The 72,089-nt window shown below is 41.4% G+C and overlaps 2 protein-coding genes across 5 annotated transcripts; both read right to left on the bottom strand.

Moving 5' to 3' along the window:
* Positions 1-25,137: 25,137 nt before the first annotated feature.
* LOC121300720 (cold-inducible RNA-binding protein B-like) lies at positions 25,138-31,788 on the bottom strand. 2 transcript variants are annotated; one of them, XM_041229448.1, is made up of 8 exons: positions 31,681-31,788; positions 30,557-30,671; positions 30,170-30,276; positions 29,852-30,011; positions 29,363-29,462; positions 29,209-29,267; positions 26,336-26,424; positions 25,138-25,505 (listed from the first exon to the last, which is right to left on the bottom strand). In XM_041229448.1, the coding sequence occupies exons 2-7, from the start codon at positions 30,654-30,656 to the stop codon at positions 26,408-26,410; spliced, it is 543 nt and encodes a 180-aa protein (XP_041085382.1). In that variant the 5' UTR covers positions 30,657-30,671; positions 31,681-31,788; the 3' UTR covers positions 25,138-25,505; positions 26,336-26,407. The 2 variants fall into 2 exon arrangements, with proteins under 2 accessions (XP_041085382.1, XP_041085383.1); XM_041229449.1 differs by lacking the exons at positions 25,138-25,505; positions 26,336-26,424 and adding an exon at positions 27,736-28,698.
* Positions 31,789-39,551: 7,763 nt separating this feature from the next.
* On the bottom strand, positions 39,552-44,784 carry cirbpb (cold inducible RNA binding protein b). 3 transcript variants are annotated; one of them, XM_041229306.1, is made up of 7 exons: positions 44,702-44,784; positions 43,807-43,921; positions 43,505-43,611; positions 43,269-43,404; positions 43,041-43,134; positions 42,891-42,946; positions 39,552-39,571 (listed from the first exon to the last, which is right to left on the bottom strand). In XM_041229306.1, the coding sequence occupies exons 2-7, from the start codon at positions 43,904-43,906 to the stop codon at positions 39,567-39,569; spliced, it is 498 nt and encodes a 165-aa protein (XP_041085240.1). In that variant the 5' UTR covers positions 43,907-43,921; positions 44,702-44,784; the 3' UTR covers positions 39,552-39,566. The 3 variants fall into 3 exon arrangements, with proteins under 3 accessions (XP_041085240.1, XP_041085238.1, XP_041085239.1); XM_041229304.1 differs by lacking the exon at positions 39,552-39,571 and adding an exon at positions 41,428-42,271; XM_041229305.1 differs by lacking the exon at positions 39,552-39,571 and adding an exon at positions 41,428-42,271 and having other exon boundaries at positions 43,278-43,404.
* Positions 44,785-72,089: the final 27,305 nt, after the last annotated feature.

The following is a 72,089-nucleotide window of genomic DNA, read 5'->3' as shown; positions in this document are numbered from 1 at the left end:
CTTGTCTATCAACAGTGCAATAACAAACACAGCCACGTGGCTGTCATATGGCTATACTTGCACAAACTATAACATGTTTGGCAACGATCGCTAAATGAACATTTCATTTCCCTAAACAACATATTCTATTACCCAGTTCTCAGAAGCGAACAGAATGGAGTTTCTTGGTTTGAATTGGCGAGCTCTAGATGTCCCTAAGCAGAGTTCTCAATGTGCTGACTTGCTGTGAACAGCACTGAGCTCTCTGATCTTCGATGAAACCACTGGCACGCAGGACTCGTATATTACGCATTGTACCATATTGCACTTTGTTAACTTTCATAACCCCCTCCTAATCAAAGAAATAAGTAAAGTTTGTTCATTTTGATTTCTGGCCTGGAGAACGAAGTGTAGTGTTTTCCATATTGCATTTACAGGACCTGTGTTCATATTCCTTAGTACATTATATTTGGAGACCGATATGTTAGGAAATAATATTTATCTTTTTTTTAAATTATTATTATTATATTTCCAATTCCAACATTTGAGCCTTTTTTATATACAGATTAATTAATTTAGCAAAAACTTCCACGCTAGCTAGCTGTATGCACCTGGCCTGCTGCAAGGAATTGAAATTTTTATATCATCTGTTAAACCTTTTAAGTATTGTACTGCCTGGAAGTAGCAGTTGACGGCTTCACTGTGGATATTTTTTTAAATTTGTTGCACGTGTGAATTAAGCGCTGCAGATTAGGGGTAGCGACACTGGTTACAGTCAGACACAGTGTCTGAGGGCACAATAACAGCTTCCCCTAAAAGCTGATTGACTTAGCCTAACCTGAATCCTCTCATGAATTCACCCCTTGCCAGCCATTCAGCAGATTCACTTTCATCAGCTCTAAGGGTCATTTGCTTCAGCTCTCAGAAAGCACACTGCTTGAATAAGGCAGGCACAGCATTGTATAAAATAAGCAGCACAGGTTCATATAATGTGTACCTTCCAGGGAGCTCCGGTAAGACGCATGGCAGTGGAAGAATCCCCCCCTCAGTAAGATCTTGCATTAAACCGCAGAGTTGTAATTTTATACAGTGACAGAATAAAGTTAGAAATTAAGAAATGCATGAGATACTCAGTTTTGTCATTTATGCGCTCGTTAAGTGGAAGGGGGGCAATGGAATCTGTTCCCTCGCAGCCCCCACTGCACACAAAAACAGGTTCAGGTGCTGGATTCTTAAGTTACCAGGAGCTCATGAGATTTATGATCTAGAAGAGTGAGTCTGGAAGCGCGGCAGACAAGCGTTTCTTGTTCTCTTATCCCAGGCCTGACCGTGCTTGTTAAAAAAAAAGAAAAAAAGAAAAAAAAGAAATATAAAAGAAAAATAACGTAGGAGCCTGAAGGATAAGTCTTCCTGCTGTCTGGGATTACGGATTAGAGAGGTAAGGTTTCGTGAATGAAGAGGTTGTTATCTGAGTGGCCTCATAAAAATTAAACTGCTGACTGCAAAGCTGTGACAGAAGCCATTATTAAGATACTGTATACTGTATTCAAAAATCAAGGTACAATAATGAGACGTTATATGAACCGAAACATATGGCTTAAAACTCTAAGCCCAGCAATAATTCAAGCAGTTTATTTCAAGCGCTTTAAATGATAATAGGCTGTTAATATGACTTGAGAGGACTGATATGCACTCTGAGGTTTTTATTGGACATCATAATTAGCCCTGGGTCAGTGCAAAAGTACCAAGAAAAGCCTGGCTGAGTGTAGCAGATATCACAATACGCTCCAGCACTCTATTCATCATCATTACGGCAAATTGGAGCTAGTTAAAATTTCTGAGGTAGCAAACATTACAGTAAACCCAATCCACGCGCTCTGGAACTGATTAACATGCTTGGGCTCAAATATATAACTATCGGTATGTTTTTAAAAGGATGTCTTTTTTATTCTAATATATATATATAATATATATATATATAGATATATATATATATATATTAATATATATAGTTAGAAATATCTTATTAATCGATTTGTTGGTATCTTGTTTGACTAGTTTAGATCAATTTATCACTAACTTTCAAACAACTTCTGATGTGTTTTTTTCCAGCAGTGGGAGGTTATAAGAACACAAATTTCTAGAAGTGAAGGGCTTGGGTTCGAGACTTGCAGCACTGTGCACAGTGGGCTGCTGTTTGTTGCAGGGTGTGTATCTGATACAGACGAATGGGGATGAAATCTGTTTAAGGTACGGCTGACAAGCCCACAGACTTGATTACTGCCTTATTTTGCCCTAATCTGAAGTAGGCAGCGTTATAATTTAGAATTGTTCACACAAAACAGAACGGGGCAGTGGTGAAGGAGCAGTAAGCAAGCAGTTAGTCTCACTTCACTGAGTAAACTAAAGAGATCTGGAATTCGCGAGGATCCCGGCTCTATACAAGACAATATAATTCACATTTCTATAGCACCTTTCATCACGTGTATCCCAAAGCGCTTCTCACACACACACACACACACACACACACACACACAAAAGAACAATCAAACCATTCCATTAAAAACAGTCTTAATACAAAATTGAATTGATCAGAACATTAAAAATGTTTAAAACAAAAATGTAATACAACTGAAATTATAATAATAAAAAAATGGCTTAACTGTAAAATTTGAAATAATACTGCAACCCTGTAACTATATGACTTCCCTAAAATATTTTAATATGCAAAGCCAAAGCAAGTTTGTTTTATTTAAAGCCAGGTTCATTTCCCTAAATAGTCTGGCATCCAAGTCCTGTTTACCGAGCTCTTTCAACAGAAGACAGACGGGGGCTGGAAAAAGTGTTGTTTCATTAGCAGATCTCTAGCAAACTCTATACATTTACATGTTATGTTGTTTAAAAACATGGTTTTAACCTTAAAATAAATCGGAGCAATGTTTTGAACTAAAATCCCTTGTATGAGAGGTCTGTCACCCACAAACCCCCTGCTGTGGGGGGGGGGGGGGGGGGGGGGTCTCTATATTCTCAGTTATGACTGCCTCTCTATTGCCTAACACTGCATATGCACAATAATGGGTGCACCTCAGCCTTTTCTGTTTTTTTTTTTTCTTTTTTTACACATTTGACATTTTGTTGGGATGAAAAAAAAACAAGACCGGCACATTAAAATATCGGATTTGTTGGAAATGACAATGATTACAGTGAGGTTTATTTTAATTGCATGTGCTGCAGATGAGCCTTTGCAAGATGTGCTTGCCAACTGGAATTATGTATAAACTAACATATGATTAACTGCTGGATATATGAAGTGAACACTAATTGAGGGCGTTTAGTCTTTGGCTTTTTTTGTATGAATTGATTGAGGTCTTTCAGATTTCCTCTGCAGCCCTTGTCTTCCCCATATCAGTCAGCAGTCTCTTCCATTAGTCACTACTGGTACCCCCATGGATATCAGGACTGCTCAGTGCCTGACCACCTCCTCAAGACACACCTGTCCAGACAGCATCTGTAAACCTCACGACCCTCCACTATACTGGACTACATGGCACCCAATTGTGTCAGCACTTGCATCAGCTTGTACTTGCACTGAACTGTGCCACACTTTGCTGTATTCCACTGCTGCTGTCAATTAGAACTGTATTTTCTGTATCCTCTACTTGATTTTACTCTTAAAGGTGTTTTTTGTAATTGCTCTTATTTGAAGTCATTCTTATCCATTTGTTGTTACTATGTGCTCTCGCTTTTAGTTTCAGATGCGGTTCTCTTTTAGCAGGGCTGTGGTGTGGAATAGTTATGTGTGGTATGTCACTGACCAAAACCCTGATTCTCGGAGAAGCTAAGCATCCATCACCGGTTTCCTCCGCCTGTGGACGGACTGCTGCTGTCTCTCCCCGGGAATCAGTCTCCATCAGCACCTGGCAAGACGCTCCACAACCGCCAGCCAGGACATGTGCTTTTCATTAAAAACTTTTGCAACAAATGAACTGTGTTGTCTTTTGTGCTTCCTTTTAATTCCTTTAAATGTATTTGAATGGCTCAAGAAGTATAATTAAAAAAAACTGTCATGAAATACTGTATTCCAGTAAAGCAACCACAATGAACGTTCGCGGAGAATTGTGTTTATATTAACAAGTGCAATCAGTAATGAGCACAAAGTATGTTTAAACCTATCAAAAAACTTAATTCAAATTCCGTTTGTGCTCAGGGCAGAAGCACAATTTGGAATAATGCGATTCGCTCGATCATCATTGGATTTGAACGAATGCAAGATAGGTTCCAAAATGGCATTGGTTAAAAACAATAATTCACTCAACATCTTTGAATATAGGCATGTAATATCTCAACATGTGTATAATAATCCTTTGCAGACTTTGCATTGGCTAGCAATATTCATTACCACACTCTTAATTTGTTCTTTTAATAGCTGCAACTGGATGATTAGATGGAACAAACGCACAGACTTTTGGAAAAAAAAATTGAATTCATCAGACAGTAACTGCGCTGTAGAAATGTACTGGATTATTTGAATAAAGCTTTCAAGAAAACACAATTTTAACCTCTTCTGAGAGCCCAATTCAATTAACTTTTAGCTGGAAAAAAGCCTTTTAGGGCAATGTAAAAAAAAACATGCAATAATAAAGTCAATACAGAGCAATATTTATTGTGATTCAACTTATAATGAATCACAATTGAAACAATCTAATTTGGCTATGTTTATTACATGTATTTGTATTTGTCCTAGCTAAAAGTTAATTGCATCAGGCCCTTAGTTGCTTACTGTAAATTCTATATATACACTGACGCCCCCTGCTGGTTCATTCCTTATCATGCTAATCTGGCCCTTGAGGGATTAAACCAGCAGAGCAGTTTCCTTTTTCTTCTGCTAATGGATTTGCAAGCTGACAGAAAGCAGAGCAGTGTTACGTGATGGCTTGGCAGCTCAGAGGCTCTGTCTGTCCGCACCATTCCTTGTGAATGAGGAATAAACCGGGAAAAACTGCCCTAAAAAAAACATCAGACCTTGGTGTGGTTGGAAACCTTCGCCTGTCCGGGACACACTGATCCAGTTTATGAAAACTGGCTTTGATGAAGAGAAAACAGTGGGTATTAAAAGGCATGGAGAGAGTTTAACCTTAGTAAAAGCATAGCAATGTGTAATAAAGCTTGTAAGGCCCTGAAAGTTATGGTAAAACATAATGTAAAATGGCGCTAATCTATGTGTAGATACCTCTAGCGCTGGCCTCCAGGGGGTAGTACCGACATCCATTCTCAAACTCCTGGGTGCTAAGAGGTGCCTGGCTTGGCTGTGGGATCGGAGGACTCATGAGATGATGTGGGGAGTTGCTGTGGTGATGGAGCACAATTGGACATTTTAAACCGGGCAGAAAATGTTTGTAAAATGAGGAGCAAAGAGCGAGTGCTTTTGGAATAAGATGCAGCCTGCTGATATTTTTAACTAGACTCATTTTGTATCTCTTAAATGTACGCGCACATTCTCCTGCAAAAACGCTTCTTGCTGTTGATCACCACATCTATTTGTTCATTCCTCTTTGTCAATAGAAGATTTTCCCTGGATGAATAATTGTATGCAGCTGTTGGCCTGCCTCTGGGGTGTGAGTGAGTGGAGGGACTACATCTATTGTGATGTCCAGTCCTGTCTGCATGCCAGCATTGCCTTATGCTTAAGAAATCAGCCTCCCGGACTTTCCAGATTCATCTTCTCATCGTTAATAATGACATCCAGACACACGCACGCACACGCACACGCACACAGGCACACACGCACACAGGACTGTGCTTGCTCACCTGAATCTCTAATGGTCGGCTGTCTCATTCCAGCACATTTCCAGGTTCACACAGCTGTCAGTCAAGCTAACACACTAGCACAAATTTATTTTGGCTGCAAGAGCTGTATTGATGACCAGAGAGTTTTGAAAGTCATAAGAAATAAAACAAAACAATAAAAAAAAAAAATATCCATCAAAATGCAACACATGCACTTTTCTGTGATTTACAATCCTTGCCTTTTCTGTGCTGTATTATACTTTGCTATTCCTTGCAATGCTTTTACCATGGTTTACCACAAAAGAAATATTAAGCTTGGAAGCCTGTCTTCATTATCAAGCTTTAACCCAGCTATCCAGTCACTGAAGAACAGTATCAAATAAGAAACGGCAATGAATAGTTTAATGAAAATTGAACAAGTGATATTTAAGATGTTTTACTGTGAGCAATTGAGGTGTTGGCATCAATGTGAAGAATATTACATGTTGTTCTTGAGATTTATATAACAATGTAAGTGTGACATCCAGAAGGACACACGTACAGACAGACAGACAGACACCACCATATCACCACCAGCTCTCAATAACCCACGCTCAGTAATTTTAATACTTGAGTTTCGTCTTGATTGGAAAAGCTTGGATAGTTTTGCTGATATATGGGAAGGTGTGCCGCAGTGGCGGAGGAGATGTGTTCCCTGTGAAAGAGGAGATGCGCGCGGCACGGAGAGGAGGTGATGACAGATCGGGGCTCTGAGGCAGGCTGGATTAAAGGCAAGAGCTCTCCAGGCCTTTGGGAACCGCTGGGGTTCGCAAACTTTCCTGGCTAGCACCTCCCTCCCCCTTTTAATGTCTAATAGATCACAATGTTGGCCTGGGCATTGGAAATGAATACACAATTAGAAACGAATGTGCTGCACAACAGAGCTGACATGAAGGCAGCAAGCAGGGATGGCAGTAAGACTCCCGTTGCACAGCAGTTTGATCCATTCCTGGTTTTACTATGAGCTTAACAAACCACACCTGAGCTTGTTATACCTGTACACTGGGGCTAATCAAGCTCATAATAAAGACTGCACTGGGTAAAACATCTATGCAATAGGAGTCTTATTTCTGTCCCTGGCAAGTGTAAAATCTGAAATACAAAACCCCCCAAACACCATGCAGGGTTGTTTTTAAATGACCCGGGAAGTACAAGTGTGTAAGATTTCCTGAGAGTCCAAGCAAAGAACGTTATCCCAGTCTAGTGCCAGATAGCATGCTTTGAAATCAAAATGCATGTCTGCACAGCAATTGAGATTCAATGAGTTCTTTTGTTAGTTACAATCATTGCCAAGAAGACTTTCAAATCTATGTTATTCCCTCTTAAAGTTAGCACTGGTACTGGTGTCACTCTGCTGATTTTTCGCCATAGTTAAAAAAAATAGAGATGTTTCTTTCATTTCTTTAATTGCAATTACTCTACATCTCTAAGATGTTGGATCATGCATCTGTAAGCTATCCTAATCACAAAACCTTTACAAAAATGTTCTATAGTAAAATCATAGCAAAGTATAATAATGGGTTTAGACAATGTGCAGTCTTAGGTAATAGCAAAACACAGCACAACTGGTGTTTGAACATTCAACTTTTAAAGCAAACTACTGAAGCAGTTCCTTAGTGTAGTTGCTACCCTTATAAAAGTTCCCCACAGTAAAATCCTAGCAAAGTGGAACACATGGCAGTGCAAGCATGGTAAAGCAGAGGCGAGCATTGTAAAGAATAGCAAGGTATGGTAAAGCACGCTAATAAACACGGAAAAGCAGGGTAGGCTATGGGGAATGCACAGTATAACCATGGGAAAAGCATAGGGGAAAACTGCAAAAAATACAGTGCAGAAATACAGTGGGAAACTTTAATAAGTGATCCTTCATCACTGTACACCAGCTGTCCGCTGTCTCTCTTGAAATGCTCTCTTCTCAGCCAAAAGCAAGAGCAGCTTCCCTCTCTCAGATTGTTTGTATTTTATTTTTAATAAAAGCTTTGTGCCAGGTGTAGGAAAGGAGGTTGGAAGGAGCACCACCGAGAGTCTCTTTATGTTTATATCAGTTGTTCACAACAATCCAATATTATTGGCTTTTATTAAAACTCGTGATGAACCAGTCATTGCCTTTATATATTTAATTACAGACAGAGCATTTATTTTATTCAACTTGGCTGTGATCAACAGATGGAAACAAGCAAAACCTGGGACCAAGTCAATTCACAACTTTGAAACGCAAATCAGAATTCTAAGAAACTAAGCAGGCAATGGTTTGAGCTGGTTGCAGCGTGCTCTTAGAAATACTGCACTGCGCCCTCTCATTACCCCGAACAATAAAACACTCACCCGGGCTACATCGAGAAAGACTGAAAGAAATGTAATAAATGCAATGACCTTTTTGTCTCGAGTTTGAAAACTGTTCAAACAGTCCCGCCCTTGCCTTTCCCATCCAATCAATGGGCTGAGATGCCGATTCTTTAGTCTGCTGTTGTTTTTTTTTTGTTTGTTTGTTTTTTTATCAATTGAACAGATCGGGCTGCCTTTCATTATCCTGTCCAGCTTTTATAAGCATCTTTTTTTAAACAAGCGTGTAAAATAATCGCTACATGTTTCAGCCCTTTACATTCTTCGTAACCCTAACAAATACGCCAGTAACATACATGTTCTCAGGATACATATAGAAATGTAAGGGTGATGTTCAGATGGGCAGAGGTACAGACAGAGATACAACGCCATCTCCACAATCTGATACTCCCAATAGTTTATGCTAAATAATGTTAATACCAAGTTTCGTCATATGAATAAGCGGGTTTCCACATGTATTGAAGCATGCAAACTCGGAAACACTTTTAAAGTCTCGACTGCAGGAGACTCCCCAGTTTCTGAGACTGAAGTCTCTGAATGAGAAGACGACCCTGAAAGCTGGAGATAGCTGGTTTGTAAAAAGCACTGGAATCATCCCTGCAACATTCTCATGAACAGAAGTGAAGGAAAAGGTTCTGTTTTCTTAATGTCTCCTCCTCCCCCCCTCTCCTTCCCTCCCTGGCAGGGCAAAAAGGAAAAAAAAACCGTCCAGCTCATAAACGCATCGATCACATTTCAAACACGAGGAAGGCGTTTGCCACTGAGAATACATTTCTCCAGTAGTTATTGGGCTCGAGTCTTGAATAATGTTTACGAGTTCAATTTCTGGCGCCTGTAAAGGATTTTTTTCTTCCGATTTTGAAATCCACAGCATGCCTGCACTGGGGAGCAGCGGCCAAAACAAGCAAACCGCAATACTTTCTTTTACATTATTATTATCTATTTTTTTTTTTTTTTTTTTTTTTAAACAATTTTTATTTAGCGGAACTTGTCAATCAAGAATAAAACTCAAAATGAGGGTTCCGTCCAGAGTTGAACCAAGCTAGAGGAAAGAATTCTCTTCCTGACCACTCTATTAGAACATGTCTACCGGGCTGGCTTTGAGCAGCTATGCATTATATTAATTGGGCTGGCTGTGTGATGGGACAGGTGATCTCAGCTTTATAAGCTGCTATAATTTAGTTTGGTGGTGTTGAGGGTTAAGTCCACCTGACAGTACTGGTACAGCTATGGAGAAACGCTTTCCATCACCTATTTTAGGATACTTCTAGGATTGAGACATCATTTAAAAATATATAGGTAGTGTGGACCAGTGGTTAAAGTCCAGCGCTTGTAACCAGAAAGTTACCTGTTCAAATCCCATCTTTGCAACTGGCTGATTAACTCTGTGATCCTGAGCAAGTCACGTGTGCTCTGTCCTGCAGATGAGGTGTTAAATCAGTGTCCATATAATGCACAGTACACAGCCTTCCTCTGTAAAGCACTTTGTGGCGGTGGTCCTCTATGAAAGGTGCTATATAAAAATATTATATTATCATGTAATTGAACAAACTCTAAAATAATATTGCAGAATTCATAGTACTTTATGTTGGATTTCAAAATGTCACATTTTTCAATTGTCATTTTTTTTGTTACCTATACAAGGAAAATCACAAAGCGGTATGCAATTGAATATGGTAATGTAACATTATTCAGCAGGTTTCATTTGACTTTATGAAGCAAACTGTATTATTTCTATAGTGGGAGGGGGTGGGGATGCAAAACTTTTGGCCAGAACTGCAGCTACATCAAATAAAAACATCCTTGTTAAGATCGGCAACTCAGCGCTGTCAGGATTCGAAGCAGGGAGCTCCAGACTGCATGAACCCCCCTGCACACCACACGGCAATCTCTTTACTGAACATGCAACAGCGGACCATGGAAAATGGTTAACTTTGAGTTCATCATATAGATCGAAAAGGGCCAAACTTAAAGAAAAAGGTGAACTCTAGCAACTGTTAGTTTGACCGCACCAATAACACAAACAAAATAAAACATTGTTTTTTACTTTGTGTGTAAAATGTATTTCAAAGTGGCACTGCTAGCTTGCTGTTGTAATGATTTAATTGTCTGTATAACAGCCACGTTTATACCGGTGAGGTGAAATCCTTCATCCGTGTTGCTTCTTGCCTTCAGCAGGGCTGCTGGAAATGGACACTTTCAATGAAACCATCGCGTTTGAAAGGTCAGGGCTCTGACGCAGGAACATGAAGGGTAAACAGCACATTGTGTCTTTGAGGAACACCGCAAGTCTGCTTTCCTCATCGCCACTTATCCGCTAATGATAAAGGCACCCTGTCTGGCTCTCTTCTGCCAATCCAGACCAGCTAGAGACTCTATTTTTTGTGTTGCTCAGATGTCTGCTTACACTTCAGTCACAGGAACATACCTAGAATACCAGACCCAGATAGAAGATAAAACAGAAAATGTAGATTTTCCCACAAATGCTATGCTCAAAAAGACAGAACTTTTATCTCCATCGCGATTTTTAAAATGTGTTTGTTGAGTTCCAGCCAAATAAAAAAAAAAAAAAGAATTAAAAAAAAAAGAATTGCACTTTTTACATCAACTTGCTGACTTTGAGATGGTTTCCTTTCTGCAATTTCAGAATCCACCCTGAATACTGAGCCAGAACAGGAGCACATGGTCAACTGCAAAATGTAATATCTTAAACAAAAACTACAGCTGATATAATATATTGCACCTTATACAAATTAATGAGGCAATGTGTACAGTAATAGTGCAACTTTGCCACGCTTTACCTAGCCTTGTACTATTGCCGTTAGTTTACCATGCATACATCTCCATACCATGTGCCTATGCTTTGACATGCTTTGCAAAGCAAGGTTTATACTGAGGAAAACTGGGAAACGTCTGTAATGGTTCAGCTTTTTACACAGAGCACCAGGAGACAGGAACTTGGCTCACAATCAGCAAAGCTGATTTTCACACTTTGTAAAAGATAAAAAAAATCATTAAAGAAAACAACGGTCATGTTCAATTGTATTAGAAAACGAGACTCTGGGTAAATGGGGAATGATCGTTTACTAATGTATTATTTTTAATTTTAGATTTCTAATAAGTAACGTTGATAGTCTTCTAGTGTCACTAGTGGGTTGTCGGTGTCTCTCCGTTGCAAGAGCTGTGTAGAAGTGCTTTGGTTAAGTAGAGTAATGTGGGTTAACTAGCTGACTGAAGAATGCAAGACCCTGGCTTTGTGACGTGTTATAGAATGCTAACTGTGGCACAAGGCCATGCATGGTCTGAATCTTTTGATTACTAAAACAGTAACATGCCTACAATGCTGTGAATTGAAAACGACATCAGCATGACTCCAAAAAGAACGCCTGTGACGTAAATCAACAGCATGTACAGAAATAACTGTACCGAAGTTTCAAGATAGATGCAAAAATGTAAAGCGACACACTGCACAGGCAGAGAGACGCCACGGTGTACCCCAGAATCGAACACGTTCCATAACTCATTCTAAATAATGTTAATACCATGCTTCATCATAACTGGGTAAACGGTCTTCCAAGGCATATGGAGATGTGGGAAGAGTGACCTAACTGCGTAGAACCAGCGTCGCGCTATATCCCCATCGCCACAGACTTCATCCCGACTGGGGATAATAAATGTGGTCTGTGTTTGTGCACTCGAGCCCTGTCTGGAGCGTCTATACTGCTTCCTGGGGGTACACCAAACCAGCCAGCCCCTCGCTACATCTCTATACTGTACATTCTCCCAGTTTTCAGTTTCAGGCTCACTGTGGAATGTGCAGTATCTGTTTTTTAAATTAAACCCACAAAGCGAGCTGGTTTAAAAATAGATGGCATTAAAGCTCTACGTTGGGTTATTGTTTAACGAGCATGACAAAGGAACTGAGTTCCCAGCATGAAAACCTAAGAAATTCCAGAACAAGGAAAGTCCATTCGGCCCGGTTATGCTCGCTCGCTTTGGTGCCAGTACTCAGGAGAGGAAAAACTAAAAAAAACCAAACCGGGTTAGTAGGGGAAACAAAATCTCTGGGAATCCGTGGTTAGACGGAAAGCCCATCCTGCAGGCGGGTAGCTAAAGGCCTGAGTTATTAATATCTGTTCTGGAACGTCAGTTAACTTTCTGATTAATTACAGAACACATGAGTCATGTACACAAACGGCTCAAAGCATGTCTGGAACATTTGTTTTGGTGTTTCATGAAAGTCTTGGATTGTAACACCAGAGACTGAAGCCCTCGAGGGGGAAAGAAGAGAGTGGAGAGACTGATACAGTATACAAAATCGATATGACTCATAACTAATAACAAAATGTTCTCTGGACCACCTTTTCTCTTAGGAGGTGAGGGTGGGAGGGAGCAGTTCAGTCTCGATACCTAAAGCCTGCCCTGGAGGGAGCACTACATAAATACATTTGCAATATTGTGCTTACTCCAATCTCTCTCTCTCTCTCTCTCTCTCTCTCTCTCTCTCTCTCTCTCTCTCTCTCTCTCTCTCTCTCTCTCTCTCAGGTTATGTAACCGGTCCTCTAACACATTCCCAACTGTGTGTCTGTCTGTTGGGTGATGCACTGCCATTACAGATTGTGTCCTCTGTCGGTGAGATGAGATGAGGTTAAAAGCAGACGAGCCCGGCTCTTTTGCACAGCAGTTACAGCACTAGCTCGCAATGTGCGGAGTCGCCAATTCGCTCACAGCCTCCGCCTCCTGTTACACCTGAAAATTAGATTTTTTATCTTGGTTAAACTGAATAAATAAATACAGAAATCAATCATGTCAGTTTTTATTACTATGTAACCTCCTGGGAGGGTAGCCAAACAAAGGCCTGGGGCTGGGAAAGCAATCTTGTCTGATCAGCAGCTCTCGGTCCTGGTGGGACAGGCAGTAAAGCCTGGCGCCAGAGTCCAGCTACCAGCTTGGTCTGGAGAGGAGCCGGACAATAAGATATCCACTGAGTGTCTGTGATCAGCCCGGGGGACAGTGTCGGGATGACAACATGCTGTCACAGTGTTAGGATGGACTTAAGAGATGTGGATGAGGCTTAAATGCAGTAAACCATTCGGATACGTTGATTTTAAGAAAAAAAGAAAAAGAAAAAAAACAGTGAGTTTTTACCCGAGGAAAACACAGCACTATTTCCACCTTTCTTAGCTTGAACCCTAGCTGGAGTCCAGCTGAAAGCACATCCTGAACCCACAGAGAGCACCGGTAACGTGGAGCTGTGGGGAGCGAGGTTCCCGTTGTGGGGGGAGTCAATTCAGTAAAGGTTGGCAGTCTGGCAGATCCTCTGTGCATTCGCTAACACTTTGTTTTCAATGGCAACAAACCGTGTTGTGATTATCCAGGACTCACTGTGTCTCAGCCCCTTTCAAGGAGCCCAAATTGCTAAAATAGAAATCCAGATTTTCTATGAAGAACATTTTGTGAGAGAACAAAGAAGATATTCTTTTTATTTATTTATTTATTTATTTTTCAACGTGCCCAATTATTTTATCCATCATTTACCCGTCAATTTGGAAAGTCTAATTACTTTTCCCCTGACAGCGGCAATTCCCATGACAGCTCAGAGGAACTGAAGGTTCAGCGGGCGTCCTCCGATCCTACGACCGAGCCAGCTTCCTCTTCTACACCCAGGAACTCGAGAGCGGATGTCAGCGAGCTACCGGTCTATGGAGGCCCTTCAGGTGTCCACATTTGAGTTCACTAGTCTGGCCAGCAGGGTTCGCTGTAGCACAATGAGGATTCTAATTCATCCCATTTTTATACTATGCATTTATCATAGTTTCCCATAGTTTCCCCGTGTCTTTAAATATGCTCTGGGCTTCGCAATGCTCACCTATGCATTACCATGCCTTCATTATGTTTTGTTACACTTTGCTATGCTTTTTCTATGGGAAGCTTTTAAAAGGGAAAGGGTTTAGATCCATTGGACAGACCCCAGAGAGTGCTCCAGTACCAGGAGCACTGTACTCTTCAATGTCTAGCAGGGCATGCTGATGCTTCTGTCTGGGATCCTTTACGGTATTGCACTGGTGTAAGAAAGACACAAACAGATATCATTCTGCTGTGACTGTGCAAGGGCACTGTTATTCTTTGGTGATGAAGCAGGAGCCCCGTGTGTTAAACGTGTTCAATAAGCGTGTGAATGAAACCTGGGAGGTGACTGATGTGCTTTTATGCTGATCGGTACATTCTGTGGCCGTGCATGTGATGTGAGACAGGAATAACAGACAGAGCTCCTTCCCTGTGCCAGTAAACCTGACAATCTCGCAATATAAAGAGTCCCGCTGGGAGAACATCTCTGTCTAGTTTTTTAAATAATTTTTTTTAAATAGCGTCTGCTGTTCTCATCACGCTGCTTTGCAAAACTTTATTTTCCCTCTTCTCTTTTTCTATGGTTTTCTTTTAAACTGCCGCTTGGTGTTTAATAAAAAAGCAAGGGCGAGCATGACCTAAAGTACTTTGCGGTCCAGGTACCAAAAAAAAAAGGACATAGTTTAGTCTAGACCTGATTTAACAGACTTGCCTGTGCTGCTGTTGACTTTATGTGTTACCCTGTGTGAGCCAAGAACAGTGTTTTGCTACCATATAATGATTTGATTATTTATGTATTATTTATTGCGTGAGTCGCTGTTACCTCATCTGGCTCTGGGGTAGCAATGCATGAAAAAGCATCAAGGTTCAGAGCCGTGCTTTACTAAACCATTCCCTGTATACGACAGAGGTGCTGAGGCTCTGCACTCGTTCTATAATTACTCACCTGTACTCTGGCTGTATCCTTTCCACAGTCTCACTGGCGATGCAAGCAGCAGCACTGCAATGGCTCAGTGGCAAAGGAAGCACAAGAGCAGCTGGGAGGGCAGGACCAATAGTAACATTGGACTGCCATTGCTGGGGATGCTGTGGTCTGCTAATGATTCTACTAGGGTTTGTAATACACTGAGCATTCTTGCCTGTATGCACTGCCCATTGGCAGACTTAAGAGCTTGCTCTTGAGTTTGACTGGTACGATGTTCATCTTTAGACCATATAGTTGGCAGGTCGTGTCCAGCCCTTGCTTTCCCATTCAATTCAAGGGGCTGTGATGCCAATTCATTATGCTCTGTGTGCAATGGCACTCGCTGGCTATCTTAACCGAATGAGCTGGGATTGGAATCCCACTTCTGACACCATGTCACTCCGCGTCAGCTTGCTTCAGCTGGCATTTCTGGCTACCATAGCCCTGCAAGTTAGTGAGTCTCGTGTGTCAAGGTATTAAAGCACTCTAGGTTGCAGTATCTATGGTGCATAGTCAGAACCTAACCCTGTAACTCTTAATGCAATCATAATCTTTTTCTTTTTTCTTAGTTTCTAAAAAGCAAGACTTATCAAGTACCTGCACCACTGCCTTTAATTCACAGTATGCAATGTGGGGGGCTTTCCTAGAAGGCGAATGTTGCAGAGTGAGATAATAGTACCAGCCCGTGGGTTGTGGGCGCTGTGTTTGAGATTCCCATTTGTTCACTTCAGAGGTGTTAACAAATAAATACAACTTGAGCTGAATTTTAGCAACGCCAAAACAAACCACAAAGCCATCAGTTTTGAGAAGAACGGCAGGTGCAACAACATGTTGAAAAAAAAATAATACCAAGAATGGAACAATACTGTTTAATCCACATGCCACAGCACTACCAGCAATGGCAGTACATGTTACCGAGCGCCACGCGCCATGCATCTAAAAAGCCCTGAGAGCAAGGAGACCGGGTCTGTTTGATTTCTTTATGTTTTGTTTTATTCACAGACCAATAACTTATTTTATTTTAATTCTATTTATTTTGTTGCAGTGATTATAAAGGGAAACACATAAGAGTAGCCTAGAGATCGAAATGTATGTCTATGGACAAATGACAAGGGGGAAAATGAAAAAGAAAAAGTTACAGGAGATGGCTTTATGACCTGTTCCCAAGAGGATTTGTCATTCTTGCCTGTCTCTGTTGTTTTCTACGTTAGATAAGAAAGAGTCTCACAAACACGGAATGGTTAATAAAATCTTTGGAATTTAAAGGAGAATCCGGCAGCAGTAGCGAGGGCAGGGGGGGGGTGAAACCAGCTCAGAGAGCAGGAAATGAGGAGCACAGGAAAGCACAGAGCCCTGTCTGCTACAGAACCAGGACTCCCTCTCTCTCTCTCTCTCTCTCTCTCTCTCTCTCTCTCTCTCTCTCTCTCTCTCTCTCTCTCTCTCTCTCACTAACCCATGCAACTGCACAGCTTAAAGAATGAGACACCGCAAAAGTCTCATACACGAAAAGCAGATTCAGAAATTCTATTTCAAGGGTTCCCATAAAATCATTCTCCTGTCTGTCTTTTTTTATGCCTCGTCGTAAAGGAATTTATTAATTCATGCAGTTAATCTTACATGAACCTGCACTTCAAAGGAATGGCCGGCAGCATAATTTGACATGAATACAAAAACATGCATGCGTATTTTATATACATTTCCTCCCCAGCTCCTTATGCACTTCGGAACTTTCAAAGCAAAACTTCTCAGCCTTTTATGTACATTCCAGAGCTTGGATGATAAATCGCTGGTAAATGGATGAATCGCAGACAAACTGAGAAAGCACTGAAGATTTGCAGCTCAGATGTAGATTCTCAATCAGTATTGATATTCTGCGATTCAGTGTTATATAGTTCTTGATAAACTGGGAAAGCAAAACTTCACAGAAAATAAGGCATACCCCATGGGACTTTTCCAATTCAGAATGTAGTAGAGGCTGATTGAATCATTGCTTTATCCCAGAACCATAGGCAAAGTACAGCTCTGGTCAAAAGTTTTGCATCGCCTACAATTTTACAAAAAAAAACTAAATGTATGAACAGAATTTAGATATTTTATTTAACATCATGTAATCAAAGAAACTACAAAATTATATCGCAAAAATCTACAGTAGTACAGTAGTGTTTCATGTTAGATTTCGAAATGTCACATTTTTCAATTTATGTCAGTTTTTCCGTTAAGTATGTAGAAAACTATAAAGCGGTGTGCAATTCAGCACGTTAACATAACATCACTCAGCAGGTTTCATTCGACTTTATGAAGCAAAATGCGTTAATTCTATAGGGGGATGCAAAACTTATGGCCAGAGCTGTATATGCCAAGATATGATCTGTGTTTTTTTCATCACAGTCAGAGATTCGTGTGGGTTTTCACAGTAACTTTTTCACACTGTGGTAAAGAAACACTCTACAGTGTTCAGTTCTTGTATTAGTGTCCCATAAATAACCTCAAGAGAAGCACACAGAGCCTTTGCCCTGAGCCTCCTGAAGACACCATGGCTCCTCTTCACCTGCTCTCCACTCTGCTGCTGTTGCTGCCTGTCCTGACAGGCGCTGGTAATGTTACAAAAAACTGCCAACTATTGAACAATGGGATATTTCAAAATCTAACATGAAACACTATTGTACTGCAGTTGTGGCTTCTGGTAGACTTTTGCCATCTCATTTTGTAGTTTCTTTGAGCGCATGATGTTAAATAAAAAATCTTTTTTTTTGTAAATCCTATATTTCTAGGTGATGCAAAACTTTTCGCTAGAGCTGTGTACAAACTTGTTAGCCAGTGCCTTTATCGGTGTCTAGTTTTACAGATAATTTCTATTAGCGCTGTAAATAGCAATGTTATCTTTCTGAAATGATCGCTCATTTAAGGATGGTTTGAGGCTGATACTGTGGGTTGGCTGTTGAGCTAGTTTTGCATGCTGATAATTGCATAGCTATACTTGAAATGAATTGCCACTTACCTTAGAAAGTTATCGACGTCGCAGTCTTGTTCAATGCAATGGGCTGCCTACTTTCCTAATATAACTATCAGAGCCTATGACTCTTGCAGCTTCTTCGTAACTGATGTGATAAAGGAGGATACGAATCAGCTCTAACTTGAATTGCTCTGTAGGTCTTATCAAGCACTGATGGTTTCCTTTTAAGTAATAGAGAGAGCCTTGGGTGTGCGTTGAGATCTGTTCTTCACATTGACGATTCAGTTTGAACTCATTGAAGTTTTCCCGGCATGTTTTTTTTTTTTTTTGGTTTTCTGACTCAGGGGTGCTTCGGGGTGGATCATTAGAGGGCATGATGCCAAGCCCCACAGCAGACCCTACATGGCTTATGTGATGTCCAAAGGGAAGCTGGCATCTCCAACTGCGGTGGCTTCCTGGTGCGAAAGGACTTTGTCAATAACCCTATTCCCATTAAAGGCGTCACACCTTTTTCTGTTACCAGTATTAAACTTGATTGCACTTATAAGAGTTTCCCTCTTCCCCAGGGAGACTCTGGGAGCCCGCTGGTGTGTGGAGGAGTTGCTCATGGCGTGGTGTCCTTCGGGGTGCAGCCCTGCGGACTCCACGGCTTCCCCCACATCTACACCCGCATTGCAGAGTACCTGCCCTGGATCAGCAAAGTCCTGAACTCATCATGCAAAATCCCCGCTGGCACCCTGATAAGAAGCATCATTTTACACTCCTGTGATAGGTGCTTCCCATTCTGTACTATTACTTACCTAGCTTGCTGCTGCTTTACTATGCAAGTTTACTGCAGCATTCAAAGTTACAGACAGCTACTTTTAGTGAACCCCTCTTTGACATATTCAGCGTCTGCTTACCCAAACCCATGTATTGCAATTGATACTTAATAAAACCTTAAAAAATATCATGGTGTCGTTTTTTTTTTTTTACCCATTGTTCTCTTCTTCAACATTTAACACGTTAACGTACATTTTAAACACTTTCTAGTAAATATATAATGCAAATTCAGAGGATCTAACCTGTTTCTTCTAATTGACTTGCATCTAATAGGGACATTATGTCTGTCTGAAAAACATGAAAACAATGATGGTATGATAGGGTCCCTGAGTGGCTCACCTGGTAAAAGCACGGATGCGTGGTGTGCAGGGTGAGTCACGCAGGCAGGAGAGCACAGGGGAGCGCAGTGGAGCGCAGGGGAGCGCAGGGGAGCATCCTGGCTGGGCCAAGTCATTGGTTTTGGGGACCTTCTAAACTGGGGAGAAAATTGCAGGTAAAATAATTGGGCATTCTAAATTTAGAAGGAAAAAACAAAACAGTAATCCTATGAAAAGTACAAAACAGTATCTCTATACAGTTCAGACACAGTTCTTAGTGTTGGTAGTTATGATAGGGCTGTTACATCTGGTAAAGGTACCTTATAAAACTACCCTAGTATAATGAAACATACGCAAGCATAACGAAAGCATAGCTAAGCATTGTAAACCAGAGAGCTACAATGAAGCCTATTAAAAAGCACGGGGAAACTGCTTTTGCATTCAACTTTACTATGGTTCACTTTAATAAGGGGTTCATGTGATCAGGTGCTCACTAGTTTGAATCCTGTTCATGCTGAGTAGTTTCTTTGGCTCGGGGTCCCCAGGGGGTGCTGCACTGACCCTGGGTCAGGGAGGAACATCGAGTCAGGAGAGTTCCTTATCATCAACTTCTACTTATCAAACGCACGGCAAGTTTCTGCAGAGTAGCCAAGAAGGGCCTTGCCTTCAGGGTTCAGTATCGTGGGAACATGTTAGATTCTGCTGGTGATGAGAAGTGATCAGGTTAGCAGCAGGAAGTGAGATTGTGAAGGATTAGCAGGCCGGCAGTGGGCCGGGGTGATGGGAGTCCTTATCTTGTTGAAAGAGTTTGGTTTTGAGTCCAACACATCACAGATAAGTGCTGTAAAAAAATCAGAGCCCTATTTTATTAACCCTCACTTTAATTTAAAAAAATACCTAATACTACATAATACTTCATTATATTGCACTGTAATGCAATGTAACTGATTGCTCAGTCTTTCTTTCTAAATCTCCAGCACCTATGGAAGCCAAGATGTACTGGAGTGCAGCACAGAGACACATTTACTTTTGCACCAAGTCAAATATTTTAGAAAACTTAGATGCAGGCAAGATTCCTTTAATCCCAGCTGTAATTGAGGGCTGGGGCAGGGAGGTAGACCAGATTTCAAACCTTTTAAAAGTTGTCCACAGTACTTTTGCAGTTTTCCCCTGTGCTTTTCCCATGGTTATAGTACGCATTTACCATCGTTCACCCTGGTTTGCCTGTTTTTTTTTAATATGCTTTACCATACCTCTGTGCTCTCTCAATGTGCTTTATTGCACTTTGCAATGCTTTCACTGTGCTTTGTAGACTTTGCCATGTTCTTACTGTGTTTAGTAAACTTTGCCATACCTTTACTGTGCTTTGTACTGGTTTTACTTTGCTTTATTACACTTTGCCATGCTTTTACTGTGCATTGTATAAAATAAGCAGCACATCAGTTTTATATACTGTGTTTTTTCCAGTAAGACGCATGGCAGAGGCAGAATTGCTCCCTCAGTAAGATCTTGGCTCAGCCCCCCAGTCAGCACCTTGTTAATGACCCTCTCTCGCTGGTTTCACTTCTTCTGAAGGTTTTTTTTTTTTTTTTTTTTTTTCTGCGTTCGCAGTCAGATGCTCAACACTGAGCATTTTTTAAACGTCCTTAACATGATGCCTGGCTTTCTCGAACTTTACCACTTTCACTCCCCAGCTCTCGTTGCCCTACAGAACACCAGACACACGTTTATATTCACCGTACAGCACCTACAGCAGAGCTGTGAAAAGATTCAACTTCATTAGCATAATATTTGTAACACAATTTGTATTTAAAATGTAGTCATTTAAAAAGGTGTTCGTCCTTAAATAAACAGATAATAAAGTAACCGCCACCTATGTATTTTGAATACCTAGATGACGCTGATGAAGCAGAAATAAAGATCAAAATAATCTAATTGCAGTTACTGCAAGCTTGATTAATGTGACTTTGGCAGTAAACAGGAATCGCTATTAATCTGTCGCAATCATCTCAAGAGCTTTAAAATGAAAAGCCTGGAAACGGAAGCAGGTTTGCAGCGACTTGCAAACCAGTCAGATCACAAAGAGATAACGGGGCTTGTTGAAATCAGTACAAAGAACACACACTTGCTGTCTGCCATGACCTACATAATGCTTATGCTAAGCCTCACAATGCTTTACCGCTCAGAAACACACATCACTTTACAGGCCGTCACTTTGCTTTTGCATAGGCTTACCTGACGTCCAGGAAAAAGTGGGATTGTCTCGGTTTTCAGCCTTGGTTTTTTGTCCAAGTAAGGTTCACTCTTCGTTTGCCATTCTAACCTTGTTAAGATTGTCTAAAAAAGCACATATTGCAATCCTGTTAGGACATTAATCACCTCCAGGAGGTCGGTCCCCGGTCCAAATCCGTAACCTGCTAAGAGGGACTATACTGATGACAGATATAAGTGGAATATACAGGAAATAACTTATAATAACTTTTTTTTTTGCATTAGATTGTCAGTATATATATATATATATATATATATATATATATATATATATATATATATATATATATACACACACACATACATACACACACACACACACACACACACACACACGGTATGTGTGTGTGTGTGTGTGTGTGTGTGTCTGGGTCATACTTGATTAGTGGAGAATGAAGTAAAGGAACGTCTCCATATATTTAGCTGTAGCTTGGAAATATAATGTATCATCTTCTAGTTCATGGGCTAACCTGGGCAAATTTACACAATCATTTTTCAGTTTTAGCAAGTACAGTAATAGCAAGAGCAATGTATTTTAGATAACATGACGTTGAGACAAACCGACTTCAATAAGTTGGAAACTACCTTTGAAGCCACCGAATCTAATGAGGTGCTTGTTAAAAGATGGAAAGCGATTCAATGCATTATTGTATATTTAAGTCTTTTTTTTTTTTCTTATGATATGATAAATTGTATTGTGATGCTGAATTCATTGAAGGGCGGTTGATGTATGAACGAGGGTCCTTGAAATGTATGCTGTGCGATGTGTTTGTTGATGTACTTTTTATTTCAGAATAAAAAAAAAATAGAGAATAAAAAAAAAAAAAATTAATAAAACAGCAAAAAAAATAAATGAAATAAACGGCTAAGCCTTGATGGTAAGCCGTGCCTCGTTACGGCGGTGAAACAGAGTGCTCCTGACCCCCGGGCAGCATCATTCAGCCCACAAGTGATAATGAGAAGGTAACTTGGGTTGCCATGGAAACAGGGGTGACCTGGCAGTATTTAATTAATTAATTTATTTTTATTTATTTATTTACATTCACTGGACTTGACTGCCCTGAGCACCACGTCTCTGGATCCACAGCTCATGCTAATATGCTAATATGTCATGGTAAATATAACGTGCTGCAATCCTTGTTGCATCATATTTCATAATATATTTTAGTAGAATTATTTACACTTACTGTAAACTGCACTGTATTTAAATATTAAACATGAATCTTATCGCAATACTGTACTGCCCTGCAACGCCTGTAAGTCACCTTGGATAAAGACGTCTCCCAAATAAATAATAATAATAATAATAATAATAATAATAATAATAATAATAATAATAATAATAATAATCCCTACGGTACGGTGCATATAATTGTACCATGTTCAGTTTCCTATCTATGTATCTATTTTATAATGTATGTATATATTTTTATTTTTTTATGGCAGGCCAACTTCTCGACACCATGGAGCCACACAAACTGTTTTAAAATTTAAAACAAGCAAACAAACAAACAAATGAATAAATAAAATCGTAACCGAAAGGGGTATCATCACTTCGACACGCTTCTCTGCGATTCAAGTCTTTGCTGTGTCTTGTCAAATGGCGCCCCCTAGTGGAAGAGGCAGCCATGAACCCCACGGGTTTAAAAAACAAACTGTCTGGCTTTTTTTCACTCATAGTTAAGAAGGTTGCTATTAAGAGGATTGTTTCAACAGACTGTCAGCATTTAATATTGCTTAACTGCAGGAACTTGGGTTCCACCGGGAAACTTGCAGATATGATTTTATACTGTACAACAGTGACACCTAACGCTCCAAGGTAGTATTACATCCCATTCAAAATAAATACAATACAGCAATGCTTCGTTCAAAATAAATACAATACAGCAATGCTTCTGTCTGAAAAACCATTGCTGTAGTAAACAAAAATAATATGAATGAATGTTACTGACATGGTTTTCAGATGCCTGGCTGTGTCACCAGCATTTTTCCTTTCACGGTAAGGTTCCTCTGCACTGCACTATAGACGCTGTAGTTCTGTACACTGCTAACACTATGTAACACCATTTTTGTTCCTGGGTAGTAAGTGTTATTTCCTAATTGCTTATGCCACAAAAGTATAGAAAATGGCTATTATTCCCCTCAAACTTTGCTTTTGTGACCAGGACAGTGATATTTCAAAATATCACTATTTCCAATGGGAAAACGGGCAAATGTGTGTCTTTTCGTTCACATAAAGTCAGAAAAAAACAACATATGAATCCAAATTAACATGTATTTATACTAAAGTAATACAAAAATGACTACAAAAGATTTAGAAGTGAGTAGTTTTTTTAAATTTACCATTATACTGTAAATACAGTATAATCGTAAATCTCGAAAAACTACTCACTTCTAAATCTTTTGTAGTCACTGTCAAACTACTGTTCCGTTTATTTGAAATTCAATACTTGAAATATGTAATGAGAAATGTTGGCTGTGAGTTTATGACTTGTCTAACTGCGAGTATACGCCTCAATCTTGCTCTAGAAACCATTGTACAGTGTTATTATTTATTTATTTATTTGGAAATGTGGCTTTGTTGAATAAGTTGCTCTTATTTTTTCAGTTCGTACCGTACTGAAGCTTGGACCCTGGAAAGGAGAGTTAGCGGCGTGTATTTGGGTTGAATTGAACCAAATGACTTGGCCACCGACGGGCTTGCTTTTACTGAGTTGGTATCTTGAGTTACATCCGTACCGTTTTAAACCGCTTGGGTGAGACCCCAAGCAAGCACACTTCTTACTGCAGATAACAAAAGCCTTATCCATCAACGGGCTTTCACAGGTATCAGATACAATCCTTCCTCGGCGCCCATACAGGCTCTCGGCGGTCCGGAGTGTACACCAGTGATTTCGTTTTAAAAATCCTCAAACCATCTAAAATATTAAGCACAACGCGTATGACTCTAGTCAAGTCACTTCACCGCCCTCTGGAAAACCGAGGTCCTGTTGTAAATGACTGCAGCAGCTGCAGTTGTGATGCATGGTCCATCCCCAAGTCTCTGTAAATCGCTTTGGATAAAAGCAGCTGCTAAAGACGAACAATAAATCCCAAGCCAGCTATTACATCCGATAAGCAGTTACCGCTGGTCTTGGGGAGCTGGAAGCAATCATTAGATAGGATGCAATCACTTGAAACACGCTAGTTTTGATAAGCTGTTTTGTTGAACTTTTGAGAAACAGTGTAGAGTGAGGGGTGCACATTGGTTTAAGACAATTTTAAAACTGGAGGCTTCGGGAAAACTAGCCAAACTGTCTTACTCAAGTTTGTTTCGGTGCTTCACAGATTCCATTCCACGGCTGCCTCAGGCAGCACGCAGCATGAGTTAACGTTGGGGGATGAAAGTTCAGAAACACAAAAATGACCAGTTTTTTTTTATTTCTTTTTCAAAGCGGTATGCTCATTGTTCATGTATCTCTCAGCACCATCACATTCTAGGGTTTGAGATGGCAGTGGTCAGATTCTGAAGTACAGTACCATTATAAACAGCATGCTGGATTTGTGTTGGGCTTATTAAATTGGTCAAACCCGACTCCTGAGAATTTGGTACTGGGATTATTTTTTGTATGGTACACAGTGAAATCCATGAAGCGCTGTCTTAATACAGCAGGACATGATCCTGCAGTGTTTTTGTGGTCGATTAAAAGCTCAAAATGAAGGGTGCACTTATTTGTATTAAAAGACACAATCCTGTAACCATGAAGCCAGATCATACATTCCATTAACAAAATCAAACACACGCTTTCTTTTTTTTAAAAATACTTTTATTATTCTGAAGTTACACTTGATGCATCTGTACTGTTAGTCGAAGGCAAATGGTTGTTGGATCTTTCAAATGAAAAGACATCAGTGATGAGAATCAGGGCTAATACAGGTCAACTTTCATCTTCCTTTCAATTCTACTGATTACACAGCAGTGTGCAGACACTGTTGTTATAGCCACCACAAAGGGACCTCCCTCGCTCAAACAACATTTCTCTAGATGCTGTTCACTATGAAATTATTTTACAAGACTGATGAGCCCCTAATTTGTAAGCAAGACCAATACTGAAGTCCCCTCCCCTCCCCTCCCCTCCTATCTCATGCAGATCAGAGTTCATCTGCGCTTGAAGAAGGGGGATCATCAGGGTTCGTCCTCCACCTGTTTGAAAAAATAAAATAAAATTTACAAATCGAAATATTTTTTTTTTTCACCATACTTGAAAGACAGACACTGCCAGTTTTTACTACTGCAATTGGAAAATCATGTTTTAAGACACAAGACGTTACCTCAAATTGCAGTTCTGCTAATAGCAATCAACGCGCCTCGGGTAAGATTTTCTACTGCATGTGTTAAAAAGCCAGTGCTATAACCACGTGTGGTCTGGTCCTGCACCCAAACAGAATCCCTGCTCAGCACATTCTCCCATAGTGAAGTGCTCTGACCTTCACATTTCTGTACAACCATGAACATCCTGACCTCTGAAACAGGGTCCTGCACCCAGCCTGGGTGTTTCAATCAACCCTCAACTGTATTACACGATCAGGAGCCAAGCAGCTGTTAAATGCAGGGCCGTTCACAGATTTAACAGCAGCTTCAGTGCTCAAATTCATGACACCTGGGCATTTCAATAACACACCTTAGTTGTGACATTTAGGACTCTGCAGAAGTTGTACATTTGCAAACCTGACTATCTCCATCTATCCTCTAAAATGCCTGCATTATTCTACACATTTACTTTCTATCCCTCTGACTACAGGTAGAAGTGATGAACTAGCGGAAGGGCAGTTTTTCCAGGGATGTGATTACACGTTCCCAACTTACACAACTGCCCAGTTTAACAGAACCTGACCGGAACTAACCTCAGACTAACTGTTGCAACCTAAAGGTAAGGTACCGGATTAGTGACAATGAGGGTCTGAACTCTGCGTGCATCAGGCAGGCAGGTTAATCTCTGTGTAATTCATTGGGTTCTTGAGAGAAGTACCCACCTTTCCAGCGTGCTTGCATCGCTGATGTCCAGCTTGTTTCAACAACTCCAGCACAAGAGCCAGCAGCTTCCCTCAGTAGTCGTCGCCTCCTGTTTGTAAAGGGAAAACAGGGTTACTTTCAAGCTAGCTCCCAGGGGCCAGCTTCACATGTTAATCTAAATTAAACAAGCAGTGCAATCCAGCTGCTATTAATACAGGTCTCAACAAATTTTTATTTAGGTGGAAATGAGGGAAAGCTTTCTATAAAAAAAAAAAAAAAAAAAAAAAATTGAAGGAAACTATGTGTACATTAAAGCAGTTGATTTACCATTGTGTATTGACACATTGATGTATGCGGGTAATGAACACATTTAAGTGTCTATCCCCCCCCCCCCCCCCCCCCTTACTCCTCTAGGCAAAGATGCATGGGATTTAAATCTTTATGAATACCTAGACAGGACATTTACAAAGTTCTGTAGCAAGGACAAAACTGATCATGCAGTTAAATGCTTACTAACTTACTGAAACATTTCTAAAGATGGATTTTAAATGTTCCACTTCTAAACTGCCTGAATGACAAATGTATATCAGCACTTTTTTTTTTTTTTTTTTTAATAAATACATCTTTTCACTGATGAACCCTCAACTAAAAGGAAGGATGCTGGCAGGAGAGCAAAAGGAGTTACCTCACAATTACAGGCCTATCTCCACATATGAACTAGCCAAGAGAGCAGCTTTCATCTGAGGATTCGCTTGCAGGTAGAGCACAACACTTCTTTCTCCAAGGACTTTGTTGACCCCCACCCACCAGCACAAGCAGAGAACTTTTAGAGGATGTGAAGGGTTACAGAAACCTCAGCAGAAATTCTGAGACTATTTAATAAACAAACTGACGTACAATATTGATTATGCCCCCCCCCCTCCACTTTGTAAATCCCACTGACTTCTAAAATATATGCTCAAAGCTTTTAAGTCAAGCAATTCCCCTTGGCTGAAGCATTGGTCTAGCACTTTATGCTAACTTGATATGCAAGGTCATCACTATACTTAACACACATAGCACTCTTTGCCCAAGATTCAGTTCTACTAAAATGGAGAACAAGCCCCAACATAACTATCTGCATACACAATATGCAAGTTACAAAAATACTACCTGTGCCATCCTGTTATCTAAATGGCACCAGAAAGCAGGGAATGTAACTGTAGCTTAGAGAAGGTAGGTAATCCTTCACCAACAGTCAAGAATGACTGTAAACATTTTGCTTACTTAATTACTATTAAACACTGTTCCATGCATAATGGAGTTGTATATACAGGTACATCTTGAGACACTGCTGTGCAGAAGTTAATCTCCTCTTCATAGCTTTGGTGTTGTGCAAATGAGAAGTGATTGAATCATTTTACAGTCGAAACGGGCATAGTAAATTCAGACGATCTTTTAATAGGCTTCGTAAAGCAAAAATGTTTAATACAAAAAAAGTTTTTCCCGAACCACTTCAAAATACAATGCTTAGATTGGAATATGCATTTGTCTTCCAGTAAAAAGGACAGTATATAAAAGATACATTTGCAAGAAGAATTTCTTAACTTATCTTTTTTTTTTTTTTTTTTTTTTTTTAAACTAGTAGATGCTTGCTCAACTCCATTTTGCTGACACTTCACGTTACAGAAAAATAACCTTGTTTGGAAACAGGACGTGCACATGGTAAATATACAAGCAGAGTCAATTTCTTTTTACTGATCTTAATTCTTTCCCACCCCTCTTTCAATCTTTAGCTATATCAAGGTGGTCTGCAGACATCTCTGCAGCCTGGTTGCAGTCCACCCTTGATACACTAAAGGAATGTATTACAAGAACGGCACTGAGCCCTTTTATTCAGTTTAACTTTAGGGTACACCACAGCTTGTTCAGCTTCTTCAGAACATCAGTTTGCTCAAATTCCTTTTTAAAACAACAAAAAGGACTAAAAAAAGGAAAGTCAACACTCACTCCCTCTTGCTTTATCAACCCACCCCCCCCCACCCCCCAATCCAAGGGACTACTTGAAGACAGAGGGTCAAAAAGGGGAAAAGTTAAAATAAAGCCTTTGGGAAAAGTGCTTTTGAAATAAACAATTCAGGATGAGAACTCGCTAAAATGTGTTTGGAGCTTTAAAACAAACCCTATAAAGTAGATGGAGAAAAAAAAAAAAAAAAGGGTGTGCATTCTCATGTCTGAAGCTGTCAGGCTGCGTTTAACAAGGACAGAACTGATTCTACAAACCAATATAAAACACATGTAGGTACTACAACAAGTATGGATTCTGCGAAGCTCCAAAAAATCTTTTAAATACAGCCATTGGAAGGTCGGTCTTGATGCAGGAAGGATTTTTACTCGTGTGAAGCTGAGGACAAGAAGCAGGCAGAAATGTAAAGGCACTGAAGCACATGTACAAAATACTAACTCCCCCCTTATCCCCCAGTAAGTGCATGATCACAGAGCCTTCGAAGGGCAAACTGAATACTGAAACAATGTACAGAGGCTAAATCAAGGCAGCATTTAGTCTACTGCAGCTGCTGGCAGGGCAAACTGAAGCAACAGAACTACTGGAGTAGTTTAAAAACAGATTCTCCAGTTAAATGTCTACTTTTATATTATTCGGATGGGTCTAAGAGTAGCATTTACCAATCCTGTCAGGGAGGGGCCGAGACAGTATTTGAGCAAAATCAAATACTAGAACCAAGTACTACAAGGCATTCTTCAAAACTACGAAGCCCTGTAGGAATTTATACCAAAAAACCAACCAAAAAAAAAAAACCCAGCAACTTCTAGAATAGTGAAAATATAATAGTGCTTAAAGAATGCTATAACCTCACGCTTCAGTTGAAACTTTTGAGAGCTTCGTTAGTCTTACCATAGCTGTCGTAGTCCCTGTAGGAGCCACCTGAACGATCACCATAACCTCCTTGTCCCCTAAAAGAGGCAGATTGGCCGTTAGCCCGGAGCCGACGACTGGAACGTGCTTTTTGGAAGTCTATTCGGGCCATGCTAAACTAGTCGTAACTTACCGATCCCTCTGGTAATAGCCTCTGTCAGAGGAGGAGTATCCCCCACTTCTGTCAAAACGTCCGCCGCTGCTGTATCCTCTGTCACCACCACCACCACCCCCTACATAAGAGAACCCAGCGGAGTTGCTTTTAGAGAAAACGCAATTATCCTGCAACAGCACCGTCACTACAGTCTAGTATGAGTCCATAGTAAAAGTGCAACTGCAAGTTGCAAAAAAAAAAAAAAAAAAAAATAGAAAACGTGCCTCAAAGAGGGCACTTATTTCTGTAGCACGTTCACAGCAGCACCACGAGACGTAAAAACTTGCAGCAGCACTTTGTGGCATAAAACGGCTTATGTAGTTTGAGGTCTTTCAAGGGCGAGGGGTATGGATGATCGTTCGGGTAGCTCCTATGGAGGGAAGACAACTATCAAGTCTATTTCACAAAAGGGTTGAAAGAAGGAAGCTACCCTCTGAGAAAAGGGGGTGGGAGAAAAGAAAAGCTTACCTCTTGAGAAGCCACGGCCACCCCTTCCACCACCACCTCTGGGGCCACCACGGTAGAATCCACCGCCACCTCCGCCACCACGTGGGCCCCCCCTGTACCCTCCTCCACCACCTCCGGACTTGCCTGCCTGGTCAACACGGATCTGCCTGCCATCAACAGACTGGAGTCCGGGTAGAAAAAAAGAAAGGAGGTCATGGATCAAAACACTTTCTAGATCAACTATGAGTGAAGTGCATACGGTTAGTTATTTAAAACAATTAAAAAGGTTAAAACAACCCTTTATAGCCAGAGAGAGAGAGAGACTTAAGCCACGCCCACCTTTCCATTCATGGCCATCATTGCATCTTTAGCGTCATCTGGGTTCTCAAAGGTAACGAAGCCGAAGCCTCTCGATCTCTGCGTTTCTCTGTCCTTGATGACAACAACTAGAACACAAGAGGTAGAGGTCAGCACATTAACAAAAAGCACTGCAAATTACAACTCAAAACGTGCAAATCAACCTATAAATTGCACAACACTACAGAGTAACCTGTTACTGGACAGTGTGGTAACACGATGTTAGTCTCCAGGTGCCATGACTGGGGAAAGCGATCTTAATTTATAAAGCTGTTAGAAGCGCGGAAGGTGGACAGCCGTGCTTAAACCTGGAATGCATTCTCCATCTAGTTTTGAAGTTACAGAAAGATAATCTCGTTTAACTCTCACCTTCAGAGATCTGGCCGTACTTGGCGAAGACGTCCTCCAATCCTTGCTCGTTGGTATCGAAGCTCAGGCCGCCAACAAAAAGCTTTCCTTCGTCAGACATTTTGGAGTATCGCTACTAAAAATACAAAAGCCGGGGGAAAAAAAGTTTATGGTTTGTAACACTCCCACCCCCCTCGGTAAAGACTCATGCGTAGACGTCATCTCCCGCATCAGCGGCCATTTTGTAAAGGCACGACCCGCCTCCTCATCTTCAACTAGCAGGATCTAAAATGCCCGCCCAACACGTGGTGGCAGATTAGTTGCATCAATCTTACAATATGCCATGCAGCTATAATTCATAACCAAAAAAAAAAGCTTGACACGTTCATATAACCACCAAGCACCGCCCAGTTCCAAATAAATAAACACGCTTATCAGCGCCTCCCTCCTCGCACTCACTTTTTTGTGCTAGTACATCAGATAATGCTGTTCCCGAAGTTACAAGAAAGCAAAAAAATACGTATGAAAATGTACTTTTAAACCACATCCCCGATCCGCGGTATATAAGCGGCTCAGTGAAACGCGTAGGCAGCTCAGCCCTCCATCTGGATCGGAGCTGGGAGCACGTTTCTCACTCGGACCCAGGCTCCGCAGCGTTTTACCACAGCCCGATAAAACCCCCAGAGACAATGCCGCGGTGGTTGATGCAATTTTATTTCTTGTGCATCGGGACACACACACACACACACACCGCGCTCTCCGGTAAACGCGTCCCGGCTCTCGCCCGCTTCACCCCGCTCTGTGGATTCCCGGTTCACCGTCTATTGTTCCGTCTCAAGCAAACGACGCCATTTCTTCCCTTTTACACAGAACGGCTGCGTCACGTCGACATTATTAACGACATTTGCAGTTTTAACTCTAAAATTTCTGCCAATATACTTTAGCCAAACAAAGCACTTTTATGTTTCAAATTTAAAAAAAAAAAATAATAATAATCTCAAATTGATTGAGAAAAACAAATCACTCATAAACGCAAGCATGGCTAATAAAACATAAATCATTTTTTTTATAATTAATAAATAAATACTTATTGATTTACTTTACATCACTTCATTATATTTCCGAGACGCTTGCACTAGCCTTACCGTGTATTTTATACAGAAGTGTAGAATTCAGTTCTTGCTGCAGAGGAGATAGGACTGAGTGAGAAGCGCAAGGGAGTTTTTATAGCTCGAATATGCGGCCACGCCTATCTAATTAACATAAAAACGACACGCCCTTAAAACCAGAAAAATCGACCAGTCACCATTCAGTGATTTACATAAAGGGCGGATTCTAAAGGAGTGGCGGCAGATGCCCACCCTCCCCCACTCGCTTAACTTTACACCGTGGTCGGATTTCGGGAAATTGCTAAAGGCCTTACGTGCTCTGTTCTCGAACAAAGAAAGCGCCTTTCACAGTAAAATATGATACTTTCTGTAAATTTTGTGTGATTGTAAATTACACACTAACATATAAATTATACCCCCCCCCCCCCCCCCCCCCCCCCGCATAATTTTTATAGTCTTTTCGAAAATATAATATATGAATATATATATTTGTTTAGTATATATTATATATATATATTAGATATATATATGGTATATATATAAGTGTTCACATTTAAGCTCGACGCGAAATGGATGTTTTACTGGTCTTTTAAAGACGTTGAAAATTTCTTTGTAATCTAAAGAAACATTACCCGTTATCGCCGTTCTTACATGTAATGGATGTGCAACATTGTGTTACCTACACTGGAATTAGAGTTTATTGAAAAAAAAAACAACAAAAAAACATTTTAGCTACAATGTTAACCATCCCGTACAGTCTGTTGCAGACAAACATATATATATATATATATATATATATATATATATATATATATATATATATATATATATATATATATACACACACCTCTTATGTGCTACTGGTAAAATTCGTAGCTAGCTCCTAGTATTGTGTGTTTACAGACGGAATTATCTTACGTTACTGTATTATATTGGATAGTCCTACTCATATTTTCCGCGCTTACCTGCGTGGTTTCATTTTGCACGACACAAGCTTGTTATGTTTTCGCTGTGTGTGCGTTTCATTGTCCGCTTAAATAAAACAGTACCCTTATACGGAACTTAATAAATATACCAGTTGTTTTTGTTGGTTTGGTTTTTTTTTTTTTGTTTGTTTGTTTTTTTTTTTTTTTTTAAAAAAAAACGACTTTTCCTGCAGTTTCCTTTTATTTGGGCTGCAGGAAATGAATGATGCTGTTGCTAGCGTACTGTTTAATGCGGCAGAGCAAGAGTGGCGTGCAGACAAAAAAAAACACATCGTTTTCTGTAATAACCTCACAACTTTGTTTTACTTTAGAATTCTCTATGGTTTGACACGGGCAAGTTTTTTTTTTAATATTATAAATACCCTACTGTTAAAATCCACGAATGATAGAAAATAAAGCTCTGTTTACCCGGAAGCACTTTCCGTTTCAATATGCAATGGTTCATTTCTAAACAAACAGAACAGCATGCCAGTCTCGTTGGTAGTGTGTTATTGTTTGCATGTATTAATAACAAGGGTGAATAGACACAAGATCCACGTAAATACTGAATACATGTCCGCTTTTAGCATGTTGTTTTAACCCTGCATCTCCAGTTTCTCTATTGTATTGTATGTACCTGGATGCTAGAATTCCGCACTCATTGCAACTTGTTTATAACTGTCGTTCAGAGTCCAGATAAAAGCACATTACAATAATCAGGACTGGAAGTAATAAAAGCGTGAATCAGTTTTTCAGCATCAGAGAAAGATAAGTGGCCTTATCCGTGCAATATTGCAGAGATGGATAAAGGACACCCTAGTGACATTTTTAATACGGGCTTCGCAGGTCAAAGAAGAATAAAAAATAACGCCTGGGTTACTTACAACAGTGGAAGCAGATACAATTACATTGGCAATATCCAAATTAAAGTGACCAACTCTATGAACAACATATGGTAACATGTAAATAGAAAGAGTAAGGGACCCAGAACAGAGCGCTGTGGGACACCTTGAGGAACTGGAGAAATAACTGATTTGAAGTTTTTAAGAGTCTGTCAGACAGATATGACTCAAACCAGCAAAGAACAGTATCTGTAAGGCCAGGTCACTTTTCCATGCGTTCAATCAATATATCATGGATGACTGTGTCAATGGCTGCACTGAGGTCTAATAGAATATTAAGGACCCCTGAATCTGCAGGCAGATGCAAGTCATTGGTCAGGGCTGTATCAGTGCTAGGCCTAGCTCTGAAGCCGGATTGAAAAGGTTCGAGGTACTCGTTAGACAGCAGGTAATGTTGGAGTTAGAGACAAGACGAGGGATCTTAGATAAAAAATAAAAATGTAGATTGGAAATAGGCCGGTAGTTGTTTAGTTGTGTAGTTGTAACAAAAGGACCTGAGGCTGAAAAGCAGGTCTTCACTAGAATTGTGGGGATAGGATCCAGGAGGCAAGCAGTGGGTCTCATATTACAGACAAGTTTAGAAACACAGACAATATCAGCAGTAGAGAAGTTAGGTAACCTATCATGTATTATGCACTTTCCACTGTATTTAATGTAATATGCATTAGTTGTTTTTTTTTGTTGTTTTGTTTTTTTTGTATATCATGTATTATTTATCTTATTTAAAGTATTATGGATTTTCTTGTTGCTTGTTTCTACTGCATTATGTAAAGCGCTTTATGATAGTGGTCCACTATGAAAGGCGCTTTATAAAATAAAGATTGATTGATAACCTAGACACCAGTGAAACGAGACTTGACACGACAATATAGTCAGGACACGGAGAAGACAGCAGCTGATTATTGATATTATCAATCTTATTCTGAAAAAACTGTAAATAGATATTGCCTTGGTGAGTACATGCTGAGGAAACAGTAATATGGACAGGTTGTAACAGTTTCTTAAAGGTGGAAAGAAGAGCTTTACAGTTCCATTCTCTGTTAATGCCAGAGGAATAGTATGGTGATCTGGTGTTATTAGGAGCTGCTCTGTAGACAACCTGGTGTTGTTCATAAATCTGCACATGGACAGTCAAACTAGATTTCTTCCACTGTCGTTCTAAACGATGACCAGCGGCCTTCAAGGAGCGTCATTCTTTAGTGTACCAAGGGCAAGCGTAAGTGAAGGAGACCATACAGGTTTTAAGAGGGGCTTGCTTGTCAAGAATAGATTCTAATGCATTATTATAGTGAGCAACAAATTCTTCAATTGAATAGAACTGTGGCTGGTGAGGAGGCCAGTTTATGACAGACTATCAGGGTCATCTGACAATGTAACGAAAAGTGTGATTGCCAGGAGGGGCCAGAAGAGGAATAGCTATATTCAAGGAGATAGCCTTGTGATCAGAAAGCCCCAAATCAATCCCATTGAGTCTAGAAATTACAACACCAGTAGAGCATACCTGATCAAGTATATGATCTTGATTCTGTGTTGCAAAATCAACATGCTGAATAAAACCAAAACAATCAAAGACAGCTAACAGGTCAACTGCAAGGTTACAGTCAGGGGAATCGACATGCACATTGAAGTCACCAAGTAGAAGAGAAACAGAAGACAGAGGACTCAGCATGGTAAGTAATTCACACAACTCATTTAAGAACACTGAGTTGGTATTTAAAAGGTCGATGTAAAAGGGTTATACCAGTTATACCAGTACTTGTATCAGCTTGTTCTTGCACTGAACTGCTCCACCTTACCAGATTCTACTACTGCTCTTAATTAGAACTGCTTCCTGTATCTGGTATTTGATTTTACTCCAACAGGTATCCGTATTCATGTTTTTTCTTTGTAATTGCTCTTATTTGAAATCATTCTCATCCACTTACCACATGATCATACTGGACTTTACTCATATAAGCACATTTTCTTTTTTCTTTTTTTTTTTTTACTATACTAATGTATTCTAGTTTTTTTTTCTTGTGTACAACAACGCATTATTCAGATTAAAAAGATAAAAAGTTCTCCAACTGATTATTTTAAAAAAATATATAAAATGACATGCTTTTTATATTGCCTGAAGGAGTTAACAAAATCTCATTCTCAATTACATTAACTCTTTATGGAAAAATACCATGGTCAGTTGGTTGAACAGCTACATAAATTATTAATTCATATTCTGGTCTACTTAAAAAGCATTAGCAAATATGATCAATTTAAAGTTGGTTTTAAGAAAAAAACAAACCCCATTTTGTCTCAACAATCAAGAATTAGTGATATTTATTAATTTCAAAAAGGAAAACTGGTGTGTACCAAAAGGTGCATAATCAAAAAGAAAAATGTGAGTAATTGTTTTAAAAAAAACAATTATAATAGGACGTTTCGGACTACAAGATCTTCCGCTAGATCGAAAAAGCATATATAAGTGGCAGCTATTAACCTTTAGATGTGCAAATAAGTGAAGGTTAAAAAACATAGTACATAATTTTAGATTTGAGTTTGTTAGTTGGTGCAAGTACAATGATTTAATTTTTAAAAAAATAAACTGGACATATTCTAAAGCAACATCTGGATTTATTGATGGATTATATTTGTTAAAATGGTCATTGGGAACTGCTGATCAATTACAAAGCTCTCTGTATAGCTAAATGGGGAAGATTAAAATTATAGTCCATTGAGGTATGTTGTAAAACCTGTTAAGAATTACTTTAGTGGGAAATCTATCAATTATTACATTTATGTAATGTATCACTAATCAAATCAATGTTTAATCATTGTATTGTTTGGGTATAAATATCACTGGGAATGTGCAATATGTTAAACACTGAGGACATCCGCTTGAGGTCCTCCATAATCAATGAAAAGATTCAAAATCAAGGGATGAAGAAATTCTGACATCATTTCTGAGTTTTTGTATGAGTGCGGACATCCGAAACGCTTAGCTTTAATATAGGAAAGTAAAGGACATGGTTCAATTCAACAAATTGGCATGTGGTGCAATTTAAAATGTTCCAAGAACTAAAATACTGTGTGTTCATTTTATTTTTCTTCAAACTTTGCCCTACCACTGCTGCAAAAGCATAGTAAAGCCTTCTAAAGTTTAACCCCCCAACCAACGTTTGAATAAAAAAATCCCACAGCTCTATCAGATAAGATAGGGTGTTACTAACAGGAACAAAGACCACTGTGAAATCTGACACAGTGCCAGTGTGTGGGCTTTGTGGAGTTAACAATAGTCAATCCATACACCCTGTGCACTTCATTTTACCACTACCTGAGTGAGGAATCTTCTCTAGCAAACAAAGAGATGTAGTTATGTAAATACCATACAGGATATCCCACTCATGTGGCAACTGGTTTAGATGTAAATATTATCACTTTGGCAGGTTAAGAATTTACATACTCCCTCCAGCAGAGTTGCAGATTCAGTCTTATTATGAGTAGTTTGGTCCAAGGAAATTTAAGTTTTAATTCCAAAGGGGCTAAAACATGAACTTGGTTAAATACACCAAAAGCAATTTTTTTTGTTGCCCTTTCAAAATTCATATAGGAAAGCTACCGCTCTGTATACTTGCACTTTTTTTTTAAACAACCTTTTAACCAAAATAGTTCAAATTGAACTCAAGTAGAAATCTTTGACTGTAGGCATGTGAAATGGAGATCAGTTTGTGACAACTGATATGTTCCATGCAAATTGCTGTTGCATCAACTTTACCTGCATCAGAGGTAACATTAACACCAAACTGTAGCGTTTTCAAAGGGACACAGACCTCCAAGTAAAAGCACCCCCCACCCAGAATTGATCTCATTTTGCTTCATAAAATCAAGTGAAACCTACTGAATAAGGTTGACATTGAATTATATACCACTTTGCAGTTTTCCATATAGTTAAATAACTGACAAAAATTGAACAATGACACTTCAAAAACTAACATGAAATACTGTACTACTATTAAGGCTTCTAGTACTTCTGCAATATTTTGTAGTTTATTTGATAACAATTTTCTATTAAATCTTGTAATTTATTTTTTAAAAATAGTCTCAACCCTAAAATTCTAGGCAAGAACTTCTAGCCATAGCCTTGCATTTCCTTTGCCATACAGTGGGATGAGCTACTTGGTAATTTGTAATTAAAACCCATCAATGAATTTATGGTCTACTCAGTGGTTGCAATGGGATTCAAATAGTGTATATATTTTCATGCATTCCTGACAAGTGATGGAACTGTGCTTTAAATGAGAGATTTGTGGTTAATTGTAATACCTTCAAGTTTAGTCCTAAATTCTGCACTTGGTACTAGCAAGTGCAGTTCTAGTCCAAATATCTTAGTCCCAGTCTCTATACTAGCCTAGTGCCAAATACAGTGAACAGATCTGTTGATTCCCCAACACTAGTACAGGCCTCATGGCTGAACTGAACCCCTTTTTTGTATTTAGGAATATGGTACTGAGGGAGTGGGAGGCAAGCAAGAGAAGTCATGCATTTGCATTCTGCAATTTAGTTTTAAAGAATTTCCTTTCATGTTGATTTAAACCTCACAATTAACTGGCGAGTACAGAGGCAAGTTTAATTTTACAATAATTCTGAATGTTACCCTTTAGTACTGTAGATTGAATCATTGAGCTTATTGGCAGACTATACACACATTTAAGGTATGCACTGCATTAAAATAAAAAAAAAAAAACACACTCCCCACTTTAAAATAATCATTCTTTATTTCAGACAAGAAAATTTAAACATTTTACATGCCTCAAGACATCCTTCACTAAGAGGGATTTAAATACAAGCAATATCTTCCATCACCAGAAGGCCTTTGGGTGGCTCTGGATTCAGTTAAGTAAACAGGCACCAAGGAAAATCAAAGTCACCCAGAAGTGAATCCCAGACGATTTGCTCAAAAGTTAAAGCTTGTAATTGCCAGAGGCTATTCCATGCCTTTCACCCTGTATAAAAGCCACTGCATCACACTGATGATTAGCCCTCAAAAGTGCAGTTGATCCACCCCCACGAGTGCTTGCAGTTCCAGCAGCCTCAGGGTCTCTGGAGATACCGATTGGAGGGCCATTCCTCTAGCAAACTTCACCCTGAAATAAAAATCTGCTTTTAAATATACCACCTTCATGCTTGTGAAAAAAAAAAAAAAAAAAAACATACCAATTACCATTCACAAGCTACCCACTAGGCAAACAGCAGCCTTGCTAAACTTGAATCATAGGTCAAGGGGACACTTTAAAGCAATACAAATTGTTTTAAATTGAGAGAACCGCCCCCCACCCCCCAAAACCAACACAGAATTAGACACCCGAAGACATTACCCCAAAATCCATTTAAAACTATATTAAAACATGACATTGAAAAATAGCAGTGTTTGGCAACAGGCTTCAAGAAATGGGAATGCATGAATAAACTCTTTGCACCTCAGCCACTGACTGATTAACTTAAAGAAAAAAGTTTATTCTGAGCGGGTAATACTACAGATATTACTGTCTTTTTATTAAATGTGGGCTTATTTATATTCTCAATTAATGAAAACATTAACCTTTATTATATTTGATTAAAACCGTTTACAAGGGTTTGTCTTTTTTCATGCATTTCTAGCTTCATTGCTAGATCATTGCTGTCAATGTATCAAACACTTGTGGTTATAAAAAACTACAAGTTACAGGATTTTTAAAACCAACCCCCCCAAAAAAAGAACAAATTAGGAAAAAATAAATCTGGAAATTCAATATAACAGATTTCATAGGGCCCTACAAATATCCAGTCTTCATATCTGAAGTAGACAAAGAATCAGTGTTTGACTATGGGACAATGAAGTAACCTACTCAGATTGAAGGCAGTGTACTAAAATACACACATTAACATGTTTCAGCAGGACCAGGCAAATGCCTTGATTTTGCTATTGTGGACAATATACATACTAACCTGGTTGGCAACAGTACCAGCTCACAGGTAAACTCCTACACTGCAGCAAATCTTTGCTCAGGACATCACTAGCAATCCACTGGCAATAAAATTGTCAACCTAATCAAAAAGAAACAGACATTAAAACTTCACATCCAATCCATAAATACTACTTAAGTCATGTAACTTAGAACAGAACCCAAGGTACACATGTTGCTAAAAACTTGTATACCTTGAGTTTAAGTATTAAGCAAATTACTCAAATATGCAAAAGGGGCATCACTGCAATTTAAACACATGTGCCAAGTATACATTTTACAGGTACTTTGTTTTTGATGGAGATCCTGCATTGCTAGTCATCTGGAAGTTTGAACACCAATTCAAAATTTCACTAAACTATGGTTGAGATACACCAAATCAATGAATATGGTGTCAGAGCAATTAAGACCCAGGTGAACCTAGTTAACCCCCAGCTCCAGGACCAACTGCACTTGAGAAACTTGGCTCCAGGGAAACAAATTAGCATTGCCAAATAATTGATAAGAAAACAATAACACCATTAAGTGCCTATACCTTTTGGGGTGGAGCTAGTACAGCACCTATAAAACATACAAATATTTCTGTAGTTTTGGGGGGGGGGGGGGGGGGGGGATTTGTCCAACAGAAAACTAATTTAACAAACATCTCAGTGGCCATGTACAAAGGTGAATACAAGGGCTTCTATAGACAAGTACTTGCATTTAAAAAGTATATATTCATTCCAATGATAAACCCAAAAGGAATAGTCACTTAAAAGCTCTACCCCAACCCCAAAATAAAAACTTAATGTAAACTTTTGAGAACAAAATTATCAAATTGCAGGCTTGTATCAGCTAGCCACTGGGAGACTTTACACCAGAAAAGAAAGGTTTGTACATTAAATGTAGGCCTGGGCAAGAAACCTTTTCTGGGAGGTGGGGGAAAATTCCTCTAAAGGCAGGCTAGAACAGGACATGTGGCTGATGCGACACTGGAGGGTGGACTGAAAGTCAAGAGAATCATCCTTACATTTTCTAGTTGACATGAAATTTGCACATGAACTTGGAATCAGAATTTCCAGGTTACATTGAGGCTGTCCGAAGGTTTAGGCACCACTAGCATATAGACACCGGGGTGCTGGTTTGGAGAGGACTGGTTCCAGATTATGGCCAACTACACAGCTGAAGAGGAAACTACTTGCAGTTTAGATCATGCAGTCAAAGTGGCTTGGTAAATGCTTAAGAACAAAATGGATCTATAAAGCAGGGCTTCAGTTTTGACATCTTGGAAGAGGGATTCTCATGAACAGTATTATCTTTTTTCAAAATGAGAACTTAGTTGGAAGGATGCGAACAGGAGAGCAAAAGGAGTTACCTCAAATTACAGGCCTATCTCCACATATGAACTAGCCAAGAGAGCAGCTTTCATCTGAGGATTCACTTGTAGGTAGCCACAACACTTCTTTCTCCAAGGACTTTGTTGATTTTCCAACGGCTAGCAAAGAACTCTTGGATGTCGTTAGGCATTACAACACCCCAATTCCAGTTGTGAAGTTTGTTGTTGACATTCAATTCTAGACTTTGAAAATAAAAGTGGTCTTCCCTGTACTCCCCTAACAGTAATCTCAAGCTAAAGTACCCATTCCCACAACTTTCAAAATTAACACATTTACATTAAAAAAAAAAACCTACACTCTTCCTACAGATTTTGCATGCAGTACATACGCAAAATGCCCTTCTGAAGACTGGTGTCTTTCATCTATTAAAGATCCAGAACTTAAACTTATCTATGTATGCCACCACCCCTCCCTTTACCTTAAAGCACTCACACTTCCCCTATAACTACACTCTATTCTGGCTCACCTGGCAAAACCCATCTTGAATGGTGGGTCATCACCCCCTCCCTCCACTGGTGTACAATAGAAATGTGAACAGTTCTTGAGGCACAAGGAAGCAAGGCAGATTCAACCAGTTGTTTAATGGGCTTCATGAAGCCAAAAATTACAAAATAAGTTTCTTCAATGTTTGATACAGAGAACGCAAAAAGCACAATTTTGTTTTCCAGTGAAAAAAAGGGACAGTTTGGTAGGTACATATTGAAGATAAGGAACTCTGTTTTAAGTTTATTACAGAGATCGGATTCAGAACGTACATGTTGCAAAGAGTGAAATATCTGTAATGCCTGTAGCAGACTGCCTCTGAAATTTGTGCCACTGCAATTTTAAGTAGCCAGCCAATTAATTACCCAACAAAGTTGTCCAAAAGTAATTCACTGACATTGTAAATATACAACGTCTTTAGCTATATCAAGGTGGTTTGCCAGAATCGGTTGTACCCAGGTTGCACTTCTACCTTGCTACACTAAAGGAATGCATTACAGGAAACTGAAGGCGCATAGACTTTATTAAACATAAATTTCACAGCTTGTCAAGCTTCTGAGAAATGTGCTCAAATGTTTTATACAAAATAAACTAGAAAAAAAAAAAAAAGTAAAAATCTTCCTTCACTTAAAACAAAGTCTTGTATTACATCTGAAGGAAGATGCAACACTCAATTTTAATGAGAAATACTTAAACTGCTAATAAAGCTGTTAAACACATGAGCTAAAATAAGGTAAAAGTTGGGTTTTTGTTTCTCATTATCAGAAGCGGTCAGGCTGTGTGCGACAAGAGCACAACCAGAAACTACAGATTATTAAACACAAGACACTAGAAAAACAGATTCTTCGAAGATTATATCTTTATATAACACAGCCACCGAAGAGAGGATCTTGAACCAGGAAGGATTTTTTATTCGTGTGTAGCTGAGGACAAGAAGCAGGTACAGATGTAAAGGCACTGAAGCATACGGACAAATACTGATTTTTTGCTTTTAAATTTTACTTCCTCCCCATATCAATCCCCTAGACAGTTCAAAACACAGGTCATTCTAGCTGCCGACGATCAATAAGCTTCCTCCAAGTGCAATTACACTTGTACAAGATGTAGGCCATTGCGATTTGGATTACTCAGGATTGTAATGATCTCAGAAATTGTGACCACTTCACTGAATTAGGCTAGGGTGTAGGACATCCTTAACGGCTAGCAAATCGTCAAATGCAGATCCCTTTGTTCAAGACCAAATACAGTAGCTTGGCAGACTTAGAGGAATTCTCGGTTTCTTCCTTAACACCGTTTTAAACCAGAATAGTTTAAGTTGTGGTGGAATTAGGATAGTGCCTTTTAGCTGGATTCCACATGACTGTCAGAATTAAAGGACTCAAGTGCAGGACTGAGATTGAAGATACACTGCCTTACAGTCAACATAGAAAATCAAAAATCGATTTAAACTGATCAAAAACCGCTTCAGAATAGATAGTGTGTACACCCTCCCCATTAGCTAACCCCCCCCCCCCCCCCCCCCCCATTGTTATTCAAGCTTACCATAGCTGTCATAGCCATCTCTGTAGTTGTTGCCTCTGTCATAGCTTCCCTGCCCCCTGAAGAATGAAACAAAAAGGAATCAGAAAACTTAATTTACAAGATGGGGTTGACACACAAAAAACAACAAATGCAGCTGAAGTTTGGGTTTACCTGTTGTAATAACTTCTATCAGAAGAATATCCACCACTTCGCTGGCTATCAAAACGGCCGCCGCCACCGCCACCATAGCTTCTGTCTCCACCACCTGAAAATTAAAAGGCGAGGGGAAGATTAGAACCGATCCTTTAGCTAGCAATTCTACTTATGAAATAAATAAAAAGCAGGGTGTGACCTAAAGCAAAAGGAGACTAGCACTTTTGCGTCTTTGCCACCCCTTACCTCTCCCACCTCTGCCCCCTCTGAAGTACTGTCCTCCACCACCACGTCCACCCCCGGAGCCACCTCTGTATCCACCACCTCTGTTTCCTGAAGACTTGCCAGCCTGGTCAACCCGGATCTGTCGGCCATCAACAGACTGAAAGAAATAGGCAAAATTTAAATAGTTATGGGGGTTTGTGCTCCAGTAAGAGAGCCTCAATTATAGGAATAAATACATCCATCAATAAAATACTCACCTTTCCATTCATTGCCATCATAGCATCCTTAGCATCTTCTGTGTTTTCATACGTGACGAAACCAAACCCCCTAGACCTACCGGTTTCTCTGTCCTTGATCACCACAACTGTAAAGAGAGAAGGCAATTCAAAATGGTCGTCTAAGCCAACCAGCCAGCCAGCAGGGGGCGAAGGAGACCTTCATTTAAATTGCTTACATTTTTATTGAATCCGTATTTAGAATGCGATGCACTAACAAGGTCCACATACTCGAAACAATCACATTTTGCCAAACAGGATAAAAGAAAAAAAAAAAAACATACCCTCCGAGACATGACCATATTTGGAGAAGACGTCTTCCAGGGACTGCTCGTTTGTGTCGAAGCTAAGTCCACCAACAAAAAGCTTTCCTTCGTCAGACATTTTGGAATCGTGTTACTGGAAAAGGAAACAGTTACCTTATAAATATGCAACAATGTGAACACATATGGTTTACTGAAACTAAACACTTCTATTCGCGGCAAACTAACCCGGCCCACTTCGCTCCTTGTGTTTAAAACCGACAAAAGCAGGCCACCCCTCCCCCACCAGGCACGCACGGCGGGCGGCCTTCCTTAATTACACCACCTTTTAATTAATTGCAATATAAAACCTGACTAGCACTACATATTTTACAAGATTAAATAAATAAGTACTCAAGTAAATCACCCAACCGAGAAATCCAAACTGCGCCACATTTAAGGAAAAAAAAAAAAAAAAAAAAAAAAAAAAAACACACAACACATTTTAGTGACTTCAAAAAATAACCAGGTCTGTTTTAGTTAAGTATCGAAAGCTAGAGCTTCAGCTTGTCCTCGTCGCTCGGGAGAACCCCGAGCAGCGACAAAGGGCGGGTTTCTTTGTTCAAGCATTGCCCGAACTGTCCGCCATTTTAGACACTCCACTCCCCACCGCACTAGCTCGTTGGTATACGAACAACGGCCGCGTCTCTCAAACTCCTGCAACACTTACTTCACCATCACACTTGTAATTAATTAAGATAATTCGATTACATTAGCTGTACAATAAATAATGTATTACACGAAATTACATTTTATTTTCCTTGTTATTCAATTTATATATATATATATATATAAATCATACATAACAAAACTATTTTGAACAGTATTAACAAAACTATCGAATATCGGGACGTACCCGTTCATTCCTTTCACCCACCTTTTTCTAGTCACAAGCAGATCCCTCTTCGTCGTGGCCGTTTGATAACCACTGCGTCAAAATGGAGGGATTATATAGCAGACCATCCACGCCCATTTACTGAATAATTCATAATCAGGTGGCTTCTTTTCATTGGTCGTTCAGGCTTGGGTGTTTGAATAATTATGCAAATAAGACACAACCCCCTGGAACCGGTTTGAATAACACGAGGACGTTGTGAAAGATACGAATGTTTTAAAAGGCCTACAGATAGAGTACAATGAAATAATAAACAAAGCAAAAATCTGGCATGCATGAAATGTTGAAAACAGCTGAACAGTGTAGTTTTGAACACATAATAAATATATTTTGCAATTATTAATTTTTCATTGTTTGTATACGGGGGAAACAACGTCATCCTCATATGAGACTCGTGTAATTGCGTCTCACGTAGTCCCCCTGTAAACAGGAGAAGAAAGTTGATGCGTTTGTCACCATATGTGATGGTCGTGCATGAAGAGGTTAAATTATTATACATCTTTTAATAACGTAATAAATTAGCGACATGTACGTAGCTGTATTTTTAATGTCGTACCACATTTTTTTTTTTATTAGTTATGTATTTTCGTAGGACTTTACGTTGCTAGTAATAAAGCATCCTATTTATTTCGAGTCTAACAATTCTTTCTAGTTTTATGGTTCAAATAAATGTCGGACTTGAATGTGCTCAGCCCCTCCGATTGTCTGGCCTCCAGCACCCCTCCCCCACTAGTACAAACAAGACGCGGCATCTGCACGCTGTTGTGCTTTGTGAACTACTACCAAATCCATTACCAAGAAGACAAAGCGACATGCAACATGTTAACGATTGTATACACGCAACCAGCAACTCACATTATCTAGAATTGGGGCTATGGTTCTAGTCAGGGACTTCTGAATAATTACAATTCAGCATTCTTATAATTATTACTGTTTATTTGGCACAGGCCTTTATCCAAGGCCACTCACAGGTGTGGCAAGGCAGCACAGGGTTACAATGCAAGCTTCATATTTAAACAAAGTGTAGTTTACACTATACTACTGAAATACAATGTATCAGGTTCGAATTACAACAAGTTATATTTACAATGACACAAACATGCCCCAACTTAGGCAGGAATTTACCAGTTACAGCCATCACAATGCTCCTACTTGGCACACACAGTTAAAATTATTCTAGGGGAGAACCACATTGTTTTTATACAATATACCCACCCTCAAAAGTGCCTTGCACCTGTGATTATGTATTTATTTTTTGGTTGGATGTCATCGATGAAGAGGTGGGCACAAGATTAGTAAGTGAGCTAAAACAACCACTTTCATTGGGGAAAAACATTGATGCACTAGTTTTGGAAGCCCTTACAAACATGTTCAGAATATCTTTCAAGGCTAACCCCCCCCAAAAAAAACTACTGTAAAGCTAGTATGACAATAAGACTTGCATTGCATAGCAGTTTGATCCATTCCTGGTTTTACAAATCGTTTAATAAGACAAACAGAGGCTTGTTACCTATATACTGTGGCTAATGAAGCTCCTAATAAAATCTGGAGTCATCCCTGTAAATAACGTTTTATAATGTTGTTTGTAAACTCAGCTTTATTCCTGTGTCTTTCACTTCAGTGAAGACAGCACTGGGAGGGAATAAAGGTTACAACAAAACTGAGATAATAGTTGTATTTTAAATAAGCTATCTTAGATGAATAATTCAAACAAAAGCTGTGTGAAACTGCTCTAGCTGCAAGAGGAACTACAGACATTGGGGTGTCTAGGGGCAAGCATTTGCATTTTGCAGCCCTTTTTAAAACAATAGCCAAGATTCCTACTGTGCTACATCAAAATGCCTTATAGAGGTGTTAATTCAATCAGCAGTTTGCTAAACAGCTTTTCTAATGTTGCAGGCAATGCAAGAATATGAGAAGGGCTCTTTGTAATGACAAGAGTAACTATATAAAATACCCTTCAGGCGATCTTAAATGTTTTTGACAGGGTTTCTGCCTTTTACCTTTGACTTACAAATGACATTTTCTTCTGAACTGATAGAAAATCAGTGCCTTTCAATAACTTAACTGTGAATTAGTCAGTTCTAGCAGTGACATTATCTATCTATCTATCTATCTATCTATCTATCTATCTATCTATCTATCTATCTATCTATCTATATATAACTGGGTCTTGTTTGTAGCGGGGGAGGGCTGCTAGAGCTCATAAGGAGATGGGTTGAGCAGAGATTCAAATCCAACAACTGTAGAAACTACAAAAGATGGCTATACCACTGCTGGGGTAAACACATATTTGTTCCCACCAGCTATTTTTTGTCCCCCCTGACTTGCATTTTTGTTATCTGTCCTTTGTTTATGTAAACAATGAATGTATAATGCTAGTAATGGGAGCAACGTTTGCAGACTGTTATCATGTATTAGTGTGAGTGAGACTAGGTCTGTCAGAAGGGCTGGATGGCACAAGTTTAGGGTTAGGGTTAGGGAAAGTGGTCTTAAAATGAAGGGTTTAGTTGAAAGTATTCAGATATAGACTTATATGCAAAGAAAGATTACTTTGTTAAAAAAAAATAAGGGGGTACCAATATTCCTGAATATTGGTTCCGAGGGGGAATGAATATTCGTTCCTAGACTGGGGGAATAAATATTTGAGGGGAACATATATTTTCTGACACCGGTACTCAAAATATATATTTTTTTCTTTCACTTTTTCAGTGATAAACGTGCAGTGCCAAATGTACTTATCCTTTCACCTGGATTACGTGAAAAAATGTATATTCTATAATAGTTCATATATAGCTATAACTACTATGTCCTTCACATAAATCAAAATATTATTTAGCACGTTACCATAATATAATAACAACAACAACTATAGCGCAATTTGGCCACATTTATCCAACAAATGGAAAAAAAATGACTATATTTGCATCCTGGAAATGAGGCTGGGGTTTTACTGAGGTAGCATTAACACTTCCCGCTTCGTGTCCTGCGCTCTTTTGCAGAAACACTGCAATACACGGGAGTCCTCTGGTGGTCAAAATAATGAACTGATTATTATTACAGCGGACATAACTTTTAATTCCAGAAATTTATTATGCGGAAATATATATATATATATATATATAATATATATATATATATATATATATATATATATAAGAGTATATATATATTATATATATATATATGAAATGTATTTTAAATTAGATCTCTAGGATCAATAGTCAAATAAAAGACATTGAAAAAAAAAAAGCTTTTTTTTTTTCGCAAGACTAAACATGATATAAAAACAAATCTTGCACTATTTTTTGTTTAAAAAATGAATGGCCTTAAACAATTTTTTTAATATGAGATTATACTATTACTTTAATACTACGACTACTACTACTACTAATAATAATAATAATAACAATAATAATAATAATAATAATAATAATAATAATAATAATAATAATAATAATAATAATAATAATAATAATAATAGATCCCTACCTGCTACCTGCTGTATATAGGCCAGCCAACGTACTTTCAGTCGTCAATAGTAATAAATAAAGAAAAATCCTGACTATAAATTATAATAATAATAAAATGACTTGTATTAAGAAGTACGGTCACAATAACTGACAAAACTGGCAATGGGATCTTCAGAAATTCAAAACAGGTAACATTCTACAGGTGAAGCGAGAACGAGTTTCTTAAAAGACAATCCCATCACGGGAATTAAAATACCGTATAAATGTTTTATTTATGGTATTGTTTTATTTTCATCAGATGTAAAATAACATGTTTTTTTAACATTGTTTTTTCACAAGAAGCTGCTTATTTAAAATGTCATCATTTTTATCTGCACTTATAAAAAAAAAAATCGCAAAAAAAAAAAAAAATAATAATAATAATAATAATAATAATAATAATTTTTTAAAAAATTGTATGACACTGTAGTAAATGACCGGCTTCTTTAAAAAACTAAACCAAACAAAACGTTTTAACTTGCAAACGGCTTGTATGGATCTATTCACTGTAATATTATACACAAACCACAGTCTCCGTGTGCGTGCTTGCGGGCTTATGTTGTCTGAAGACGGTACTGTACTGGACCGCACGCCCCCGTTTCCACCTCAGCAGATATGATAAAGAAATGAAACCAAAAAAATCAGCCGGATGGAGATTAAATATAAAGCGTCTCACTGCCCTGTTCAAAGCTCAGCCTTCTGTGCCCCGGTTGTTTAGTGTGAAAACAGGCGTTGTCGGCTCGCCAGTTTGTTTACAACTCCTAAAGTGTTGTTGTTGGGTTTTTTTTTTGTTTGTTTTTTTTTTTTTCTACCTGTGCCTCACCTGTTGATCCTGCTTCGTTGAAATGTTCTCATGCAACTATTGCAATGCATGCAATCTCTATATCGTTAAAATCTTTTGAATATTTTTAAAGACCGTTTTTCTATTCGGGGATATCAAGATATTCAGTGAGCAAGAAGTCTGAGTGAAGTTATCCGGCAATGAACTCCCCACCCGCAGCTGTGCTGCTTTCCTAGAAAAAAAAGAGCACATTTTGGGGGACCGTTCTACTTGTGAGATCCAAATATTTAACATATTTTTAAAGAGGAGGCGTTTATTTGTTCAGAGATATCAGGGTATTTCGTAGGAAACATGGCTGGAAATCATTTGTTGTTTCCAAACTTTTTAACACTACTGTATGTATTACGTAAGCGTGACTTTGACCTACGGCCTGGGGCCTCCTGAGTCACCGCTGGCTTCTTGTTCTCGATGCTGGAATGAGAAACGAATGCAAAAACATTGAAAAGAAAAGAAAAAAAATTAACAGATCGTGAGCAGCATCTCTCATTAACAGGAAGGGCAGAGGAACGGTGCGGGGGTGGCTGTGGAAAGGCGGACAGATCTTGCACAACAGCGACAGCGGGAGCTATTCTTAGCCCTGGCTGCAGCGCTCAGATGTGATTTGTCTCTGCTGTGATAACACAGGCCTCTATGACTGGAACTCTCTCTGGAACATTCTGCAATTATAGCGTCAATAGGTAAAGGTGTTTACTCAACAGGCACCCCACTAAAACTGCAAAAACTAATATGCATATAGTAGGTGCTCTTAAATGAACCTTGCGAGGTATTTATTTGAAACGTTGTGTGACATCTTCTTCTTCTTCTTCTTCTTCTTATTTCCAAATCATTGCACATTTAAAACCATTGAAAGGCTGCGTTGGAACCATAAAGCTCTGTTGCATACTATTTCTCACTCAATTTGAAACACAGTTTTGCAGAAATTGAGGATACTTTTAAATAACCTACTGTTGATCCTAAAGCTCCTAATATGAGCAGAGGACTGAGTGAAATGATTGGGGCAGCGGTGTGATTGAATGTGCATGATGACCAGGGCAGCGGTGTGATTGAATGTGCATGATGACCAGGGCAGCGGTGTGATTGAATGTGCATGATGACCAGGGCAGCGGTGTGATTGAATGTGCATGATGACCAGGGCAGCGGTGTGATTGAATGTGCATGATGACCAGGGCAGCGGTGTGATTGAATGTGCATGATGACCAGGGCAGCGGTGTGATTGAATGTTCATGATGACCAGGGCAGCGGTGTGATTGAATGTTCATGATGACCAGGGCAGCGGTGTGATTGAATGTGCATGATGACCAGGGCAGCGGTGTGATTGAATGTGCATGATGACCAGGGCAGCGGTGTGATTGAATGTTCATGATGACCAGGGCAGCGGTATGATTGAATGTTCATGATGACCAGGGCAGCGGTGTGATTGAATGTTCATGATGACCAGGGCAGCGGTGTGATTGAATGTTCATGATGACCAGGGCAGCGGTGTGATTGAATGTTCATGATGACCAGGGCAGCGGTGTGATTGAATGTTCATGATGACCAGGGCAGTGTTGTGATTGAATGTGCATGATGACCAGGGCAGCGGTATGATTGAATGTTCATGATGACCAGGGCAGCGGTGTGATTGAATGTTCATGATGACCAGGGCAGCGGTGTGATTGAATGTGCATGATGACCAGGGCAGCGGTGTGATTGAATGTGCATGATGACCAGGGCAGCGGTATGATTGAATGTTCATGATGACCAGGGCAGCGGTATGATTGAATGTTCATGATGACCAGGGCAGCGGTGTGATTGAATGTGCATGATGACCAGGGCAGCGGTATGATTGAATGTGCATGATGACCAGGGCAGCGGTGTGATTGAATGTGCATGATGACCAGGGCAGCGGTGTGATTGAATGTGCATGATGACCAGGGCAGCGGTGTGATTGAATGTGCATGATGACCAGGGCAGTGGTGTGATTGAATGTGCATGATGACCAGGGCAGCGGTGTGATTGAATGTGCATGATGACCAGGGCAGCGGTGTGATTGAATGTGCATGATGACCAGGGCAGTGGTGTGATTGAATGTGCATGATGACCAGGGCAGCGGTGTGATTGAATGTGCATGATGACCAGGGCAGCGGTGTGATTGAATGTGCATGATGACCAGGGCAGTGGTGTGATTGAATGTTCATGATGACCAGGGCAGCGGTGTGATTGAATGTTCATGATGACCAGGGCAGCGGTGTGATTGAATGTGCATGATGACCAGGGCAGCGGTGTGATTGAATGTGCATGATGACCAGGGCAGTGGTGTGATTGAATGTTCATGATGACCAGGGCAGTGGTGTGATTGAATGTTCATGATGACCAGGGCAGTGGTGTGATTGAATGTGCATGATGACCAGGGCAGCGGTGTGATTGAATGTGCATGATGACCAGGGCAGTGGTGTGATTGAATGTGCATGATGACCAGGGCAGCGGTATGATTGAATGTTCATGATGACCAGGGCAGCGGTGTGATTGAATGTTCATGATGACCAGGGCAGCGGTATGATTGAATGTTCATGATGACCAGGGCAGCGGTGTGATTGAATGTTCATGATGACCAGGGCAGTGGTATGATTGAATGTTCATGATGACCAGGGCAGCGGTGTGATTGAATGTGCATGATGACCAGGGCAGTGGTGTGATTGAATGTGCATGATGACCAGGGCGGCGGTGTGATTGTATGTGCATGATGACCAGAGCAGTGGTGTGATTGAATGTGCATGATGACCAGGGCAGCGGTGTGATTGAATGTGCATGATGACCAGGGCAGCGGTGTGATTGAATGTGCATGATGACCAGGGCAGCGGTGTGATTGAATGTGCATGATGACCAGGGCAGCGGTGTGATTGAATGTGCATGATGACCAGGGCAGCGGTATGATTGAATGTGCATGGTGACCAGAGCAGTGGTGTGATTGAATGGCCTTGTCTCTGCCAGGGTGGCTGGTTCATTAGTAAACTGCTGCCTCAGGGATTCTCGCTTCCTCATTGAAACAGACTGCTCTGCTGTCTCTCTGCTCAGATTGCTGAGTCTCATTTTACAAGCAGACCACTGAACACTGTGGGACACATTCACAATTCACAGCACAGTATGCATCATTTAAACAAACCCAGTAATAGGATTACCAGTGATGCAGGACCAGCAGCTAACAAGTAAGCTGCAGCAGGGGTTAAATTAACCACATGGCTTGTTTATTTGAAGCTTTTTTAAAACATCAAAGCTGAAAAGTGTTATAACTTTGTGGTATATTTTTAGCTCAAAGAGCCAGCTGCCCAATATATATATTGGTTGAGGAAGGGAGTAGTTCAGTCTCCATGCCCATACAATCCTTGGCCGTTGGGCTACCATTAGTCTAGTATTGGTTACATATCCTCAGTGTGACAATAATTGCAGACCCTTTCCCTGATTGAATCTATGCAAGGTTTCATTGAAAGCAAAGCTGCCACTGTCGCAGTACCCCTGGGAGACAGCAGAGGGCAGTGCTGCTCTGCTTGCTGTACTCCCAGGGCATGTCTATATGCTAACTCTGACACAGGCCTCTCTGGGAAAACGCAGAGAGGTTTGTTTAAACTCCTACAGTGCTCGCCCGACACCCTAGAATTACAGCACGTACTGGAAGTGTGTTCATCGAAGCTGCTGACTGAGAGTTAGTGGCTCCGATGCAGGGGATGTGTCAGCTATGATGGGGCTGCAAGCCTGAATCACTCACTAATCACTCAAAATTAACGACTGCAGCCTGAGCTAGTAGGCGGTCCACCCTTGTGATTTACTTTATAATCTTCACGGAAGCCTTGCATAGATTCAATCAGAAGCATGAGGGAAGGGATCTGCTATGATGGTCACACTGATGATATGTTACCAGTGCTAGACTAATGGCAGCCCAAGGACCAAGGACTGTATGGATACTGAACGTCTTCCTCCCTTACCCCTAAGAGAAAGGGTGCTCCCTCCAGTCCAGGGCAGAGTAGGCTTAAGGCATGGAGACTGTGACGAATACATTTAACATAACAAATAACATTGACAAATAGAACATGCTCTTACACATAAGTGGTCAATTTAATGTTCAGCTAAATGTATTTCACATGTGTATAGAGAGGAATAAATGGCAGGCAGCTTGGTTCTTGGCTGACAGATCCCTGATTACAACAGCATGGAACTCAAAACCATGGTGTTCCTTAACCTGGTGTTTCAGAAAACGCAGTCCTGCCCCTTTAAGATCTAAAAGAGAGGGTTGTTATTCTGGGCTTGTTGGCATAGTGACTGTGTGGGGGACAGGCGTAGGTGTTCTGTGTGGGTCTCTTAACATATGTAAAAAAACAAAACCCACCAGTCATGCATTCATCTAGATTTAGAAATACATCTATCTCTATCGCGATCGCCAAAAAAACAAACATATTTTGAAATCAGAGTATGCACACGTTTTTACTGAAAGACAAAATAAAAGTTACAGAGTTACAAAACCCTTAAGACAAACTTCAGTGCTTTTGTGTATCAGCCTTCTGCACATTATTTACTGTGCATTTGCATCTCCCCGTGCTTTTGCTCTGCATTTACTGCTGTGTTTTCTGTGAGCGTGTTTCTCCGTAGTTCTCAGCCACTGCGCTTGCCTGTGCTTTTCTGTGCTTTGCTTTGCTATACTGCACTTTACTGAACTTTTCCAGTGCTGTTACTCTGGGTCCCTGTAAGCGTGCATGCCTGCGGATGTGAGTCCCTGGTTGTTGATTCACGTGCGTGGGAGTTTCGGGCGGGAGGGTGTCACGTTGCAAGAGGTTTGCACCAGGCTTTTCAATGGAAACGCTCACCTGCTGCCGAGGTTATGAACACACAGTAGAGAATGGGAGACCACATGTACAGTGCTGGCATTACACAGGACTGTACAGTATTGAAACAAACTGATTCACTCAATGCACACCTCCAAAAGAAATGCTGCCTATAATACAGCACACTTGCATTGTAGATGCATGGGATGCCACATTTCCCGTGGTAAACATTTAAAGAGTGCGCTACATACTGTAGGTGCTCCTGATGATTTCCACAGTTTCAGTGCTGAGCTCCATGTGTGCTGTGTCATGCATTTAAAACACTTGACTTCTCCGCATGGCAGGCTCTGTGGCAGGGCGTGGTTCCTGTGCTGGGTTTCAGTGGGTGGCCCTGCCTGCTGGGAGGGGGGGGGGCATCACTTCAAGCAACGCTTCACTGCAAACCTACCTCGCTTCACCCACCGGGAGGTATTCTTGAAACGAAGTCCAACAGACAAACATTTCTTCAGTGCCTCCTTCGGTGCGCTGTGAGAAAAGGAGAGGGAGGGTGCACTGGTGAAGGCTCCAGCTGAAGGCATTGTCTGTTCGGCTTAGTCTCTTGCAGTTTGACATGAGGCACATGCACGCACACATAATGCATCTGCAATGCCTGGTGGACATTTGCGTGATTGTAGGTTTTTTTTTTTTGAACTGCATTCTTTTTTTACATATTTAACAGTGATAACGTGTTTCAGAGGTATAAGAAACTACCAGAACCATGAGAGTATTCATTATGAGCCCAAGAGTGCTGGCAGACAACATGATGCCCCTGGGCCTTCGGAAACAGTATTATATATAAATATATATATATATATATAATTATATATCTATATATATATATATATATATATATATATATATATTATATATATATATATATATAATTAATTAATATATATATCTGTTTAATTACAGTGATATGCTTTTTTTGTGTTTCTTCCAAAGCTGTGTTTGTTATTGAAGGTGTCTGTATTGTTGCCAGGACCCGCCCTGCTCTCACAGTCTGTAATGATTCCTGGTAATGATAGCGCATTGTACCAGTCAGCGTTTCCTCTTTGTCACTCTCCCAGGGCACAGACTGATCTCCTGGCGGACGAGTCTGCCTCCCCCTGTCCTGACATGAACTTCCCTAACCAGGAGAGAAAAAAATGACAGGACTGGTGATGCCCTACAGTGCAGCCTGTGTGTTTATACTGGGGATCACAGTCCTTAAACCATTCCTGCGCAATCCCGGCACGGTGGATGGATGCAACATCGTCTTGAAAGTAACCAGCGCTATCAGGGTCCAAGTGCAGCATTGTTGGGTGAACTTGATCTGCAATTATGCTTAAAAACGACGGCATTCATTCAATCAGCCTTCCAGAGGAATCAAGGGACTTGGGGTATACCAGGAGAACATGCCCCGCACTAAAGCGATGCCAAATCCAATTGGGTACTAATAAAGTGATCAGTTAATGTATGAATTTAAGGTGCTGCACTGTGAAGGAGAAATGGTGGCACAGCACCAGAGTGGGTACACACTGTAATGCTGGCACAATGGCCTTATTAAAATCAATTCCGTAAGGGTTTTAGAAAATGACCACAATGATCTGTACTCTTTAGAGGGCTGAAAATGTTCTGCAAACAAAAGGAAGGGAGCGGAGGAGGGGAGAGGAGAGGAGAGGAGAGGAGAGGAGAGGAGAGGGGAGGAGGGACAGCTTTCCAAGGAACACTGCGCAACCCCGCCAGCTCACCCCCGCCTCTCACAACATAAGGATTCTGTGCCCGAGTTAATATTGCCATGCCCACTCAGGCACCGATTCCATTGATAAAAATCAAACAAACAAAAAATAAAAGCACCATTGCCATGGAAACCCTCCCCAGGCCTGGAGGCAAGAGCAGAGACAGGGCACAGAGAGAAAAACTAATTTCAAGGAAAAGATAAAGAGCAAATACAGTATGCATGAAGCACCTTTCTGAAAGACAGGAGAAAGCTTCTGCACGCTTCATAAATCAGAATAATAATAATAATACAAATAATAAAGCACAAACACGCAGCCTGCTCCATTGTCGCCCGCATATCGACAGGGATATCTTGATTTGATACATTTACATGACAGTATGCATTCATTTATGTAAATGTGTGCAAAGCGCTGATATGCCAGGCTGTGAGATATTAAGTTTCACTCTTTGTGTTTATTTATGTATGAATGCTGCACTGTGCCGTTAGCATTCAGCAAACCTGCATTCAGTATAGCAATGGTTCAATTTAAAAATGCATTATATCCAAGCATTCTGTATAACCCTGACCCTAAATGAGGGAACATGAAGCCACATTGTGGCTTGGAATCTAGTTTCATGAAACTAGGTTTCAGGCCACTGCACAGCACACCAGGAGAGACTTGGGGTTTGATACAGCAAGGTTGCCTCAAATTAGGTCTCCTGGAACCAGGTTTCAAGCCGCTGTTTCTGACAGTGTCTTCATGCTCCCTTGACTCATCTCTCATTCCTGTCCTTTGTCTGCATTACTATGTGTATTTACAAGGCTATGGTAAACACAGCTATCACTTTGCCTAATCTGTGATTTCCCAGACTTTAACCTCGTAAAGTACAACACCTGGCTGTGCTTCAGCACGGCAGTTCTCTGTTATTAGGGATTTTCCTTCACCTGAGAGGGTGTGTCCTGCCTCCTCCAGACTCACTCAGTGACTCACAAGCCTGCCTTGTCTTCCAAACAAGCGCCCCACCTCTCCCCCAGGGCGCAGCGTGCCAGAGCTGATTGCGTAACAGCAGACCACATGGGCACCAACAATGGCGTCGCCACGGAAACCAGCCCATGTGGTTGCTTATGTGTGTGTGTGTGAGTGTACACCTGTGAGGTCACAAAAAACTGAAGACAAAGACAACCAGGCAAAAATAATAATACTGCAGTCTCCTAGAGCACCCTTTCTCTTAGGGGGGGTGAGGGAGGAAGAAAGCAATTTGGTCTCCATGCCTCAAACCTGCCCTGGACTGGAGGGAGCACCCTTTCTCTTAGGAGGCGAGGGAAGGAGGGAGGGAGCACCCTTTCTCTTAGGGGATGAGAGAGGGAACATGCTTTCTCTTAGAGGGTGAGGGAGGGAGCACCCTTTCTCTTAGGAGGCGAGGGAGGGAGGGAGCAATTCAGTCTCCTGTCAGCATTGTAAAGAAAGGTGCTTCCTCATCTGCCAGGGTCAGGGAAGTTGTAGTAAGGAAGTAACATTCCCCAAAACACTGCCAGGGTTGCCCCTGCTTTCGTTTACTTCCCCTTTGTGATTAGTTTGTTATTTTAGTTGTTTACTGAGGGACGTCCTGCCTGAGTCACGTCTTTGTTTGCCAGCTCACATTCCCATACCAGGTCCAGGCAGACTCTGTGCAACCACACTGAGAAGAGCTTCCCGCAGATCTGTTTGTTTTCTTCAGGGTCACCCTGTGTTCGCTTGGCAGCTGTTTTGCTTGAGCCTAGCACAAATAAAGCCAGGCTATTGTCAGCAGTGCTGTGTGTGAGTCGTTAGCTCAGCGCTGGACCCAGCAGTTTAATTTAGAATCGCCTATAAATAATAAAAATAAAAAACTTTTACTGAGAGACCTCTGCTGCCCCCTCCCTCACTTCCTCCCATCCTCTCTCTCTCTCTCTCTCTCTCTCTCTCTCTCTCTCTCTCTCTCTCTCTCTCTCTCTTTTGATTTATTAAGTGAAATATTCATGTAGACTGTGTCCGCAGGCTCTCAAAATAAAAGGAAGAGTAGTAATACACCAGCTTGTGCACAGCAACCCTGAAATCTCTCATTCGCCTCTTCTTTCAAAAATGGGCTCATTGGAATTGAAATGGGGTTTTGACAGCGCGCAGCCACTGTGAACAAAAGCCGTACAGTTCAAATGGTTGAGACTTGTAGATACTCTAGAAGCGGGGCAATGCTACAGCATTGTGAAACAGTCAGGGTTTGTTTTCTCTTTGCAGCCCCCACCCCAGGAAGCCCAGAGAGGGTCGGTCCTGGTCAGCCCCTGGGTGGGGAGCGTGGGTGCTGCTGTGTGGTACAGGAGACAGGGCTGTGCTTGTACTCATCGCTGTGCTTTTACTGGTGTAGTGGCAGGCTGAGTGAAAGCATTGGAAAGGGGAGAGAGATGAGGTCCTTTTTGGATAAGGCAGTAAGCTAGAGTCGTACACCCCACACCTTCTCCCCCCCCGCCCCCACACTCACGGGGGGGGGGGGGAGGGCTGTTAGTGAGCAGCGCTGCAGCATCAGCTAGCCAGCCAGCCGCCCACTGCTTCCTCCCCCCCCACACACACAGCGAGCGATAAGTAAATGCAATACAAAATAGCTACTGTGGTATAAATTCTATGAGAAATGTTTCATCTGCGCTTTCTCCAAAGTATCCCTTGATGCAAATGCATTTCCATCACTTCGAAATCCCTCTTAAAAAACAGCCATTGTAAGAATGCATGAAAGTAATGCATAGCCAGCTGCAAACAGACCCTGCCAGGCTTTATAATGCATGGCCAGCTGCAAACAGACCCTGCCAGGCTTTATAATGCATAGCCAGCTGCAAACAGACCCTGCCAGGCTTTATAATGCATAGCCAGCTGCAAACAGACCCTGCCAGGCTTTATAATGCATAGCCAGCTGCAAACAGACCCTGCCAGGCTGTGATAGGAATGGAGGCAGGATGTCAGCTCTCTTGTTATACCGTAGCCTGTGAGCAGTGCGCTGTGCTCCTGAGATTGGGCAAGCTGGGTTCATGTGTGTGTGCCTCTGTGTGTGTCTCTGTATGTGTGTGTGTGTGTATGTGTGCATGCTCCTGTGTGTGTGTGTGTGTATGTGTGTATGTGTGTTTGCATGCTACTGTGTGTGTGTGTGTGTGTGTGTATGTGTGCCTTTGCGTGTGTGTGTGCTTGTATGCCTGTCTGTGCGTATGTGTGCATGCTCCTCTGTGTGTGTGTGTGTGTGTGTGTGTATGCTCCTGTGTGTGTGCCTGTGTGTCTCTGTATGTGTGCGTGTGTGTGTGTGTGTGTGCACGTGTCTGTGTGTACACAGTGGAATCATGTATAGTTAGCTCTGAAGCACTGCCCTAATAAAAGTTCACCGCAGTATTTTCGTAGTTTCCAATGCTTTTCCTAGGGCTATAATTATTATTATTATTTTTAATATGCTTCACTGTACACCTCTGGATTTTACAATACTAGCCTTTGCTTTACCACGCTTTGCTATGCTGCATTACACTTTGCTGTGCTTTTAGCATGGGAAACTTAATTGATCCATCTAAACAAAAAAAGCCCCCTTTGAGAACAGTCCTAGAGGTAATACAAGTTGAAAATGAGGTAGGAACTGAAGAATGCTTTCTTTTATCAGGATGGGGTGCTTGTGGAATAAGTGAGCTAAAACAGCCACACAAAAATGTGAGTGAAGTACCAGCAAATGACCAGAAGAAGGCTCCAAACATTGCATAACAACCCGCCACACACCAGCCCTGTGACTGGCATTTTAAAAGAAACTGCAGTTTCTGGGATAATTTTAACAACATGTTTCCAAGTGACTAACACATGACTAACACCACTAAACACTCTCCTGGTCCCTCAGCTCTAACCACTGGGCCACATTATCTGAAAAACATTTGTCGTCACTGAGTTTTGTATACTTTTCCATTTGAATTCTGCCTTTTGAAGTTCTGGTTGATTGACAGAGAACATCCAACGACCTCTTGAGCAAAACAAACAGCACCTGATCACAAGCCTTTCTTACAGGCGTCACACCCACGGCTTTGCCTCTCGTCACCAAGATTAGCATTCTCACTATCGCCTCTCCTGGCAGACTCTTGATGGGTCTTTCTACATGTCTGCACCACTGTGATTCAGCTGAAAAACTTGTTCTTATAAAGAGCACAAAGCTTCAAAATAAAGCCTCCTATTTATATGGATCACTCACCTTTTAATGAGGTTTGCAATCATTCTTAATGCCTTTACTTAGCGAGGGAGCTGCTCTTCAGCTCTAGCAGCTTGCCATAGACATGTGTAATGTTAGCTAGATCGGCCAGACTTTAGCTTAGTAAGAAACAGCGCCCTCTAGTGCACAGCAGCGTTTTGCAAATTGGCAGACCACTAGATGGTGCTGTTTCTTACTCCTATAAAGACACTGAGCGTACAGTCAATGCAACTGAGACGAGAGGCTAAAACCGTTAGAACTGATTTTTTTAAATGCTTCACATCCTATACTGGAAATATATTATGCAATGTCAAGCAGGTATTAGGACCCCACCTGACCCCACGATGTAATAAAAAAAAAAAAACCTGTTAATTAACCCTGTTTTGACCCCCCCCCCCCCCCCCCCCCCCCCCCAAATGTGACCTAATAAACTAATAAACGAATGAACAGCATTGTAATTTACCTAATGAGGCAATCACTTAACCCTGGGGACTGGAGGAATGAAAGGGAGTGCGATACAGTAACACTCCCAGCCAAAACATACATACACGAGATAAAGCAAACAAGAGAACGAAGAGAGGAAGGAGGAAACGAGTGACTGAATTAATACACACACACACACACACACTGAGAAACACACACACACTGACACACAGACACACTGACACACACACACACACACTGACACAAATAAAATCATAGTATAGCCATGGGAAAAGCATGGCATAACTACAAAAATACAGTGCAAAAACCAGTGCATATTTTGATATCCCAGTTTTTTTTTAGTGTCAGAGTTATTTTAGAGTCTCTAGCTCCCAACAGATACCAGAGCATGTTTTTGTGTTAAAGGAAAAACATCAGTGTAAACAAAGCCAGTCATTCTCAAAGCATTCCCAGGGCCCCTGAGAGCTGGGACAGGGAGAGACAAAGAGAGAGAGAGAGAGAGAGAGAGAGAGAGGCAGGGAGGGAGGGAGGGAGGGAAGAGGGGGAGAAAGAGAGCTGTCTTTCTGTACTCACACGCTGACTCATCTCCGCTGTGCAAAACAGAAAAAAATGTGACTTTCCTTGTGTGGGGCCCTCTGCAAAGCCAGCCTTTGCAGACTTAACCCTTTGACGCCCAAAGAGATCAACTCAAGAAGCTAGGCACAGTACAGGGCAGTGCTCCTTTCACCCAACAAAACCCCTCAGAAGAGTTAGACTTAAATGGGAAGAGAAAACATTCACTCTGAAACAGTGGTCCGTTATATGCTCTAGGAAGGTTCTGAAGGAATAGAGCGCCCTCTAGCTACTGGTTAGAGTAGGTTGTCTGCAGTGTAATGAACAATCCAGAGATAAAGGGATGGAGAAAGCAGATGAGAAAGACAGGAATCGAGAGATTGTTCAGTCTTCTCTGTGGGGGTGCTGGCGTGTCGCCTGCTTCTCTAACTAGCGTTTCCTCGTTCCAGTGCGCTGTTCTCAATGCCAAGCTTCTTCAGCAGGGATTTACCTGGCCTGCCCTCACACATTCAAGGTAGCTCACTAACCCAGTCACAGCCACTGGTGGAGCTCATATCCATCGCCAGGTCTCTAGCACATTCGTTCAGAACCCTTTTCATGTGCAATACACAATGTACTGCCTGTACACAAATATACTAACTTTTCTCCATACAAAAAAAAAAGGCAACTTGGAAATCATAGTTAAATCAGTACTGACAATGACATTTAGAAAGAAAGAGAAAAGAAAGGATTAAAAAGAAGAAGAAAGAAAGTGAGAGTAAGCTGCTGAGCAGGGTGTGTGGTTGAGTGAGTGTGTGTGCGTGACACTGTGTGTGTGTGTGTGTGTGCAGCAGTGTGTGTCTGAGTCACTCTGGGTTCCCTGGCTGCAGTCAGCCAGGTTTGGGCTCACGAGACTGGGTTGACTCAGGCTGTGGTGGGGTGCTGCTCTTTAGTCTCGTGATAGGGCGGTGTGCCAGTCTGGAGGTCACTGCAAAACAAAAAACATGCTTCCCGAACATGTAAAACCAAGAGACTGAAACTCAAATCAAGAAAAACAAACTTGAAGTATTTGGGGTGAGTAGCTCCAGTCAGTCATTCCACTAATCTTCATTCATTTATTCTGCGGATGAATACAGAGCAAAATTGAACTGCAGGTAATGCTGTTTTGCACAAGAGAAAAATTTGCTGCATTTTTAAAGATGTGCCTTGCGAGACCTTGCAGCAGCATGTGCAGTGCATGCTGAGTTTGCTGGCTGGGGGCCACTGCATTAGACCATGCATCAGCTATCCCATCCATGCACTGCAGACTCGCACCCATCTGGAATGTTTATCATGAGGGGGGAATCACAAACTGCCAGACCAGACCTGCTCAGAACACATTCTGGTCAGCTTGCTGCATTTAAACTATTAAGAACCTCTGTATAGATCGCCCTTGTGAAAGTTTACCATGGTAAAAAGTCATTGTGCAGTTTTCTCCCATGCTTTTCTCATGGTTATACTACGAATATGCCTTATATTGCTGTGGTTTGCTATGTTGTGTTTTTTTAATGTTTCACCATAACTCTAGGGGCTTCACAGTGCTTCCCTATCTTACAAAACAGCCTGGCATCTGCTATCACCTTACAGCTGCATAGTTATAGCATGAGTTCATAAATGTGGGGGGAAAAAAAGCCCATAAAAAGTCCACCATTCCAGGGCTTTGGTTTCCTTCTTGTTTCTAGCAGGCTAGCTGGTTGAATTTTTTGGCTGGGATGTCTCATATTTTGTATCCTTCTCTTGCTCTATAATTATACGCCGTTCCAAAGCAGGTCCGCCCAAACAATCTGATTTACCACCAGCGCGCTGTGAGGGCGAGTGGGTGAGAGTGTGACTGCCTGCAAGTGTGCTGTGTGTGTGTGTGCGCGCGCGTGTGTGTGTGTTTGTGTGCGTGGGTGTGCGCGTGGGCTGGCAGGTCAGCATGGGAAATCTGACATGCTTCATCAAATTATTTTCGGTGGCTGTGAATCTCTACTAAGGGCAGAACCCTTGTGATATTCCAGTGATGTCACAATGGCTTGAACACACAATACAGAATCCATGGCAGAACCTTCCTTGATTGGTAGCAGATAGTGTCCTGCCTTCCCCTCTCCCAACCCCCCTGGGTGTTGCCATTGCTGGCAGTGCTGTTGCATTCTAATGGCATCTCAATAGGGTTTTTTGACTGCATAAAAAAGCATGAACTCCCTTGTGAAAGTTTCCCATAGTGTGAGCATTGCAAAGTGAAATAAAGCACAGTGAATGCCATTAAGAGGGAGCTGGCTACCTGAACGCCCTCCCTACCTCCCACAGTATTGAGCCCCAGCCTTCGGGATGGTCAGTAGCCCTGGAGTGGAAGAGCGTAGAGAACGGGCTGGAACGCTTTTGGACAACATGTCAGAGAGGTGCTGAGGAGCTGGGCCAAGCAGGATCTTATAGGTCAACAACAAGGTCTTTAAATCAATCCTAAACCTGCTGCAGGGTCACAGGTAGGCAATGCCCTTGCCGACACGTTGGCCTGGGTAGGGAGGATTGCACAGCATCTTCTAACCTTATTTATTCTACTAGTTCTGACTCATTCTTGTTACTTCTAACTACTTCCACTTCTTCTCTCTCTCTTTCTCAAAGCTCTCATCTGGCTCAGCTTGATTTTTTTTTCATTATTCATCCAGCACAGCACAGCACTGCCTGCTTGATTTCATTAACTCAAGGGCACGCTGCTTCAAATTCCCAACCCATCCTACAGCCCCATTCACAAGTTTTTAATTAGCACTCAAACCCCAGACCCCCCCCCGCCCCCACCTCCCTTTGCTCTCAGTTCAGCAGTGAAAGTGAGCTAAATCAGGAGGCTGAGCTGCAGAGCTGCTGTAGAGCATGCCTGGGAGATACTGAGGACAGTCACCAGACCCACTCTGATATACTGGGCTGTGGAACTCCAGGGCAGGCACAGCAATGTGTAGCCCACCTAACAAAGACCCCAATGATTCATCATCAACAGCACAGCTAGGTAACCCATTCCACGCCCTGCCACTCTCTGTGTAAAGAAGTGTCTCCCACTCTCTGTCCTAAATCTCTGTCCACCTAACTGTGCATCCTCCGGTCTGCTATTCAGGGGAGGACAGGCGAGCGTGGCAGTACAGTGTCCCTAATTCGGTTCACACTCAGGCCACGCTGACAGTAAATTGTCGTTTCCTATACGTCACTGTGTAAGAGCCTTTCACTAATTCATTGTTCTCAGTATTTCTCAATCTGCTGGTGTGTAAGAATCACGCAGTGAAGCACTGTACAAACTTGGGAAGACCATGAGGCCCTATCCAGTTACTGTGTACATGTGTATCAGGCATGTTGCGTGATCCACTGCCATTATGGATTCTGTCCCCTGTCGGTGAGGTGAGGTTAAAAGCTCTATAACCACAAATGCAGACGAACTCGGCTCTTCTGCATTGTGGTTAAGACACTTGCTTGCGGTGCGCGGGATCGCCGGTTGGTGACCAGCCTCTGCCCTGTTACACATGGCAAATCTTTATATTGCTGGTTGTGCCTGTTTATGAGCTGGAAAGTGCAGCTAGCAGTGAGATGAAGCTTTTTCGCTCCTGATTAAAGAATAGTTTTCTTTTTCTTTGAAGGAGAGGACAGAGGGGGAGGGTGGATTTAACAAGCCGATCATTCACCAGATCGACACACCAATTTTCTCCTGCGTGGGTCCGTTCGCTTTTTAAAGCCCCCGCGAACGTAACTGTAATTCATGGGAACTTGCTTTCTTTCAGCTTCAGTTTCCTGTAGGAGGGTAATGACGATGACACACAGCACACAAGCTCCCACGCTTGGCCTCTGACAGAGCCATTGTTGGCCCGTGTCTCTAATAATCACAGCGAGGTTCGAAAGTCCCTCGATAATCTGACTCCCAGATCTGAATTTAAATAAATGATTCAGAAACTGCTGTTTTCACTGGAAACACATAAGAGGTTTGAAGAGGGTTTTCTATGAGATCATTTTATTGGATAAAATAGCTTCTGAGACTTCTCTTCTTCAGGTGGTAATTAAAGAGCCAAAACGGTGACTTGAACCTCCAAAAAAGTTTAAACATTTAAAGGCAAAAAGACTTTGAGAATACGACTGGAATTAAACCACCCAATCTGCACCGAAAATAATTCCCCTCTTATTCCCATCCCCTCACCCTCCCTCATTAACTTTTTCCCATCTCCCAACCTCCCTCCCCCTCCTCCCACTCTCCTGGGAATCTCGTTCCTAAGCCATCATTAGACGTTGGCTCTATTGCTTGGGTTAACGGCACAGCTTTCCCAAACCCGTTTCGTTTCTCTGAGTGCGTGCAATGCTTCCAAGGTTGCTGCGGGATTCCCACACACATTTTTCTCCCTTATTGTTGGTCTTGGCATTTGGGTGAAAAGTACAAGAGAGGCACGTGGGACTGCAAAGTCTCGCTGTAGGGAACGTCAGGCTAACACAAATTCATTGTAAATGATCTACATTTGTGCATCAGCTGAATATTTAGCTGGAGAATCTGAATCGACACATTCGAATGAAAACCCAGCAGGTTGCATTTGTTTCCTTATTTTGGTGTTCCAGGTGATAAGGGGACAAGAACAAGGTGAAAGCATGGTAAAGCATGGGTTAGCTTTGCAGAGCCCAGAGAGGTATGGCAAATCATATACAAGCAAACAAGGCAAGCCGTGGTAAACGATGGCAAAGTATAACAATGGGAAAAGGACAAAGGAACCTACAAATGCACCTTGCAAAATTACTGTGTTCAACCTTTCTCAGGGTGTGCAAGATATAAGGAGATACATGAGGAACTGTACAATGTGTCCGTTACCAGCACACAGGCAGCTGTTACATCTCTGGTTTATTGTATGAAGCACCGACCATAACACGACGATTAGTTATATTAGTCCCGACGTGACACAATCAGAGAGAGAGAGAGGGGGGGGGGGGGGGGGGGGGGGGGGGGGGGGGAGGGAGAGTCTCTTCTCTCTCCCTGAACCTCTGAATGATTTAAATAGCCGCAGAAGAACAAAAAAAAAGAAGCAATTACTATACGAGGAAAGAAAAAGCAATAGTATTTTGTTTTTATTTATTTATTATTCAGTTTGTTTTGGGGGCTAGTCTGTATGATTCAGGACTGAACTGTGACTCAGTGTGGCCTAGCGGTTTGAACTGAGGGACTGGGATGGGGTAGCAGTGACTGGCAGTTTGAACTGAGGGACTGGGATGAGGTAGCATTGACTGGCAGTTTGAACTGAGGGACTGGGATGAGGTAGCATTCCCTGGCAGTTTGAACTGAGGGACTGGGATGAGGTAGCATTCCCTGGCAGTTTGAACTGAGGGACTGGGATGAGGTAGCATTCCCTGGCAGTTTGAACTGAGGGACTGGGATGAGGTAGCATTCCCTGGCAGTTTGAACTGAGGGACTGGGATGAGGTAGCATTCCCTGGCAGTTTGAACTGAGGGACTGGGATGAGGTAGCATTCCCTGGCAGTTTGAACACTAAAACAATGAACTGAAAACACTTCTCACTTCTCTCATCTGTAATTTCAAATCAGATTGACTAAACATCAGAGCCTGTAATTAACTTTCTCTTTCCCCAGCAGCTCACAATTAAAAGTCATGTCAGAGAGAGGGATGGAACATAGTTATTATGAAATACTCACATCAGTCTCTCTCCTTTTACATTTTCAGCCTTGTCTCCAGCTTGCTCTGAAAGGTGTCTGTGGATCCTGATGAGGCTGTGGTGATGCATGGGGCTCAGTAGAAGCTAGAAAGGTACTAGGCTGATTTTTGTAGTCAGATGTTTTATAGAAGAAATATCCTGCTGTTATAGCTGGGTGAAGCGCACACACACACACACACACTGACACACGGTTATAGATACGGACGCACACACAGAGTCATACACAGAGGCACACACACACTGAGACAGAAACACACACACAGACAGTTAGTCACACAGAAAGCAACACGTCACACACACGTAGTAACACACAGAAACACAGAGACACACAAACACACAGTTACAGAGACACACTGACACAGTCGCTCTGTCTTACTGTCTCTTTGTACTCAGATGAGCTGTTACGCAAGACGCCCCCGATCCAAAACTTGTCATGACGGCAGCCAGCCGGGGGGGGGGGGGGGGGGGGGGGGATTGTGGGGATGTTAATTTGCATACACAGCGCTGGAGTCTCAGAAAGAGCCAGGCTGTGAGACGGGGTCGTGATTTGACATTCAGACGCTGAGCAGCTCCGCTCTGCAAAGCTCATGACCGTGAAAGACAGCAAACTCGTTCAGTGAACACTATCTCACCACAGTGGCTGTCACTGTCTTAAAAAAAAACAAAGGGGATTTATTTCACCTCTCGGGCTGAATGCATGTTTTTATATCCTGTGTTTAAAAAAATGAGGATCTGCAGTATGTGCACTGATGTCTCTCACACTTATATGTATCAAACACTCGACAACTTTGCACCCAACTTCACCAAAGCCATATCGCACACTCCTGTAGATATATTGGATTTCATCTGGCTGCAATCCGATAAGCGCTCAGTTTTATAGCCCCCTCTTTGTTTGTTGGCTGGTATTTCAGCAGACAGGCTGCACGGACGATCAGCAGCTGTTTTGCATCAAGCTGTGGCGGCCTTCAAAGAGCGGAGGGAGATGGGAGGTGATGAATTGGGAAGTGGGTGGGCTCGGAGAGCGCATTTATTCTTTGGCCTCTGACCTTTGCGGTTCACAAGCGCAGGGCGGACAGGAAGCTCAGGGAAGGGGAGATAAGCCCCTCGCACCTCCAGAGATGCAGAAAAGGCCACAGGGTTCGTGCCTGTTTAAAATGCGGACGAGCGCACTTGAGTTTTAACTGTTAGGGGCAGAGTGGGCTTCAAACAGAAGGATTGGATTGTCACCTTTGCTTTTTTTTCCTCTTCTCCTACCTGTTCAGAACAGAGAGAAAGCAAAGAGATTCCTCCCCCCTCTTTCCTGATCAGATGCTGGCTCCGCATTATTGGGACATATTAGGAAACAGAAGGGGCAAACTATCAGGAAAAGCAAAGGGACCACGAGGCACTTCGGTATATAGTATATAAGACCTAGAGCAGTTAGTTGTTAGAGTTATTTTATATATATATATATATATCTATATATATAATATATATATAATTATATATATAATATATATACTACAGAAGTGATTTTGACAGCATTTTCACAGTCTGTATTGTCATAAGAACTTTGACGTGACCACAAACTCATCACAGCCTGGTGTTATTGATTTTCTGTCTTACTTTTGATATATTTTGTCTGTACTTGTTAAAGGTTTGTATATTGCAGGGATCACACACTTCTGAGAATGACACACACTGATTCCAGGTAGCAGGCATTGCCCCGCTGCTCCTTCTCTGGCTTGAGTCTGTCCTAGACTCTGTGCTGACTAAACAGCTCCCTGACACAGAACATGCTGCAGGAGAGATTTCCTGGGATAATGATGCAGAGCGCTGATGTACACACAGCCGTCTCTCTCTCTCTCTCTCTCTCTCTCTCTCTCTCTCTCTCTCTCTCTCTCTCTCTCTCTCTCTCTTTCCCTCTCTTTCCCTCTTGCATGCGCAACACAATGAAGTACTGGAAACATCATCCTCTTTCTCTCTTTCTTTCTTATCTACGCACCTCTCACATTCACTCCCCAGACGGAATAGCTTTGTCTGGTCTAGAGAGGTATGCCCACATGCCTTAGCTTGTTACTGTATGGGACCTGGCTCAGTGGAGGTGCTCTGATAACACAGCTGTCCTTGGTTATGTTTAGCTAAACTTTAGGGGAAGGGTAAAAAGAGACCAAAATGAAGTTATGAAAGGTAAGAAGCACTTTTTTGCACAGAGAGTTATGAATGCATGGAACAGCCTTCCAGGTGAAGTATCTAAAACACTGGGATCAATACAATTCACACTAGCAAGTTACAACATTAAGATTGCACTAGCGAGTTAGATATTGCATTTTATTCCACTGAACTCTTGAACCAATGTCTTTCTACATTGCAGCCCAGCCCAGCTCTATTCTTGTAAGCCACTTCACAAAGGGATGGTGCAATATGCAGGCGCAGATGTTTTGGTCATTTTTATCAAAGGAGGATATTGTATCTCCCACAAGAGGATTGAAATGGAAGCAGGAGGAGGGGTCATTGTTCCTCACTCTGGTCAGCAGGGGTCACTGTTCCTCGCTCTGGTCAGCAGAGGTCACTGTTCCTTGCTCTGGTCAGCAGAGGTCACTGTTCCTCGCTCTGGTCAGCAGGGGTCACCTTAACATCTTCGCTGGACATGTTGGCTATTCTACAGGCTGCTGTACAAACTGTGAACTTAAAACTAAAAATTGTGCTGCAGGCTGACCCTGATATTGCTTACAGACTCCTTTTAATATTCCTGTTACTCCTGCCCTTATAAACGTTAGCCACGGTATAACAGCACTGCACACAGTTTCCCAGCCTCAGAGACCCACATAGCAGTTCACCGCAGTAAAATCGCACAGCACAGAATGGTTCACTCTGACCTTCGCTGTCCCTAAAAATGCATTGAAAAATCCATATAAAGCATGCAGAAGGCAGGACCATTTAGTTAGAGCTGCACAAAGCTGGACTGGCAGGATTCCTTTGTTCTTACTGGTCTCACTCGCTCCCCAGTGTTCCCAGCAGTATCTCCCAGTGCCTCTGTCTGTTAGGAGACAGACTGTCAATGCCTGACTCAAGCCTAAACACCCTGCTGCTGTTCTGCTTATCAAGGCCCCTCCGGTTGTCATGGAGACAGACTTCCACAAGTCAGATATGACAACAAGCAGGATCCTGTTGGCTTCAGGCTGGCTGAGGCCTGCACACACCTGCACCACTGACAGACAACCCTGATAGCGCCCCCCATAGGACAATCAGAGCACAGTGTGATAAAGCACAGTGTAAGCACAGTGTAAGCACAGCGAAAGCATGGCGAAGCAGAGGTAAGCATTGTCAAGCCTAGAGAGGTATGGTAAAGCATATTAAAAACAAACCACGCTAAACTAACCCTGTAAAAGTGTTCCGTAGTAAAAGCACAGCAACAAAGGCAGAGAGAAATAAATAAATAAGCCATGGGAAAAGCAGGGGAAAGCTACAGTGCATATTTATTGTGGTAGACTTTTCTAAGGAAAGAGCCTTCAAGCTGCCCTTGACTTGCTCTAAATCTACATTCTTATTTTCTGGTTTTCCTTGACAAAACGCTGCTGTCTATTTGAAGCGTTTTCCACGTGCTTCCACATGACCTGGTTACCCATCAACCAGAACAATGAAACACTTCATGGGACTGCATTTAGAGCTGAACGAATTCCATTTCCAACTTTGCGACTAGAAGTCTTGTCTCCAGTGTTTCAACGGGCCTCGCTGAATTTATTAGGTTTCTTTTCTTATCTCTAACTCTAGTTACCGGCCTCACTGTTTCCTTAGAGATCAGTCCTGCTCCTTCGAAGCTCCTCTGAAGTTTTAGAGCCCAGCTGTTTAGTATTTCAATAGGTTCTGGCCCACGACAGCAGTGTTTTTGTAGATCATGAGTTTGACAAAAACAACCCGTGGCAAGAAGGCGTTTATTTATTTCCATTTTGTTTCAGCCTCAGCTCTTCGTGAGAGCAGGAACCTTCTGCTGCTGCAGGGAAGGGCCAAGGGGCACTCGTTCCTTCTGCTGATGACCCCTTCAGAGGAGCATGTGCACAAAGTCTAAATGTCAAGCGAATGAAATTCCCAAGCAGCTTGAGAAAGTGGCTCGACTGTACAGGGTTCTGTAGCGTACAACCAAAACATGGTGACGCGGTTTTCATCGTGTGCGTGTCTGCAGAAGACCGCAGCAAGCCTGCTTCATTTGAGCAGTGAATTAATGAAGTTTGATATCCGTCTAGACTGACTTGGTTTCTTTAACAAAAGACATTGAAGAGTCTTAATAGTTTATACCAAATTAGGACAATTTTGCAGGACATATATATATAAGATCAGATTAATCAGCACAGCCAGATCACTTTAAATGAAAAAAACTCCCTCTGATGAGCCACGCTTGTGTTGTGTTTTCCTGGCGTCAGGGTTAGTTTTCAAGGGTATAGCTCTCATCAGTCCTTTCCGGGAGGCCCCCTTGGACATTCAATCTATAAGACACACCCGACCACGAGAGCGATCGCCCAGGACAGGGCCTGTTTAAAAACACAACAAGCAGCATCCTGCTCTTGAGCAGTTTACCATTATCACTGCAGGTCATCCTACCAGGGGGCTGTGCTCTTACGGGGTCGAAGGTCATGATCCAAGGACTCCGCTCGGGGTCAGAAGTGAAAGTCAATAAAGCCGAGCTGTTCCAGTGAGATTGAATGTGACTGCCCAACTGAGGGGTCAGAGTTCACAGCGGAGTGGAGTCCAAGGGTCTAGTATCCAGCAGATTTGTTGCTGTGGCCCTTCAGAGCACAGGATTTATTTATTTATTATACACACTAATGCAGCTCAAGATATATATAAATACACTAGGTGCAGACTGCAAGTATACAAATGAAACAGAAGGTCAAACAAGAAGGGCAGATCAAGCTCATCAAAGCACAGGAACATCAAATCCATGCATCTGTGGGGTAGCAGCTGGACTTTTGCCTCTGCGCTCAAAATATCTCCCTTCGTTTCGAACGGGATTGCTGCTTTAGTGATTGAGAAAATATCCAAAGTTTTTATCGACTGCGTTCCAAAGACGTGAATCTCAAAGGAGCTTTTGACGCTTCAATACACTGCCGATAAGCAAATGTCACTTTGAAAAAAACGTCCCACAATGCTGCTGTTCTTTGTTTGAGAATCGCCCTTAAACAAAGACCCCCCCCCCCCCCCCAGAATGACTCACGTTGCTTTTACAGATGACACCCTCGCTAACTCACACTTTCCCGCCCCAGCACTCACACCTGGGTTACCAGAGGAGGGTGTCAGAGTGCAGCGTGACTTCACACCTCACACTCCCCCCAGGATACCCCCACCCACCCCACGCGCTTACAAAAGAGTCTCATAGTAAAAGCACATCTACTTGTCACGAAGTGCAGTGATAGCATGGTGAAGCATAGGCAAGCACTGGTGAGATATGGGAAGCTATCACAGGGAGCGATGTCCTTTATAACCATCCACTGCTGCAAGTGAACATGCTGCTCGTATGTGGCACGGCTCTTTGAAACTCCTCAGGCAGCTGCATTCACTGTGTCCCCCAGCGTGTGAGTCCAGCAGACTGGCTGTGCTGAAATGACCGACCCTC

This window comes from Polyodon spathula, chromosome 26 (assembly GCF_017654505.1).
Source record: "Polyodon spathula isolate WHYD16114869_AA chromosome 26, ASM1765450v1, whole genome shotgun sequence".
Classification (NCBI taxonomy): domain Eukaryota; kingdom Metazoa; phylum Chordata; class Actinopteri; order Acipenseriformes; family Polyodontidae; genus Polyodon; species Polyodon spathula.
Note: the sequence above shows the minus strand (reverse complement) of the source record. Positions and strands in the feature narration are given on the sequence as shown.

Coding starts and splice junctions, on each gene's coding strand:
- LOC121300720 (XM_041229448.1), bottom strand. CDS start 30,656: ATGTCTGACGAAGGAAAGCTTTTTGTTGGCGGCCTGAGCTTCGATACC. Junction 30,277..30,556: donor GTACGGCCAGATCTCTGAAG/GTGAGAGTTAAA, acceptor CTTGTGTTCTAG/TTGTTGTCATCAAGGACAGA. Junction 29,268..29,362: donor GGCTATTACCAGAGGGATCG/GTAAGTTACGAC, acceptor TGCCTCTTTTAG/GGGACAAGGAGGTTATGGTG.
- cirbpb (XM_041229304.1), bottom strand. CDS start 43,906: ATGTCTGACGAAGGAAAGCTTTTTGTTGGTGGACTTAGCTTCGACACA. Junction 43,612..43,806: donor ATATGGTCATGTCTCGGAGG/GTATGTTTTTTT, acceptor CTCTCTTTACAG/TTGTGGTGATCAAGGACAGA. Junction 43,405..43,504: donor TGATGGCAATGAATGGAAAG/GTGAGTATTTTA, acceptor TATTTCTTTCAG/TCTGTTGATGGCCGACAGAT.